The 62,182-nt window shown below is 42.4% G+C and overlaps 2 protein-coding genes across 2 annotated transcripts; one reads left to right on the forward strand and one right to left on the reverse strand.

Annotated features, from left to right (window-relative positions):
* The first annotated feature begins 6,272 nt into the window (after positions 1–6,272).
* On the forward strand, positions 6,273–45,840 carry LOC143733212 (actin-binding protein WASF3). Its single transcript, XM_077224827.1, has 9 exons — positions 6,273–6,499; positions 21,590–21,748; positions 23,146–23,280; positions 31,695–31,848; positions 34,364–34,481; positions 35,090–35,265; positions 38,658–38,912; positions 43,919–44,298; positions 44,655–45,840. The coding sequence occupies exons 2-9, from the start codon at positions 21,616–21,618 to the stop codon at positions 44,810–44,812; spliced, it is 1,509 nt and encodes a 502-aa protein (XP_077080942.1). The 5' UTR covers positions 6,273–6,499; positions 21,590–21,615; the 3' UTR covers positions 44,813–45,840.
* A 6,685-nt stretch (positions 45,841–52,525) lies between these two features.
* On the reverse strand, positions 52,526–58,097 carry gpr185a (G protein-coupled receptor 185 a). Its single transcript, XM_077224869.1, has 2 exons — positions 57,876–58,097; positions 52,526–57,063 (listed from the first exon to the last, which is right to left on the reverse strand). The coding sequence occupies exon 2, from the start codon at positions 57,044–57,046 to the stop codon at positions 56,060–56,062; it is 987 nt and encodes a 328-aa protein (XP_077080984.1). The 5' UTR covers positions 57,047–57,063; positions 57,876–58,097; the 3' UTR covers positions 52,526–56,059.
* Positions 58,098–62,182: the final 4,085 nt, after the last annotated feature.

Genomic DNA, 62,182 nt, shown 5'->3' on the forward strand with positions numbered 1-62,182 from the left:
GTAGAAAACTGAGGTTCGACCACGGGGTGAAGGTCTGACGACAGGTCGGAGTAACTGTTACTCGGAGGGTGCCGTGTTGCCATGCCCACCTCGGGACTCGGTCGCGAAGCCAAAGCTGAAGCGGTCTCATATGAAGCAATCCGAGCGGCGTTGCCGCGGCTGCAGAAGCCATATGCCCAGGAGCCTCTGAAAAAGTTTCAGTGGAACCGCACTCTTGCCCTCGAACTGTCTCAGGCAAGTCAGCAGTGACTGCGCACGCGCTAGCTCGTAAGCTGCGCGGACATGGCGACCGAGTCGATATCCATACCGAGAAAAGAGATCCCCTGCACAGGGCAAAGTTTGCTCTTCTCCCAGTTGACCCGAAGGCCCAGACGAGCTAGGTGCCGAAGCACTAGGTCCCTGTGTTCGCAACCTGAACTCGAGAGTGAGCTATGATCAGCCAGTCGTCGATATAACTCAGGATGCGAACCCCGTGTTCCCGAAGGGGAACAAGGGCAGCCTCGACGACCTTCGTGAAGATGCGAGGAGACAGGGCTAGCCCGAAAGGGAAAACCGCGTACTGGATGCCTGCCCCTGAAAGAAAACCGAAGGAATGGTCTGTGTCAAGGAGAATAGAGACATGAAGTAGGCGTCCTTCAGGTCGATCGCTGCAAACCGATCCTGGGCCGTATGCATTCGAAAACGCGTTTGAGCATCTTGAACGGCATCCTGTGAAGGGAGCGGTTCAGCACGCGCAAGTCCAGGATTGGCCGTAACCCACCGGTTTTATTGGGGACAATGAAGTAGGGGCTGAGAAGCCGGCTGGACCTCATCTCGGCTGGAGGGACAGTCTCGATTGCGCCCTTCGCCAGCAGGGTGGCAATCTCTGCTCTCCTGATGGGGGCATAGCCACCGACAAAAGTGGAGCGGACTCCCCAAGTGGGGAGGAGACCGTGCGAACTGAATCGCATAGCCGAGCCTGATGGTCCGCGCGACCCAGCGGGCCAGACGGGGAAGCTCTAACCAGGCTCCCAGGAACTGAACCAGCGGGATCATGCGACCACAGGCGTCCCCCCGGAGGGGCAGCGAAGCGGAGTAACTGGCCCAGACGTGGACGGCATAGCGGCCCGATGTGGGGGCACAGTTAGCAACCGCGCCCTGGCAGAGGGGCCAGGGGAGGACCAGGCTGGTCGTCCCGCGGGGGCCTGCTCTGCCAGGGGTCTGGCGACAGAGGGGGACAGGGGCGAAGCGGTCCGTGGACGGCACACCATGTCAACCACCTCTGGGACAGAGGGGGACGAGGAGAGCACGGCTTGTGGGCGGCGCTCTGTGACGTCCGAGAACTCTGTGCTCAGAGACGGGAGACTCAGCTCTTTGGAGAATAAGGATTCTTCCCCGGCCCTCCCCGGGGAAAGGAGTGGTCCTGCTACCAACTCCTGGAAAGAACTGAGTCCCATCTCTGAGGAGCCCAACTCAAGAGCGCCGCTTAACCCGGCGTGTAGCGGGGTGCGGGGCTGGAGAGGACTGTGGCGTCCGGGGGGGGCGCCCTCGGCAGTGGGGAGACCGAGGGATCTGAGCGGACGGGGGGGCCGTCGGGACAGAATCAACCTCAGTCTGCTCCATCGCCGAGGTGCCCGTCTCACGAGCGCCGCTTAACCCGGCGTGTAGCGGGGGGGCGGGGCTGGAGAGGGCTGTGGCGTCCGCCCGCGGCCCCCAGAGCCGGCCCGTGAACGGGCGGGGTGGGAGCCGCGGGAGGGCGCCTTCGGCGGTGGGCAGACGAGGGATCTGAGCGGACGGCGGGGCCGTCGGGACAGAATCAACCTCACTCTGCTCATGGGCGGCTGAGAGCTGTTGCTTTCGCAAGCCCTCAACCGCACCGCCGAAGAGGCCGACCTGGGATATGGGAATGTCGGACAGACGGGTCCGCGCGACATCCAGCACATCAGACAGGTTCAGCCACAGACTGGTGAGCATCACCTGACCCAGGGAGCGTACGGCCACTTTCGTCGCTCAGAGAGCAAGGTCAGTGGCGGCGCGCATCTCAGTGAAGAGCCCTGGGTCAGTCCCGCCCTCGTGCAGGTCCATGAGCATCTGGGTCAGGTGGACCAGCAGAATGACCATGGCATGCAGTGAGGCGGCTGCCAGTCCCGTGGCGCTATAGGATCTCGCCACAAGCGTAGACGAAAAACTACAGGCCACGGGCGGGTGCTTAGGATTGCGCCGAGAAGAAGCACTCTGAGGACACATAGCATCGCAACAGAGCGTTCAGCCGGGGGAACCCCAGTGTACCCAAGGGCAGCGGCCCCATCGAGGGGAGGAAAGGTGGATGAGATCAGCGAGCGGTCCTGAGAAGACAAGGGGGTCTTCTAGGACTTCGAGATCTCATCATGCACGTCCGGGAAGAGAGGTATTGGGGTTTGCCACGGACGAGGGTCGGCGGCCTTACCCAAAACCAATCGTCCCAGGAAAGCATGGCCGTCATCTCCGGATCAGACTCAGGCACAGCCGTATGCACACCGGAAGGTGGCAGCTGTGACGAGCCCTCACTTCCAGAAGACTCAAGCCCACCTAGTGATGCTGCAACAGACATGGCATCTTCCTCTGTAGCTTCAACTGAAACACGCGGGCCACCAGAGGGTAGACTCGCGGGAATCAGCAGTTCACTAGCGGGCACCGTCATTGAAGAGGGGGGCTGGGGTCACGGACACATAGTCGGCGCCTTGTTCCAGACCGTAACCCTCAGGTCACCCTGGCCACCCGCCGAAGATCGGGGGGTGGATGAGGGGACTCTCACTCTTGCGAGTTCACCGAGTCTCGACCTATTTATGACGCGATGATCACGTTCCCTTGCGAGAACATGAGTCACCCACGAGCGCTGTTCAAGCATGATCAAACACACTAGACAGCGCTCGTGCCCATCAGAGTCCGATACCAGTCCGCTGCAACCAGATATGCACGGGCGAGCCGTCTTTAAAAAGACGTGCCGCGTGCGAGCTCTTTTATGAGAGGAGAGAAAAAACTCCGCGATGTTGAAGCGCACAGGGAGACACACACACACTGGCAGATTACTGCACAGATCAGCAGGCACTGTGAGCTCGCTGCAGATCGCCGTCACACCAACACCGGAGAGAGAAGCTCGTCTCGTAGAGCGAAGTCAGAGATGACTGTGGAGTGAAGAAATGCTCTTGGCTCCGAAGCGAAAACATTTCTGCCTGTTGCCGGCGTCCTCCTTTTATACCCACGAGGTAAGGCGGAGATACGCTATGCAAATTCCGCAGACCCATGGCATTTCTTTGCCATTGGCTCGTTTTGTAATACTCGAAGTCGATAGGTGTTCTAAGCGAAACCCCCTTCGTCGTCATCCGACGTAACTCGGAGTGACAACGAAAGGGAAAGAGTGTTCCTTCTCAGCTAAATTTTATTTATTCTCGCCCAGGACAACTGGAAGCTGCTAGGGACTGGAAGATGCTGGCTGATCTTGATCAACGGCTTATTTTTCCTACTGTGACTTTTCCTACTTCATACTTCACTAAAAAAATTGCTAAACCTTGACAATTTATTTTTTTAAAACTAGTGATTTTAAAATGTTTAATATTCATTCAAAAGCTAAACGTGAAAAAATATTTTAGGAAATGGCTAATATTAGCCAATAAATCCTCAATAATCCTACTGGTTATAGTGGTAATTAATGCCTTTTTTATTTTTAAATCAAATTTTGGATTTCCCACATCTTGAAACATTAGGTTTTACAAATGGGGACAATTTCAGTAGGATGAGCAAATAATGTTTTGAAGAAAAGAAAAAACATTTGAGGCGCTGGAAAAATGTTGCGTGTGCATGTCCAGTTACAGACATTGTGTTCCATTAGCCATTATTGCAATCAATTAAACTGGTTTATTGGCAAGTAGGTAAGTGTGATAACTGCATTAAAATATAATTACAACATTAAAAGGTCAACCATTGATGGTTTTGTGTCGATGTACAGAATGACAGCTAACAGTTCTCCAGAAATGCCCAAGCTGGTTTATCGAAAACCAGGAAGTAACTGTTCATATGGTTTTGATTTCATGGTGACTTTAAAGTTTTAAACACTCTTTTCCAGTGTTTTCTTTCTCACACAACCTGTTTTACCTGCACTGGTATTCCTGTGGACTCTCTTTAACCAGCTGATGTCAAGCATGTTTGTGTCAGGCTTACGCTTCAGGAAAAGATGTTATAGTGGGAGAGCGCCACCAAGTGGTGATATTCATTTAATTTCTGAATTAATGGTTAATGGGTTACTAAAATTATGATGCTAAAAATAAAAAAATAAAGATTTTTTAATATTAAATTTCAAGTGACACCTTTTGACCAGTTGGCGTCTTGATTGAAGCTGTTTGTATTTTAAATAAATTATCTAAAGAAAGAATCTGAAATTAATGTAGCCTATTTGTGCTCATATTTCTAATTTTGTGGGTATTGTTAAAATGCAGTGGCGTGCACAGACCTCCTCAGGGGCAGGGGCGGAGGGGCGAAAAAGGGCACTAAATAAAAAAAATGATTACTTCTTGATTTTTTTTGTTTTTTATTCTTTCTTTCCTTGGCATTCTAAGAAAATATGTTGATACAATTATTAGAATACATAACACATCAAATGAAAATAGGGAAATTAGGATAATATTAAATATTATTTTACCAAACAAAACAGTGAGAATCAAGAAGGTAATTATGGAAAATTAATTTTTAGTTTTGTTGATGTTGTAAATGTAATGTATGTATTATATGTATGAAAGACCGTGTTAGCTATCATGAATCAGTAACAAATTACAATAATGTTTCATTAGTTAACATTAGCTAATGAAGTGCACTTCTACAGCATTTATTTATCTTAGTTAATTTCAGGATTTACTAAAACATTAAAATCAAAAGTTGTATTTGTTATCATTAGTTAATGCACTAACTGTGACATAACATGAATAAACAATTAACAGTTCTAGTATTAACTAAGATATAGCCTACAGTAACAAATGTGTTGCTCATGGTTAGTTCATGTTAGTTAGTTCATACATGAGTAGGCTAATGATGTAACATTTTTGTAAAGCTTTACTATGAAATCAAAGATATAAGTTCCTCACAATTTAGAGTTGGACATGGACTTAAGATTTCATTAAACTAACTGTTAGATGTATTTCCCCTTGCACTTTTATTCCTTGGATAAAAACGAATGACATTGTCACTCAGAATGCGTCTGAAATCGAGTTATACTTTTATTGTAGTTAAGAATAACTCGCATCCTGCAGCAACTTTTAGAGTAGCATGGTGATGGTAGGATAAATGTAATTTTCCGTATTAGCTTAAGCGTTACCTGCTGCTCGTTTGAAGAGACTCGCGCGAACTGCTGCGCATGCGTACCAGAACCGTTAAATGCGTATGAGGCGCTGCAAAGGAAACTCCGCCTACTTCTCCGGCAATTTTTTTTTAATATAATATTTGTTTGTATTATTATTGTTAGTGGCAAGGGTGTGTGTGTGTTTCATTTATTATAATATTTATAATAATTATTATTATTATTTACAAATATCAGAAAAGGGCACAATACATTTTGAGACAAAAGGGGGAGGGGCGTGAGCCCCCCCGGACCCCCCCCCCCCCCCCCCCCCGTGCACGCCACTGTTAAAATGTGTTGTAATTATTATTATTATAGTTTTAGTTCAGTAACCTAACCCTAACCAGAGGGGGAAATGAATGAAATAATAGGTTAAGTATAACAGCTGAGCTCACACTAGGAGACAGCTGACATTGATTAAAATTTTTATTTACATTTCAAATAAGTAGATGGGGAAAAACTCTCTCTCTCTCTCTCTCTCTCTCTCTCTCTCCCTCTCTCTCTCTCTTTATTAACATTCCTAGTTGTCTTGAAGTGTCAGGTTGTAATTTATTCAGGAAACATGGGTTGAAACCTATTCAATGCTACAATAGCTCTCAAAGTTTTTCCCACGGTGGCCACATGAGGATCCTCGCTGTCCCAAACAACACAAACAGTTAAAGAGGAAGACTTTGTTGAAGTGGAATAAGTGGCATAAAATAAAGAACAATTCCTAAACAATGAGTTAAATACTAGGATTAATTACGCTCATGTAATACTGCATTTGTATTCTTACACTTTCCTTTTCACCTGCATATTTTGCTCCATTACATGTCAGTTTCCCTTACACACACACACACACACACACACACACACACACACACACACACACACACACACACACTCACACAAACACGCGCACAGAGTGGTGGGCTGTGATCACACGTGCGCATGCGCAGTGGGCCCGCCTCTGCAGCGCAGAGCATCCAGCGACGCTTCCCAGGCAACGCGCGCGTGCATCTCCTCCGCGTCCGTCGCACAACACACAGCGTGATGATGATGATGATGATGATGATGATGATGATGATGATGATGCGCGTTAACGCCGTGTAACGCCGAACAGCTCATCGGAAACCACGACCGCGTAACAGAAGACCTTCCCAACTACAATTATTAGTAAGTAAATGCCAATTACGCGCAATTCAAGAGTATGTTTTCACATACTTGTGTCATAATGACTTGAAGGCAAGACTCGTAGATGTAAAGTTGCTTTAATATTGGCTTTAATATATGCTGACAGATCGAAAATAATGACGAATGCTGCCATTTCATTAATTTTCCCATATAAATTCACCTGTTATCGCATCACATGCCAGTACAGTGCTCTGGGGGGTGACGTCATGCGCGACACCGTGTTATGGATGAGGAGTGACGTCATGGTAATCAACAGCTGCGCTATTGAGAGTCAATAGATCATGGAATTCTAAACGTTGATATTCTCTCTGCTAAAATGAGGATTTAAAATAATAACAAATGACATGGAGCTTTGAAATAAATACAGCTCTGATTGTTTGATGAGAAATGCTTGAGTTCACGTTGTCTTCTTATTAATATCTTGAGCATATTTTAGACTTTGTTGAGTCACTGCTGAATCTCTAGAGGAGATTTTTGTCTTATTTCAAGATGAAAAAATACAAAATGAAAATCTTTGTGAAGCATGTCAGACTGATTATTAATGACTAATTTCTTGTTCGTTGAAACGTGGTCCAGTATCAAAAATAACTAAATCCTGCTTGATTGATTCACTCTTGTACTGATGAACTTTTGAGACATTAAGACGCTCAATAGTCAGTTTAAATAGCATTGTAAATAGCAAATAGTCTTAAAGACATTGGTGGAGTGCACAGAATCATGTATTGTCTCATTATAGCGTATCTCTGTAACTGTATTAACTGCTGTTTTCACAAATCTGCTAATTTTATTGATAAGCAAAGTTTTTTGCTTACAAGTAACGACTGGGATTTGGAAATGAGGTACTGTATAACGGGGTTTTATCGCCTAAATGGCATTTCCTTGTTTTTTAGAATATCCCTTTATCCCGAGCCTTAACCCTGGTGTCCTGTTCCCACAGATCTGAGATGGGAATGCTGGGTTTGATTACGTAAACGTGTCTTTCCACCAGTATAGTTGAGGCGTTGCCATGGTTTCCTCTCACCAGGACTATAGAGACAGGCTGAGTATTTACACGCAGGCGTGAGAGATTATTCAGATGCGCAGAGACATAACTTTGGGTTTTTTTAAGTCTCCAATAACAAATCCTGTTTTATTTCACATACTAGAAGGCAGATATACGTAATGCAACATTTTTTTTATAAATATTCTATATTCGTTTTTCAATTTGATTCTCACATTTCTTGATAGTTTTTTGTTTTTATTTAATTCTATATTCTGTTATGCATCTGTAATTCCTTAAATGTGACACTTTATATGAACCTCGAAACACGTACAAGATCATTTTCCTAATAGGTTTTTATGATGTGCTAATTAAAACCTCATTCTTGTAAATGGAAGAATAAATGACCTGTATGATCATGAATTTTGAGATGTAACTTGAAATCTGGGCTGCATCCAAAATCATATACAGGTGAAACTCGAAAAATTAGAATATCATGCAAAAGTTATCATTTTGATGATTAAGGCTTACAGCTTATGAAAACCCCAAATTCAAAATCTCAGAAAATTTGAATATTAAATGAAATCAATAAAAAAAAGGATTTTAAAAACAGAAATGTTGGCCCTCTGAAAAGTATAATCATGCATATGTATATAGTTATATATATTAAATATATTACTTTCACCTTTTAATTTGAATTACTAAAATACATGAACTGTTGCACGACATTCAGGTTTTTCGAGTTTCACCTGTATAGTATGTGTGTAACGGTACATGTTTTCGTCCCGAACCGTCACGTTCGGTTCATACAGTCAGACGACGAATACAGTCACAGGCGATACACACTTCAATCCAGAAGCGCGCGAGTGGTAATGCAACACTGTTTGCTAACCGCCACAACAGGAAAAAGAGCAGAAGAAGACGCTATCTACACATCAGCCTAAAATAAGAGTTCAGATGCACACAAGAGCTTGATAGTAGCCTATACGCTGAGTTTTAGTTCATGTTTGTGACGAGCTCAACAAACTTCACAGAAAGGAATCCTGTTTGTTTTCTTTATTTTACAAAAGCACAATGTTTGTATTTTTATTGTGAGTGTAAGAAATAAAAATAGACCCTTTACCACTTATCTGTATGACCATAAATGGTGGAGTATTTTAAGTTGTTTCTGCTGTTTTAATGGGGGGGGGGGGGGGGGGGGGCACCAGAGCTAGGCAGAAAACAGGAGTGCAAAAACTAATCTCTTCGGGGGTGAGAATTATTTGAAGTTACTTTAAAATCTCTTGACTTTTCATTACAGCACTGTGCGATGTTGTTGAGATCTCACCTGAAACTTGTGAGTTTTGTATCTGGATGATGCAAACACTTTTTATGACATAATTCTAGACTGAATATTGTTTGAATACCAATAGCACATTCTTCTTTGAGGATAGATATGTGTATCGTTGTAATTAGCTTCGTTGAATGAGATCACAGATCGAGGTTCCCCTTCAGGATGTTAATGTGCACATCTTGTTGGATGATTATCACAATTACAACAGCTGCAAAGAGGGTTCACAGCCTCAGGGAGCATTGTGGCCTATTTAAAAAATATATAATTTTTTTTCTTCTTTTTGGGGGGGGGGGGGGGGGGTGGCAAAACACTAGAAAGCTGAGCCTGAAAATAGAGTATGCGATTAGAGTAGCATTACAAAGAGATTGTCTCTGGCAAACAGACTAGCTCTAGTCCTCACTGAGCATGAGAGGGGCCTCGGTTGGTTGTCATGGAAATGGCCATAGGCTTCAAGGCAAACTGTTTCTGAGTGATCCCATAATAAAGTGGCTATATGAATTGCAAATGGGTTTTCATATAGAATTATATTATACACACATATGCATTTATATCTAAACATTTATTTTGATATTGGAAGTGTACTTTGCTACTTTTTGTAATCTATTTTTAATTTTAAACATTAATTAGACAATGTTTCAAATGTAAACTCCTGGTAAAAAGGGGCCAATCCATAAATGGCTAAACACTAAGCTTTTAATTGTCTTAACCACAAATTATTGGTCATGAAATTAGCAATATTTAAGCAAATGTCATTTTACTACATAAAAAGCCATTGCTGTCTCAGAAAACATCATAGACATAATTAAGTTTTTGGCAGATTTTGGGAAGTTGCATGGTGATTGCTGCTGTTATTATTGCTGCTGCTGCTGCTGCTGTTATTGCTGCTGCTGCTGCTGTTATTGCTGCTGCTGTTATTGCTGCTGCTGCTGCTGTTATTGCTGCTTCTGTTATTGCTGCTGCTGCTGCTGTTATTGCTGCTTCTGTTATTGCTGTTGTTATTATTGCTGCTGCTGCTGCTGCTGCTGTTATTGCTGCTGCTGTTGTTGCTGCTGCTGCTGTTATTGCTGCTGCTGTTATTGCTGCTGCTTCTGTTATTGCTGTTGTTATTATTGCTGCTGCTGTTATTGCTGCTGCTACTGCTGTTATTGCTGCTGCTGTTATTGCTGCTGCTGCTGCTGTTATTGCTGCTGCTGCTGCTGCTGTTATTGCTGCTGCTGTTATTGCTGCTGCTGCTGCTCTTATTGCTGCTGCTGCTGCTGTTATTGCTGTTGTTATTATTGCTGCTGCTGCTGTTTGTAATACAAGCCCTTGTCGTGTGGGTGTGAAGGAAGGAGACCGGGGTCAGCTGGCTGAGACTCGTGGGTATTTTATTAAATAACTTAAAGCTTTGGCGCCACATGCGCACGTCGAACATAAATCTTATTCACAGTTTCACAATACTCGTTCCAGTTTGTCACGGAGACCTCTTCCCACTTCCCACGAGTCCTCAGCCCTTCTCTCTCCACGATCGCTGGTTCCCGTCTGCTTTATACGGTCTCCCCACGCCAATTACTGCAACGAGACACAGGTGTCAGTCATTTTACACTTGACCTACTTACCGCCGCTCGTCTCTCCACTCTCTCTCTCGTCGCAGACCTCGCTGAACCACGCCTCCCCCGCCACATACCCCCACCGCCTGACTCAGGCCTGGGAGACATCCGGCCTGTAGCCCCCCCGCCATTCCTAGAGAGGAAGTCAGCCACAGCCACCTGCACCCCCGGCCTGTGGATCACCTTGAACTTAAAAGGCTGTAAAGCTAGATACCAACGGGTGATCCGCGCGTTGGTGTCCTTCATGCGGTGGAGCCACTGCAGGGGTGCGTGGTCCGAACAGAGGGTGAACTCCCGCCCCAGGAGGTAATAGCGAAGAGTGAGGACCGCCCATCTGATGGCCAAACACTCCTTCTCTATGGTGCTGTACTTAGTTTCTCTTTTTGAGAGCTTACGACTAATGTACAGCACCGGGCGGTCCTCCCCCTCCACCTCCTGGGACAGGACCGCGCCCAGCCCCCTGTCCGACGCGTCAGTCTGCAAAAGAAAAGGGAGAGAGAAATTAGGAGAGTGCAGGAGCGGACCGCCACACAGAGCAGCCTTAACTTGGGTAAAAGCCTGTTGGCACTGCTCCGTCCACTGGACCGTATCTGGTACCTCCTTTTTAGTGAGGTCAGTCAGCGGGCTGGTGAGTTCCGAATAGTCAGGAATAAACCTTCTGTAATATCCCGCCAGCCCCAGGAACTGCCTCACCTCCTTTTTGGACTTAGGTCTGGGACAGGTTGCAATTGCTGCTGTCTTGTCAATTTGGGGACGCACCTGCCCATGACCAAAGTGGAAGCCCAGATACCTTACCTCCACCCGCCCAACTGCACACTTCCTCGGGTTGGCCGTTAACCCCGCCCGTCTCAGCGCCCCAAGGACGGCCCTCAAATGCTCCACATGCCGCTGCCAGTCATTACTGTAGATGATGATATCATCCAAGTACGCAGCGGCATATGGAGCATGGGGTCGCAAAATTCTGTCCATGAGCCGCTGAAACGTGGCCGGGGCCCCGAACAACCCGAAAGGAAGCGTCACAAATTGGTGTAACCCGAACGGCGTGGTTAAGGCTGTTTTTTCTTTGGACATGGGAGACAAGGGGATCTGCCAATATCCTTTCGTTAAGTCCAGCGTCGAATAAAAACAACCGTGCCTAACCGATCAAGCAGCTCGTCAATCCGCGGCATTGGATAAGCGTCGAATTTCGACACAGCATTCACCCTGCGATAGTCCACACAAAACCGAACCGAGCCGTCCGTTTTAGGAACTAAAACTATAGGGCTTGCCCAGTCACTGTGGGACTCCTCAATTACTCCCATCTCCAGCATTGCCTCTAATTCCGTCTGAACCACTTTTTTTTTGTGTTCAGGCAATCTGTATGGCCGGCCGCGAACCACCACTCCCGGCTCTGTCTCAATATGGTGCTGGATCAGATTAGTACGACCAGGCAGGGGTGAAAACACATCTGCAAATTCTTTTTGTAACCTTGTGATGTCAGCGAGCTGCGAGGGCGAGAGGTGATCTCCCCCCGGGGCCAGGGCGAGAGTATTCCCTTTGATGATCGCTTCTGGCCCGAGATCCTCCTCTCCACTCACTGCCATCGCAAGCAACACTGACTCCTCCTCACTCCATTTTTTTAGGAGGTTGAGGTGGTAAATTTGCCGTGAATCACCCCTGTCTGTCCGTACAACCTCACAATTGAGATCCCCTATCCGCTGTGTGACCTCGAAGGGTCCTTGCCACTTCGCTAACAATTTAGAGCTGGAGGTTGGTAGTAAAATGAGCACTTTATCTCCCGGCGCGAACTCTCGAAGCTTAGTTCCCCTGTTATACAGCCGGCTTTGTCTGTCCTGAGCCTGAAGCAAATTCTCCATAGAGAACCGCCCCAGTGTATGGAGTTTTGCTCTCAGGTCCATGACATACTGAATTTCATTTTTGCTATCTGAGCGTCCGTCCTCCCAAGTTTCCTTTAGGACGTCTAACACCCCACGGGGCTGACGTCCAAAAGGAAAGCTCGAAGGGGGAAAACCCCGTGGAGGCTTGCGGGACCTCTCGCACGGCGAATAAGAGGGGTTCTAGCCACCTGTCCCTTTTTTTTCGCGTCTTCTTGTACGAATTTACGAATCATTGTTTTCAACGTGCAATTAAATCGTTCGACCAGTCCGTCCGTTTGTGGGTGATAGACACTGGTACGCACCGATTTAATGCCCAATAATTCATATAATTCGCTTAACGTGCGTGACATAAACGCGGTGCCTTGATCCGTGAGAATCTCTTTCGGGATTCCCACGCGGGAGATTAAACGAAACAGGGCGTCTGCCACACTCTTAGCTGATATAGTGCGCAGCGCCACTGCTTCGGGATATCGCGTTGCGTAGTCTACTATAACTAACGCAAAGCGATGTCCCCGTGCCGATCGTTCTAATGGCCCGATGAGGTCCATACCAATTCTCTCGAAGGGGACCTGCACTAGAGGTAGAGGGCGCAATGGCGCTTTTGGGGCGGCCGGTGGATTTACCAACTGACATTCCCGACACGACGCACACCACCTGCGCACGTTCTCGTGAATGCCCGGCCAGAAGAATCGGGTCATTAAACGATTTAATGTCACTGTCATCCCTAGATGCCCCGCCATCGGATTACAATGTGCCGTCTGGAAAAGCATTTCCCGACGGCCCCGTGGTACTAACAATTGGGTTATATCTTCTTTTGTCTGAGTGTCTTGGGTCACCCGATACAACCTGTCTTTAATAACGGCAAAATAAGGATATGAGAGCGCGCGGTCAGGTTGGAGGATCTGCCCATCGATGGAACGGACCTGTTCAAACGCATGTTTGAGCGTCTCATCTTGGGACTGTTCCAGGGGAAAGTCATCGCGACTGGAGAGGTTTAACCTCGCCAAGCCGCTCGGCTCCTCTGAAACAGTTCCGCTGGGTCCAGGAACAGCCTCTCCAACCTGAGCGCTCGCCCCCCTTCCCCGCCTTTTTTTTTTCCCAGAGGCACCCGTTGTTACACATCCCAACAATTGTTTAAAAGCTGGCCAATTTGTTCCCAAAATTAACGGATGCCGGAGGTGCGGGCTAACTGCGACCTCCACACAATGATTTTGTCCCCTGAATTTAATAGTGATGGTTTTTAAGGGGTACTCCACTATATCCCCGTGCACACACCTCACCTTAACCATGCGGCCCGTATCCAATGCCCCGGACTGTATCAGGCTTTGATGGATGGAGGTCTGGTTACAACCTGAATCCACCAAGGCCTGATAGGTACCCCCCTTAATACTCACAGGTATCTGGTATAACCCGGCTTGATCGGGGGCGGCCTGCGGAACGTCCGGGATCCGGACCAGTGTCCCAACCTCCATGACCGGGCAGCGGTCCACGAAATGGCCCGGATCCCCGCAACGCCAACAGGCCGGCCCAGGCTTCCCCGCCGCTCTAGTGGCAGGCAGCGGGTCAAGGAATTGGCTAGGGGAGAGCGCAGGAACCGCGTCGAGCCCTTCAGGGTGCCCCGGCCCCCCTCCCCTGACGGATCCTCGCGACCCGGCTGGGCCCTCGGCTCCACCCTTCCAGCGGGGAGGTTCCCTCGGAGGTCCATTGGAGCGGGTCCTGGGGAAAGGAACTGGTTTAGGGGAATGGAGAGAGAGAGAGACAGGGGGAGAGAGAGAGACAGATGGCAGGGGTTCGCCGACCCCGGAGCACGCCGCCAGTTGATCCTCCGCCAGTTGGATGGCCAGATCCAGCGACGCCGGCCGGTGGCACTGGACCCACTGGGCAGTCCTCTTCGGCAACCTGGAGACGAACTGTTCCAGCACCACCTGGTCGATGATGGCCTCGGCGTCGCTTCCTCCGGCCAACAGCCATTTGCGGCACGAGTCCCGGAGCTGCTGCGCCAAGACAAAGGGTCGGCCTGCTTCCGCCAGTTCCAGCGAACGGAAGCGTTGACGATGTTGCTCAGGGTTGAGGCCGACTCTTTGGAGAATGGCTCGTTTCAAGTCGGGGTATACCAGGAGGTTCTGGACGGGCAGTTGTTGAGCAGCCTTCTGGGCTTCCAGAATGAGCCGAACCGGCCAGCTGGTTGCTGGCCACTCACATGCCTCGGCCGTTTTCTCAAACAAGTCCAAGAAGGCCTCGGGATCGTCGGAGGTTCCCATCTTCGTCAGAGACATGTGAGCGGCTGGGTTGGGGCTGGGGAAAGCCCGCTCCGTCCGAACCTCCCGGTCCAGCAAGCTCCGGAACAGCTCGCGGTCCGCCTGCTGGGCTTGCATCAGGGCTTGGAACCGACCTTCCTGATCCGCCCGCAAGTCCAGCAGGGCTTGGTGGTTCTCTTGATGCAGTCCCGCGAGCGATGTAATGATGTCCGCAAACGGCGTCCCCGATGTTGCTGACGGAGTTTGCATCTTGGCGGCGGCGTTCTCCTTCCTTCCCGGGTTTCGGCACCAGTGTAATACAAGCCCTTGTCGTGTGGGTGTGAAGGAAGGAGACCGGGGTCAGCTGGCTGAGACTCGTGGGTATTTTATTAAATAACTTAAAGCTTTGGCGCCACATGCGCACGTCCAACATAAATCTTATTCACAGTTTCACAATACTCGTTCCAGTTTGTCACGGAGACCTCTTCCCACTTCCCACGAGTCCTCAGCCCTTCTCTCTCCACGATCGCTGGTTCCCGTCTGCTTTATACGGTCTCCCCACGCCAATTACTGCAACGAGACACAGGTGTCAGTCATTTTACACTTGACCTACTTACCGCCGCTCGTCTCTCCACTCTCTCTCTCGTCGCAGACCTCGCTGAACCACCTCTCCCCCGCCACACTGTTATTGCTGCTGCTGCTGCTGTTATTGCTACTGCTGCTGTTATTGCTGCTGCTGCCGCTGTTATTGCTGCTGCTGCTGTTATTGCTGCTGCTGCTGTTATTGCTGATGCTGCTGTTATTGCTGATGCTGCTGCTGTTATTGCTGCTGATGCTGCTGCTGCTGCTGTTATTGCTGCTGCTGTTATTGCTGCTGCTGTTATTGCTGCTGTTGTTGCTGCTGCTGCTGTTATTGCTGCTGCTGCTGCTGTTATTGCTGCTGATGTTATTGCTGCTACTGCTTGCTGCTGTTATTGCTGCTGCTGTTATTGCTGCTGCTGTTATTGCTGCTGCTGTTATTGCTGCTGCTGTTATTGCTGCTGCTGTTATTGCTGCTGTTGTTGCTGCTGCTGCTGTTATTGCTGCTGCTGCTGTTATTGCTGCTGATGTTATTGCTGCTACTGTTGCTGCTGTTATTGCTGCTGCTGCTGTCGTTATTATTGCTGCTGCTGCTGTTATTGCTGCTGCTATTGTTGCTGCCGATGTTGCTGCTGTTGCAATTATTGCTGCTTCTGTTATTGCTGCTGCTGCTGTTGTTATTATTGCTGCTGTTATTGCTGCTGCTATTGTTGCTGCTGATGTTTGCTGCTGCTGCTGTTGCTGCTGTTATTTCTGCTGCTGCTGTTGTTGTTGTTGTTGTTGCTGCTGCTGCTTCTGTTATTGCTGCTGCTGTTATTGCTGCAACTGCTACTGCAAATGCTGACCAGTATTTTAAGGTTAAGCAGCAAGCTCATTGGCTATTGATAGAGCAGGAACCAATCAGCTGTGCCTTTTTTATTTAATTATGTGATTGCAAGCAGGTTGAGTTAAGAACCTATCAGCCTGCGCCATCTAGAGTTTCATGACAGAACTTTGTAACTCTACCACAGTAAAGAATGAAGGAAGAGTTGTCGTTGTGTAGGGAGACTTCTTAGCTGCTGGTACTGGTGAGCTTCTTCACTGTGAAAAGTAATTTAATCCTCTGGTGAAAGGGGGAATATGGCTTGGTTCCAAATGAAGAGTTGTTATCGAAAGAGGAATGATCAGATGTTATTTTTCAACTAGACAATGTTCCTGCACACACTGTAAAAACAACCAAGGAGTGGCTTGAAAAAAAGTCCATCTGGCTCATGTTTTGGCCTGGAGGTCAGAGTCCAGATTTGAACACTATAGTGAATATTTGGTCTCACATTAAACTCAAATGAACTGGGAGACATGTTTCAACTACTTATGATCTGTTTGAAGCTATTAACATTGAGTGGAACAAAACTAAACACCTGTCTGCAAGTTGAGTCAGGCTATTCCGTGCTAAGTTACTTTATCTACAGTATTTGTGCAATTCTTGCTAATTTCCAGACCACTGATTTGTGATTAAAATTATTAAGCCCATTAAAAGGCCACTAAATATTTTGGCTTGGCCCATTTTTTTTTCTTTGCCTAGGAGTGTATTTTGACCATAGATTTTGACAAAAAAAAATTCTTGAATTTGGCTGTTTGAGAAATATTTTCCTTTTAAATATCAGCCGAATGTGAAAATGCCTTTTGCTCGGCCGATCATGTGCTTGAGCACAGTAGTGCATCAAGTGTCTTTCTGAAAGACTACATAACAGGATCTGATTCACAAAATGGATTTTCAAATGCAAAGATAAGGTACAGTCTTTAAAACCTTTCTCTGCAGCTACAAAATATGTGAAACACTGAATCCATGTAGCAACAGTAGGCATTAACGGGCTTCATTCAAAACACTGGCTTTTGAGACATTGATTAGGACATGTTGGTAATCAGTTATATAATGGCTACTAATACTCAGTGCTTTAGATTACCTACGTACATATGATCTCTCAACGGGCGTGGAGTGCCTTTACAGAGATCGACTTTTCTGTCATTAATTGTGTGCATCCATGTCAACACAATAAGATAAATGTTTTTATTTCTTCCCCACATAGAATTGGCTCTATTAAGCATTATTCTACAAAAGCCCTACTATAGCACACTTATGCTTGTTAATTATCTGTAACGTTTCACACGCCTACATTAAGTTGATTTATAAATGGGACTTATCTGCCTGTGTACATGCCAGTTATTGGTTCAGTAAATGTCACTTTTTGATGATATGCCAGTCTGTAATCCACAACCCACTTACCGTCTGTTTGTTTGTTTGCATCAAGTCAGACAATATCTTGTGATTCTTATTGGCTCGATAATTAATGCAGTGTTGTTTTTCTATTTATTTGTACAGTCATGCCGTTTTTAATCTTTTTATTGTTGTGTATTCTTTCAATGCCAATTCAAATTTACATTTTTGAGATTTTTGTTTGCCAATACTCACCTATAGTGCAAGTTGTCTCTCCATTTACAATTAATACGCTAAACATATTTTGGAAAATTAATAATTAATCATGGCAAAATTAGCTGGCTGAATTTATTTATTGGCTGTAAATATTGGCAGAAAATGTTCATGAATTAGCCTTATAAAATATGGTAAACATATAAATATATATACTGTATATCAAACTATATCAGTATACTACTTTAAAGCACAACAAAAGATAAGTAAAACATAATTATTTAAAATGTAATTTAAAGTAAAAATTTTATTTGACATTATTACAAAGTGCACTTTTAAAAAAGTGTCATGAAAGTGTTGTCTTTAAGGACACTTATGTGGCCTTTGATTTTGTTAATATTATTTGCAGGTACGTTTTTTAAATATGCTTTTTAAGATTTGAAGTACACTACAAGTGCACATTCAATACAATTAAGGTTTTCTTTTACACAAGTGACACCATAAACAATTATTTTTGTTTGATGGCAACTCAGTCTGTGACAATCAAAAACACTCAAAAACATTTAGAAAAACGTTTTACGTTTAAATGCAAGATGTAATCAATCAGGGGGAAATGGAATCTGTGGGAAGAAAACTAGGCAATAAAAAACAATCTATATTAATACTGTAAGGGTGTTTGTTTAGTTTCACTGTTTTAGTTTGGTTTTCCCAGTTCTCATTCAGTATTTGTTGTCATGGTTACTGATTGCTTTGTGCACCTGTTTCTTGTTTAGTTCGTTTTCTCCTGTGTATTAAGGGTGCGTTTACACGACACGTTGATAACACTGAAAACAGAAATGTTTTTCCTTTGTGTTTTTCGCTTACAGACGACAACATTGTCAAAACAATTCCCGTTTACACAGATGCACGAAAACAACTATAAATCCTGTATTATTTATGCCAGGCCAGTAGTTGGCAATGTCACTTTGTAAAGAAACACTACGCATTAGGGCTCCACAATATATTGAAATTATCAAAATATCGCAAATGAATATATCGCGATATGCATATCGCAACAGCTTGCAATATTACTGGGGTCATGAACAAAAGACAAAGAGAAAATCACTCACTGCTCTTGGCTGAATAACTATTGTAGCTTTAATAAGAATCAGTATATATTTCATTAATACAGTGAAAACTAAGCAGTGCTTTATTTTTACATTTGATTGTTCAGTTTCTTTTGTTAAATAAACCTAGTGTAGGATAACCTGAACCCCTAAACCTCGAGGTTTACACTGATGTTAAAAAAACACTTCTTATGCTACAGTAAAACACTGATTTTCACTTTCAGAAGTTGTTGGGATGTTTTCTTGTCACAAAAAGAATCTGAAACATGTGTGTAGGATATATTTTAAAGATAATTTAAGTTTATTTTACACACTTTAAGCATTATAGTATCGCATTATTTAATGAGTTATCGCATATCGCACTTTTCTTCAATATCGTGCAGCCCTACTACGCATGTATACACTGAACATGTAATACGCATGCATATGACGTCACCGTTTTCACAAATTCGCTTTTTTAGTAGTTTACACAGAGATGATAACGGTATCGTTTTCAAATACATCGGCAATCTTTGATTGCTACTTTGAAAGCATCTTGAGTAAAACAGCCCAATATTTAACAAAGCACATACAAAAGACCAGAACCGGAAGAGATGATAACCATAACCTGCTGGTACTGGTACTTACTCCCACGTTGATCTCCTTCATTGATCCTCTTTGTCTCCCTCCTACATTGTTCTATTGTGTGTCCTGTAAAGAAACAAGTTACGTCCTCAGCATTTCATCATTGTCCTGTGAGTAAATTTTAACAATTGAAGGATATTGTATAATGTGAGACTGGATGTTGTACTGTTTGTATATAATTCAGGACATGTTCTCTCAGGATGACTGTTGACCAACTGATCCAGTTATACTCAGCACTGGGTTGGTGTGTGTGAAGGGGAGCATCATTTATACCGTCAGTAAGGTTGATTCAGCAGTTTAAAGGGTTATTCACCACTGTCGAAATGGGCTTTGAATTAAGCTTGGCTAGTGTAGAAAGGCTAAAACATTTTTTAAATCAGTGCTGCCTGGCTAGAGAAAACAGAGGGAAACGGCTGTTGTCTTCCCTTTTGCCAAATAGGTAGGAAAACTTCAACACCCATAATGCACTGGGCTTGTGCTGTCCAAGGCCACGCCCACCAGTCTGTTATTGATACGCTTTTAAGAGTCAAATACCACCTTGCTTTGGTAGGAAATACTTCTTAGCAAACTTTTAGTCATAATGGTGTCGATTTGTATTGTCTGAGTAGACATTTAGCGGGAGTGAGTTACTTTCGGTTTCCAGTGTCGTTTCGAGAGTCGTAAATATGGAGAGAATGCTGCGACGGACAATCTGAATGCGAACCTATTCATGAATTACGATTTCTGTGTGAAAACATTCGTACATAGATGTTACATGAAAATATGCATGTATTGGCGGTTAGTGAATGAGACCCAGTGTTATGTGTGTTCCCACGACTGATATATTTAATATTTAATCCGACACTGACTTTTAGTTAGAATATTTTGATTTGACTAATGTGTAGTCTGAAAGAACTCATTATGGAGAAAAAATATAGTGATCAATTGTTTATTTAAGTCCTCCTGTGGTGAAATTCTAGTTTTTAATGTTGTTTTTATGTCTCTGTGGTGTTTTAATATGCTTTAACACAAACCATGTGTAAGTTCATAAGTCGACAGCATTGCTGAGTATTTTCTCCTTAAAACTGCAGTGAAACAAAGACAGTCTCAAAAACACGGTTTGAAATCGCTGGTGTTTCTGACGTCACAAACTACCTTGTAACCAGAGCTGGACAAAGTACACAACTTCCTTACTTGAGTGAAAGTACAGATACTACCGGTCAAATATTACTCCGTTACAAGTAAAAGTTGTAAAGACCAATTTTTACTTAAGTAAAAGTACAGAAGTACTCGTTTTTAAAAGTACTCAAGTATCAAAAGTAAACAGTAAATGTCAATGCATTGTTTTATTTTTATTGCATTGTTGTATGTAATTCTTACAGTATCGTATGCCTCTGAATCTATGCCTGCCAAGTGCCTACCCTCATATCAATTTCACATTATTTCTAGAACACAGTTCCAGTAGTGGGATTGAATGTGAGATTGGATAAGTGGACTCAATAACGTCCACAATGGTTTCGGACACACAAATGGCTGTTCCCTCAAATAATGCCCTATTTAAAGTTTTGGTTTTTAGTAAGAATATTTTAGCCTTACTGTTATCTATGAGCTAATGTGCTCCAAAACAATGACAACATTTGCATTTAGAAGACCAAAGCCAACGTTGAAAATGAAAATCAGGTTGATGTCAGAACCCAACGTCATATTGACGTTAATCTCCAACGTTGTATTGTGGTTGATAATGAAAATCGGGTTGACGTCAGAAACCAACATCAGTCGGGTTCTTGCGTCAAATCGACTTTCATTTCCGACCAAAATGCAACCAAAATCATCCCCCGACTGATGTTAATACTTTCTACGCAAGGACCTTGACAGAAATGTAGTGGAGTAAAAAGTACGATATTTGTCTTTCAAATGTAGTGAAGTTGAAGTAAAAAGTTTCCAGAAAAAATAAGTAAAGTACAAATTATCAAAAAGTGTACTTAAGTACAGTACTCAAGTAAATGTACTTTGTTACTGTCCACCTCTGCTTGTAACCAATCAGATTAACGTTTGATCGTCAACGAGTGGATCTCTGAGCTGAGTGAGTGGAGGCGGGGCTCATTTGCATATTCATAGAACCACGAATACTAAATGAGGCAAGGGTGTCGAGTTACATTCAAGCTATTTTAAGGCATGAAGAAATGTTTCTCAAGGAAAAAACTTTTAAATATGTAATTTTGGTGAGAAGGATGCGTGATCAACTACAGGGTGACTTTACTTACTTTGTATTAGGATTGGAGGTGAAAGTCTAAACATTATCTAGAGTTAGCTGTATCACATTAGCTCATGTTGTATAAAATGCTCTTCTGTGTCCTCACAGGTCAGTGTTTGTAGTTGAGGACAGCCATGCCTCTTGTAAAGAGGACGATCGAGCCCAAGCACCTGTGTCGGGGAGCGCTGCCTGACGGGGTGACCAATGAGCTGGAGTGCGTCACAAACAGCACACTGGCGGCCATTATCAAACAGCTGGGAGGACTCAGTACGTTTTCTCACTTCAACTGTTGACCCACACTCATTTTATCCCTTCAATTATCAAATCCTAAAGGTCTGTGATTTAATTCAATAAATATGCACTGGTAAGAGCTGCACGACGTGAGAAACGTATTATCCGCTGGTGTTTTCAGTGTCTCAGAGCTGCTCAATTCAAAGTTAATGCTGTTCTACACAAACTTCATGTGATTCTCAATCTGAGTCGTTTTAATGTATATTTGTGAATGCAAAATGCTTCATATACTTGTAATGAGAATCTCTCCCTGTGGTTTTCTATCAAAATAGAAATTTCATTGTTCAACATTTGAAATATTAGTATTGTAATTTTACTGTTATGATGTATAAAGTGGGCAAAAGTGATTTCCGGAGGGGATTTGTTTTTAATGACCTTACAAAATATGAGGTAATTTTTTTTTAAATATTTTAAATATGAAGAACAAAACACTAAACTTGGTTAAGGTATTTATCTGACAAAATTATTTGGTAAATAAAAAGGGCAAACTACAGCTACAGGTTTTATTTTACTATGCAAAAAAAATGCAGTTATTAATATTTCATATGTTTCTCTCTTGTTTTTGCATGTTCTTTCTTTTGTATGGCAGCCTGGCCAAAATTACATCCGCACAATTTGGCATGTTTTATTGCGTTTTTATCACAAATAAAACAATTAACTCCAAACACAACTATATAATATGACTACAAAATCTGTAATCTTTAATAATTTTTAATAATATTGGAATAAAAAGTAAAGATGTCGATTTTACTAGGCCGGACATCACTTTTGACCACTACTGTATATATTATATACTTTGAAATAAATGCTCAATATTTATTTTTTATTTTATTTTAAGGTCAAATGTTAAAATAGTTTTACAAATATTATAATCTTATTTTGTTTTATAGTTTTATTGAATAATAATAGTAATAATAATACAGTTTTATTAATAATAATTATAATAATGCATTATTATAATATATTATTATTATTATGATATAGCCATATTGATGTATAATCACAACATTACAGCTAAATAGTGCAGTCCTACATGCAAACACAGAAAACACTGTGTTTGCATGTAGGAAAATCACATTTTAAATTGCAATCATTATAAGAAAAATTACAATTCGATTTTCTCCCTAAATCATGCAGCCCTATTTTTTATGCTTGTTCTTATTTATTTATTCATTTTCAATTTCCCATTCCATCATATTAAAACGTTTTATAGTCACATTCAAGTCTTTTTAAAAGAAACGACTTTAAAACAAGAAATAAAAAATGCAATTATCAGTCGATTTCTCTGCATTGGGTCTCTTATTACGTAATAAATGATGTTGTACATAAATTCCTATGTGGAAGATGATAACAGTATGTGTTTATCGATTCAGGTCGACATGCAGAGGACATCTTCGGCGAGCTGTTTAATGAGGCCAACAGCTTCTACGTGCGCATGAACGGCTTACAGGAGCGTGTAGACCTGCTGGCAGTGAAGGTCACGCAACTGGACTCCACGGTGGAGGAGGGTGTGTACGAGTGAATGTGCATGAGCAGAAACTGACCCACTGCTGACCTGATCTGGTGTGACACAGCCTGGAAGAACAGCACAATGCAAACACAGGGCTGTTGTCAGGCTGTATGTGGGCGCAGGTACTCAGTATAATAGAGAAGTCTGTAACTGTGCAGATGAGGCACACATAAGAGCGTAGTCCTGCATGTTAGCGTAGTAGTTGTCTATTCATGAACTAATGCATTTTGTCAGAATGAATGCATTTATTCATAGATGCCACCTACTCTACGTCACTAGAAATAGAACGCCGCCATATTGACGACCGATCTCGCCCGGTATGGCCGCCCAAACTGCCCATTTGAATGAGAGAGAAAGACAGAGATACATGGATAACATTTTAATTTTAGGCTCCGATCCTTATTTGCTACTCCCAGCTTTCTTTTGTCCTTTATTATCTGCCCCAGACTTGCCCCAATCTGCCTTCCATGATATATATATATATATGTATCTTGTGCATAACCCCTCCCCATACAATGGGGATCGCTTGAAGGCTTTCAAGAGTACCGATGCGTATCAATATGCTGTTGCTGGATGGGTAAAAGACGTAAAAGTGCGGCACCTGGCCACCAAGGATTTATATTTAATCATGGGAAATGTAGGTATTATACAAAAAAAATTAAAATGTATGATTTTGGTGGTAGTTTGCTCTGACTAGGTAGCGAGTTGTTAGCCACGGCTCACGGCTAGCTGTAATTAATCTGGATTAGGCCTGTCGCGAATGTCAATAAATCAATTAATCGCACAATGAAAAAAATTAGCTCGATCATTTTTCTGGCCGCGATAATTTCCATTTGCATGCTTGTTTGTTTACCTCTTCTCTCTCTCTCTCTACCAAAGAGACTGGATGTGTGACAACTCTGTTTAAGACATAACCGACATTTGTGAATCCTCTCCAAAACGGACATTTAAACATAATGTTGTGTGTATTTGTCCATTCAGACACGAAACAGAGCTCAATTCATTACTCGCGCTGTATAGGGCTCTATGGCTGCACGCTTCGGGTCGGGTGTGTGCGCACAGAAAGATGAGACATGATACAATATTAGACATTCATACAATACGAGACATTTCTTCTATCCTTTTCTTTTGGTATAGAATAAAATACCAGTTCGGGGTTCCTCTTTCAGCTGTTGTTGCAGCTCCAGCACAACATATTGCAGGCATTACTGAGACCGTCGGTCGTAAAGATGGCGGTGCAAAGCTACAGTGACGTCATGTGAACCGAACGAATAACTTAAACACACATGAACGTTGATTATACACTGTAAAAAGCGACAAAACTGTATAATTTATTCAAAGTGCATTTTTACATTGCTCCAGCTGAAAATCATGGATTCCGGTTTAAACCTTCAGAACAGAATAATGAAAAGAAAAAATGTAGTTTGAATAGACATGTAAAAAAAGTCTTTATTTACAGTAAGTAAACTAAATTGAACATTGACTAACAGAATTGTTTTAGTTTTTCCTTAAAGGTACACTGTAACTCAAAATTAACATGCTTTTGTTTAAAATGAGCACACAGTCCTTCATGTTCCACTGATGTCGAGACACTAGCACAGTGAAATAGTCGAGTTGAATAAGAGGCAGTTGATAAGGAAACATAATTAATAGAGTGGTAAAGTAATGCTGCCTTAAAAGCTTAAAGACTGTATGATGTAATGTGCTTCATTGTCTAATATGTAACGTGTGATCGTCAACGAGTGGATCTCTGAGCTGTGTGAGTGAGTGGAGGCGGGGCTCATTTGCATATTCATAGGACCGCAAATACTAAATGAGGCAAGGGTGTCTAGTTACATTCAAGCTATTTTAAGGCATGAAGAAATTTTTTGAAGATACCAAAAATGTTGGTGATCAAAGATGAGTTTTTAAAGACCCTGTAAAGTCAAAATTAAGTATGTGTTCTGAGTTTATTTATCACAGAAAAATGTGTTATTAGACACCCAGCCAAATTTGAATGATAAAAAAGCCTGCAAGTACAATAAGCTATCAATAAATGCAATAAGCTATCAAAATCTTGAAAAAATGAACGGTAGTCTCTGCTCTCAAACGCTGGGGGCGTGTCCGCTGGCTGCGCTGGAACCACGCCCACTCGTGGTAAAGCTGCCGTCGCCACAATCAACTGTCACCCGCTACAGCCGGAATGGATGCTCCTAGCAGCTTATTAGGTTAATTATAACATAAGCGCACAAGGTAACTTACACTCATTGGTGGGCACGCACTGCCGATGATGTCACCAGTTGTCGGCGCGACGGGAGGATGAAGGCCGAGGCGGGAGATAGTCGTTCGGCCCCATTCACCAGTAACACAACAGCGGATTATCAGTGAATCCCAGTTGTCTCCGATGAAAGTTTATAAAACTATCCCGTGTAAAATGATCACTACAGAGGCGGGTTTTGGTGGTGATCCTCAGCTCTCCATCAAGGTGGCTCTTCACAAAATTAATCCACCTCTTCTTGATGTGATCGTATTTAGGAAATTTAAATAAGGACACCGATCTGTTTTGGACGTGATCGCATCCAGGTAGTACGCATTTCCGTGACGAAGACATAGCTAACTAGCAAACTGTAAGCTGTAGTAACTAATAATACTGACAGTAACTCGCGATTGAGCGGCAAACTGATGCGAATGTGCTTTATTTATATTGTTAGGGGAGCGGCCAGCCTCAGGGGCTCCAGTGCGTCATCAAGTAGGGGCGTGTCCAGGAGCTCAGGGGCTCCAGTGCGTCATCAAGTAGGGGCGTGTCCAGGAGCTCAGGGGTTCCAGTACGTCATCAAGTAGGGGCGTGTCCAGGAGCTCAGGGTCTCCAGTGCGTCATCAAGTAGGGGCGTGTCCAGGAGCTCAGGGGCTCCAGTGCATCATCAAGTAGGGGCGTGTCCAGGAGCTCAGGGGTTCCAGTGCGTCATCAAGTAGGGGCGTGTCCAGAAGCTCAGGGGTTCCAGTGCGTCATCAAGTAGGGGCGTGTCCAGGAGCTCAGGGGTTCCAGTGCGTCATCAAGTAGGGGCGTGTCCAGGAGCTCAGGGGCTCCAGTGCGTCATCAAGTAGGGGCGTGTCCAGGAGCTCAGGGGCTCCAGTGCGTCATCAAGTAGGGGCGTGTCCAGGAGCTCAGGGGCTCCAGTGCTTCATCAAGTAGGGGCGTGTCCAGGAGCTCAGGGGCTCCAGTGCGTCATCAAGTAGGGGCGTGTCCAGGAGCTCAGGGGCTCCAGTGCGTCATCAAGTAGGGGCGTGTCCAGGAGCTCAGGGGCTCCAGTGCGTCATCAAGTAGGGGCGTGTCCAGGAGCTCAGGGGCTCCAGTGCGTCATCAAGTAGGGGCGTGTCCAGGAGCTCAGGGGTTCCAGTGTGTCATCAAGTAGGGGCGTGTCCATGAGCTCAGGGGCTCCAGTGCATCATCAAGTAGGGGCGTGTCCAGGAGCTCAGTGGCTCCAGTGCATCATCAAGTAGGGGCGTGTCCAGGAGCTCAGGGACTCCAGTGCGTCATCAAGTAGGGGCGTGTCCAGGAGCTCATGGGTTCCAGTACGTCATCAAGTATGGGCGTGTCCAGGAGCTCAGGGGCTCCAGTGCGTCATCAGGTAGGGGCGGTAGCCCCGCCCAAAAAGTCCGTAAAATATCAATGGTGAAAAACTGTTTAACGGTCTGACTCCACAATTCAGTACTTCACAGTTCACAGTCTTTGTAATGTGTTTTAGCAATACATTTCTAACATTTATAATGTGTTTAGAATTTTTTTTTTTTAATTGCCTTTACAGGGACTTTAAGTGATAAAATGATTGACTACAGGGGGACTTTAAGAGATATAACAGAGAATGTCTAATAAGGGGAGAACTTCCACTCTCAGTAAACTTCCGGCTTCTGAACTGGTTGCAGTTCCACTCTGGCTCCATATGAGGGCGCTCACAGGACGAGTGCAGAATGAATGGAGGTCTATGGAGATATACCCCTAAAAATCCACTTTTCTCAGGATATACTTTTGTCTAGTAATTTGAATGTTGTATTCGAAAGGAGATGCAAAGAAATTACCCATTGCTGGGTGTTAGATTTTTTAGAGTCACTTATTTGCTTTACAAAAGTCTTTTAAAATGTCAATAATGTCATACACATTGTACGGCCAGAGACACTGCTTTACGGCAATCCTTCAGTTACTTTGGTGCTTTCGCGCTCTGCACTTTCTTTTCTCTCGAGGCATCGACAACACCACTGACACAGGTTAATACACATGCTAGAAGAGTTTTTGTTTTGTTGTTTTAAAAGACCGCGCCGAAAATACACACATTCTGGTCCTGCTTCGGATGCCACGATGCCATCAAGCGGTATCTCTGGACGTAATCAGTCCTTCACTGACCAATCAGCGTTCATTAGCAGAATGCTAGCGTGTAATGGACAACAACAACTCAACCTGTAAGAAATCGAAAGGACATAAGTACTCGTTCATTCAACGTTCGACCTATAACCCATGTTGAACTTGCAAAACCTACAGTCAAATCTGAGATTTCTCAACGGCAATCGGGTGAAAGAGACAAATTTAGCCGTCTAGCTCCATAGACTCCCATTCATTTTGCACTCATGGGCGATCGCCCCCAGTGGAACTCCGGTGGAACTACAACCAAAATTCGGTACAATAGGATTTAATAGGGAGTGAACAGTCTCTCCGTAGACGGGCTCTGGATATAATCAGATTAGATGAAAAGGATCTCAAGCTGACCAGCTGACGACATTACTGTAGATTTAACCATTAATAGACACGGTACTTCCTTAAAAAAAAAACTCCAGCACAGCGTTACAACAACCATAATTAAATGATCTTCACAATCGAATCGATAATGCTTTACATGAAGATCGGTTAGAGAGATACATATGACAGTTCATGTGTTCAATAAAACTCCTTACTCTCCTGTTATAAAGTAATAAAACACCATCATCTCCGCGTCACTTTACAACATTTCAAATCCCTCAGTTCTTCATATCCTGAAGCCAAGCTGATGTTGATTCTTGTTTTATTACGAGCTCTGTCTCTCTTTCCTCCAGCAGACTCTCCTTTGTTCGTTTAAAATGGGTGATTTCCTGAAGGTTGATAGATTTAGCGGCTCAATGTCAATCCCACACCAGACACACACACACACTAGGCATGCGGCAAAGCAGCCAGCAAAACTTTACTCTATTCATGAATATGACGAGACACACGGGCGAGTGACGTATACGCAATTTCCCGGGAACGCCATCCTGACAGGTTTCATTGATAAACACTTATAATAGGCTAACAGTGTTTTATCTACAGTGTACCTTTAAAATAAAACTAAAAACATTGTGTTAGTCAATGTTCAATTTAGTTTACTTGCTATAAATAAAAACAGGAATATTCTCTTTGAATGTTTTTTTACGTCTATTCTATTTTTGTGTCTATTCAAACGAAATTGTTTCTTTAAAAAAAAAATTTAAATGGGGATTTCTGTTCTGAAGGTTTAAACCGGAATCCATGATTTACAGCTAGACCAATATAAAAATGCACTTTAAATACATGACATGGTTTTGTCACTTTTTACAGTGTATAATGAACGTTCATGTGTGTTTAACTTACAAATGCATGAATTCCAACAAAAGGCATTAGTTCATGAATAGACAACTACTGGATAAAAAACTGATCATAAACTGCCCACTTAAACAGGAAAACACCATCAAGTCAAGTCAAGTCATCCTCATTTATATAGCGCTTTTAACAATGTAGATTGTTTCAAAGCAGCTTTACAGAGATAAAGATATAATTTAAGGTAACAGAGATTGGTTTGGTTTTATAGTGGCTCTTGAAAAAAGTTTTTTCCAGCTAAAGTTAGTTTTGATTGATTCACTTCCGTCTAAATGATCATTGGTTATTAAATTAGGGGCCGCTAAGACGACACCGTTCTCTCTAAACAGACTTTAAACGTGAACCTGTGATAGACGCTGATGGCGTTCACATGCGCATTAAGAATTCATTCTATAGTTATGTGCGTTTGAATATATGTGCGCAGGTTTGTAATTCCTTACAAACCATGCCTAAACAAACTACTTGTCTATAAATTTTGATGCAGAATTTTATTTTATCTTATCACTTTGGGTAGGTACGCGAACCGAAAAATTCCACAACGCTTTATCTGTAGAGTGGTATAGGGATCCTCCATAGGGAGAGGCTAGTTGGCACTTCAGCACTGCATTGTCATCGGGTCCAGTCGAAAGTCCTTCGTCAGATCTGGAAACGGCCTGGATCCGGCAGGCAGCGGGAAAACCTCGGGATAAACAAAGACACTAAAATTAGCGTAGATGCCATTCTTCTTATGATGTAACGAGTACATCAGGATTTGAGGGAAGTGTTCCCAGTTCTGGCTGACCTAATCTAAGCAGCCTAATATTGAATTATAGAAGTCTATAGAGTGTTATGTGAATGCTAGGTCAAAGAGATGTGTTTTCAGTCTAGCTTTGAACTGACAGACTGTGTCTGCTTCCCGGACAATGTTAGGAAGATTGTTCCAAAGTTTTGGTGCTAAATAGGAAAAGGATCTACCGCCAGCAGTCGATTTATATATTCTAGGTATTATCAACTGGCCGGAGTTTTGAGATCGCAATAGACGTGAAGGACTATAATGCGTTAAGAGCTCGCTCAAGTACTGGGGAGCTAAACCATTTAGTGCCTTGTAAGTAATCAGCAATATTTTAAAATTTATACGATGTTTAATAGGGAGCCAATGCAGTGTTGACATAACCGGGCTAATATGGTCGTACTTCCTGGTCCTGGTAAGAACTCTAGCGGCTGCGTTTTGAACTAGCTGTAGTTTGTTTATTAAGCGTGCAGGGCAACCACCCAGTAGAGCATTACAATAATCTAGCCTTGATGTCATGAACGCATGAACTAGTTGTTCCGCATTTGTCAATGAGAGCATATGACGTAATTTAGATATATTTTTAAGATGGAAAAATGTCATCAACGGATTCATTTAGTTTTTATGTGTCTTATATCCCAGTAATAGATGAGTGCTGGCAGTGGTGTAGTGCCGGGTATACGCAGGTATACGGTGTATACCCACTTCTTTTTCAGTCGGCATTGCGTATATCCACTTCTAAATCCCCGTCCGATGTGCATCATTTAGTAGGCTAGCTTATCCAATCTCATGTGAAAAATAAAACAGTCAGGGCCGTACCCAGCATTGAGGTCCCCGAGGTCCGGACCTCAGTCATTTTTTGAGTGTATAAAATAAAAGTTGTGAAATAATTGCCTAATATTAACTCTAATTTGGTGCTGCAATGATTCGCCCACCGCAACGATAACTGACCTTCTCATCTGAGTTGCTTCAGCACTCACACACCCGCTCGTCAATGTCAAAATGTTTGAGACCAAACAAAGCAAGCGGGATTTATGTTCACAGAAGCGCAAGCCGAGCGCGAATCCCAACGCGACTCTTCACGCTTCAGTTATAGTAAGTTATATAATATATATAAGTTTTAAATGACCGACAGACAGTGGCGGCTCCAGACATTTTCTGTTGCAGGTGCTATGAGGATGCTTAACATCTAATAGACGGTGCTCTAATATTTCCCGAGTATCAGCACTGGGACTTTTCTCTGTTTGTATCACTCCGCTTGTCTGTGTTTGCGCAACTTGCATCATTAAGCCAGAAGGTGGCAACAAGGGACTGTCTTTATGAGAGAGATAATTGAACCATTTATTAAATGAACAGATTAGTCCAAAAACATTGATTAATTTAGGACAGAAAAAGTAGCTGAGACTGATCTTTGATGCTCATACTAATTGCTCATATGCCTCTAGACACAGAAGGATTGCATTGGCGTTTGTTTGAAATTTAACATCTATGGCCATTCTCGTTTCAAATAGCCTATGTGATTGTGTATTGTCAACAATAAGCATTAAGCATAAACATTCTGCATTTCCATTTTGTGGATCGTTCATTTACTGACATTTAAACATTTAACATTTAAACATTTAATACGGCATACGGCCGTTTAAACATTTAATACTGCATACGGCCCTAAGGAATAGTCACTCAAAATGCATAATTATTTAGTAATAATAAATAATTAAAAGCCAGTATTAATTGCAAAAACTGCACCTCTTCTGTGGCTAATATTAATTTCATAAAGATCCTTTCTCCGTGAAGTCAAGTAGCAAAAGTTTAGTGACAATGTGCAATACCGGCCCATTTTGGGGTGAACTAATATGCAATACTAGTCTTACATGTCACTGTTGATAACACAGAGCATTCATCCTTTGCTGGGACGCTAAAATATTGGGGGCATAAATTAAGAGTATACCCACTTCTCCAGTCACCACTACATCACTGAGTGCTGGTGTTTGATGGTGTTTGATGGGTCTGTCTGCTTGCTCTTCAGTGTCCTTACAGGACATCAACATGCGAAAAGCATTCAAGAGTTCCACTATCCAGGACCAGCAGGTGGTGTCCCGAAACTCCATCCCGAACCCTGTGATGGAGGTGTACCAGCGCTCCGACAAACCCCCCCCCCTCAACATCCTCACCCCATACCGGTCAGTGTACGCTTCAGCGAGGACATGCACAAAAACTGCACATTTGGATGAAAAACAAGTCATTTTCAGATCATATTCACCTCAAAGTCAAACTTTATATATGTATATATATTTCTGTATATATTTGTAGGACTATTAGCATTTTTAATATATATATATATATATATATATATATATATATATATATATATATATATATATATATATACAGGTCCTTCTCAAAAAATTAGCATATTGTGATAAAATTCATTATTTTCCATAATGTAATGATAAAAATTAAACTTTCATATATTTTAGATTCATTGCACACCAACTGAAATATTTCAGGTCTTTTATTGTTTTAATACTGATGATTTTGGCATACAGCTCCTAAAAACCCAAAATTCCTATCTCAAAAAATTAGCATATTTCATCCGACCAATAAAAGAAGTGTTTTTAATACAAAAAAAGTCAACCTTCAAATAATTATGTTCAGTTATGCACTCAATGCTTGGTTGGGAATCCTTTTGCAGAAATGACTGCTTCAATGCGGCGTGGCATGGAGGCGATCAGCCTGTGGCACTGCTGAGGTGTTATGGAGGCCCAGGATGCTTCGATAGCGGCCTTAAGCTCATCCAGAGTGTTGGGTCTTGCGTCTCTCAACTTTCTCTTCACAATATCCCACAGATTCTCTATGGGGTTCAGGTCAGGAGAGTTGGCAGGCCAATTGAGCACAGTAATACCATGGTCAGTAAACCATTTACCAGTGGTTTTGGCACTGTGAGCAGGTGCCAGGTCGTGCTGAAAAATGAAATCTTCATCTCCATAAAGCTTTTCAACAGATGAAGCATGAAGTGCTCCAAAATCTCCTGATAGCTAGCTGCATTGACCCTGCCCTTGATAAAACACAGTGGACCAACACCAGCAGCTGACATGGCACCCCAGACCATCACTGACTGTGGGTACTTGACACTGGACTTCAGGCATTTCCTTCTCCCCAGTCTTCCTCCAGACTCTGGCACCTTGATTTCCAAATGACATGCAAAATTTGCTTTCATCCGAAAAAAGTTATTTGGACCACTGAGCAACAGTCCAGTGCTGCTTCTCTGTAGCCCAGGTCAGGCGCTTCTGCCACTGTTTCTGGTTCAAAAGTGGCTTGACCTGGGGAATGCGGCACCTGTAGCCCATTTCCTGCACACGCCTGTGCACGGTGGCTCTGGATGTTTCTACTCCACACTCAGTCCACTGCTTCCGCAGGTCCCCCAAGGTCTGGAATCGGTCCTTCTCCACAATCTTCCTCAGGGTCCGGTCACCTCTTCTCGTTGTGCAGCGTTTTTTGCCACACTTTTTCCTTCCCACAGACTTCCCACTGAGGTGCCTTGATACAGCACTCTGGGAACAGCCTATTTGTTCAGAAATGTCTTTCTGTGTCTTACCCTCTTGCTTGAGGGTGTCAATGATGGCCTTCTGGACAGCAGTCAGGTCGGCAGTCTTACCCATGATTGCGGTTTTGAGTTTTTAAAAGCCTCAGGAATCTTTTGCAGGTGTTTAGAGTTAATTAGTTGGTTCAGATGATTAGGTTAATAGCTCGTTTAGAGACCCTTTTCATGATATGCTAATTTTTTGAGATAGGAATTTTGGGGTTTCATAAGCTGTATCCCAAAATCATCAGTATTAAAACAATAAAAGACCTGAAATATTTCAGTTGGTGTGCAATGAATCTAAAATATATGAAAGTTTAATTTTTATCATTGCATTATGGAAAATAATGAACTTTATCACAATATGCTAATTTTTTGAGAAGGACCTGTATACATATATATATATATATATATATATATATATATATATATATATACACACTGCCGTTCAAAAGTTTGGGGTCGGTAAGATTTTTAATGATTTTAAAACAATTCTCTTCTGTTCACCAAGGCTGCATTTATTTGATTAAAAATACAAAAAAACCCAGTAATATTGTGAAATATTTTTACAATTTAAAATAACAGTTTTCTATGTGAATATATAGTAAAGTGTAATTTATTCCTGTGATCAAAGCTGAATTTTCAGCATCATTACTCCAGTCTTCAGTGTCAAATGATCCTTCAGAAATCAGTATAATATGATGATTTGATGCTCAAGAAAATTTATGATTATTATCAATGTTGGAAACAGTTGTGTATCATTTGTTTTAGGATTCTTTAATAACCAGAGAGTTAAAAACAACAGCATTTATCTGAAATAGAATCTTTTGTAACATTATAAATGTCTTTACTGTCACTTTTGATCAATTTAATTCCTCCTTGATGAATAAAAGTATTGATTTATTTTATTTATTTCCCCCCCCCCAAAAAAAAAAATTCTTACTGAGCCCAAAGTATTGAACGGTAGTGTTTAATGTTACAAAAGATTCTATTTCAGATAAATGCTGTTCTTTTGAACTTTCTATTCATCAAAGAATCCTGAAATAAAAATGTAAATAACTGTTTTCAACATTGATAATAATCACTTCTAAGCGTTGTGTTGTGTTGTCTTACAGGGATGACAAAAAAGACGGGCTCAAATTCTATACAGATCCATCCTACTTTTTTATTCTTTGGAAGGAAAAGATGCTGCAAGCTACAGAAAACAAGAGGAAGGAGAAACGCCGGCAGAAGGTGTGTGTGTGTGTGTGTGTGTGTGTGTGTGTGTGTCTGTGTGTGTGTGTGTGTGTGTGTGTGTGTGTGTGTGTGTGTGTGTGTGTGTGTGTGTGTGTGTGTGTGTGTGTGTGTGTTGTGTGTGTCTGTATGTGTGTGTGTGTGTGTGTGTGTGTGTGTGTGTGTGTGTGTGTGTGTGTGTGTGTGTGTGTGTGTGTGTGTGTGTGTGTGTGTGTGTGTGTGTGTAGCCAGAAACATACTTTATGTACTGTAAGTACACTAACACAGTCTTAAATCCTCACCCAACACATAACTAAACTAAAAGTCCAAACAACAAACAACAGAAGTCATTCTTCATACAGTTCCAGAGTCACAGCTGTTATTACATACAGTCGTCAAACCCGAACACCGACTGAGGGAACTTTACTGCTCAAAGAGCCCACAATTCTACCAAGCGGGCGTTCTGGAAACCTGTTTGAAAACAGCTATTATTTCGCTATTCTGTTTGATAACACTAGAGGCGTAGAAATGACACACTCCGCTGGTTTCTTTTACAGACCTACCTGTTCCTTCTGCACAGTTAAATATTACTCAGACTTAAAGAAACATTTCCTTTTTTTCTGCCTTAGCAAGAGCAAAAACACTCGGAGGATCCCTCTCGCGAGGTAAAGAAAGTTCGTAAAGCTCGTAACCGGCGTCAGGAGTGGAATATGATGGCGTACGATAAGGAGTTTCGTCCGGACACTCGTCTAACACCGTCTCCTTACCATGGCATGTCCTCTGAGGGATCTCTGTCTCCAGATAGGTGGGTATTATGGTCTGTTCTCTATGTTCGAGCCACTTTAGTGTTTTGAAGAATGCAACGTATTTAGGGTTAGTTCAACCAAAAATGAAAATTCTGTCATTAATTACTCACCCTCGCGTCGTTCCAAACCCGTAAGACTTTCGTTCATGTTCTGAACACAAATGAAGATCTTTTTTGAAGAAATCTGAGAGATTTCGGTCCCTCCATTGACAGGCTACGCAACTACCACTTTGGCGATTTAAAACGTTTTTTAAGAGATCGTAAAACTAATCCATATGAATTGAGCGGTTTAGTCCAAATTTTCTGAAGAGACTCGATTGCTTTATATGATGAACAGATTTAATTTAGTCTTTTATTCATATAAACAATCACGTTTGAACTTTTGAAAGAGGTTTGTTCTCGCACGTCAAGCAGCTTCTGTTTATGTTCACTGATCAATGTTTGTGTCACGGTGTTGGTTTGTGTTCCTGGGTTTTCACTAGAGGTTTCTTCCCCTGATCGTCACCTCCCCAGATGAACTGCATTTCCCATAACCCTTTGCCTGGACTCGTCACTGATCATTGCAAACAGCTGTTCCCACTCACATTGTTTGCACCTGTCTATTTATACCCTGTCTGTTTCTGTGTTAGTTGTGGAGTCCTTAACTATGTCGCTGGCACTTTGTCGGTTCGTTACTCTTGTTTGTTCTCTCACCTAGTTCCTGTTCGGAGTCTCCTTGCGGAGGCTATGCTGTCTTCTCGTCTTGCTTCCTGGCATTTTGGATTTCAGGTCGCCCGCCTTCAAACTGTGGCGTTTTGAGTGTTGTTCCCCGATTGTCTAATAAACTGCAATTTTATCTAATAAAATAAACTTTTACTTGCACTTGGATCTTGGGACTCGTCATTGTGACAGTTTGTATGTGAATAAAAGCCTAAATTCAGTCTGTTCATAATTTAACGCGATCGAGTCTCTTCAGAAAACCTGGACTAAACCGATCAATTCGAATGGATTAGTTTTACGATCTCTTTATGAACTTTTTGAAGTGGTAGTTGCATAGCCTGTCAATGGAGGGACAGAAATCTCTCAGATTTCATCAAAAAGATCTTCATTTGTGTTCCGAAGATGAACGAAAGTCTTATGGGTTTGGAACGATATAAAGGAAAGCAATCAATGACAGAATTTTCATTTTTGGGTCAACTATCACTTTAAATTAATAGTTCACCAAAAAAAAATGAATTGTTCATCGGCAGCTCTCAATAACTGATGGTTCTCTATTGTGTCTTACTCTGATCTGAAGCTGAATATAGGTATTCATTTGCCCATTACTTATTCCTCTTGACTTTGCGTCAGTTGATTAGACACTTCAATACACCAAATGGGGGCCGTCAACTGTATTTCCATTGTACGTTTTAATCTATATCAAATGCAGTTAGTTCTTAAGTTCATTAAAACATAAGATGGCAGTTTAACTGTAAAGTACATTTAATAAGTGTGTTACGAAAGTTCCTACTCTCTTTAAGTACACTTAAGTGGCCTTTTAATTCATTACTAATATATGTTTTGCAAGGACTGTTTTATAAAAATATACTTTTAAGGTTTGATAAGTGCACATTCAATACAATTAAGTGCCCTTCTTTTTCACAAGGATAATTAAAATGCCATCTGTTTGTCTATAGGTGAACTAGCAAACTGAAGTATAAACGGCTGAGAATGGTGTGTGTTGTGTTCATGACGGCACCAAGAAAAAAAGCTTTACCGCCTTCATAGTTGGAGTGTGAGCCGCACACTCGACGTTTGAGCCGTGAGTGTGGGACTAGAAGGTTTTGATTACTTGATCTTAAGCTCCTGGAAGTGGTATAGGAATGCAGCAATTCTGATAAGTAGAAACACTTTTAAGTAGATAAATTCACTTTTAAATGGTGTTTGCATAAAAATGTGTTTTTGCATTGTGTGGACAAAACCACCATACAATGAGAAAAAACATTCACTCCTTTTTTTTTAATCCTCAAATAGCCTAAACACTCAAATAATCAAACCGTTTGGATTTTCTGAGCAATATGATGTCATATTGCTCATGCTCCGCCCACGACCACTGACGGACTGTCCCGTATTAGCATATTTCCCGTATTAGTATTATTTCTGCCCTCAGTCATTTGTATACTGTCCACCAAGGCATCACTTTACGTGTCTTGTGTGACACGCGTAATGCTGTAGCTCATTATCATTTAAAGAGACATGCACCGAAACGGGTCGCTGTGAGCAGAGCTGTTTTTGAGGTGGTAAAAAGAGTGTTGTTTTACACAACCATTGAAGGAATTTTAACCAAAGTATGTTACAAACTTTACATGAAGACCCTAAAGACTTGTGGAAAATGGGCATCTGATGACCCCTTTAAAGTCAATTCTATACTGAATAGGCAGCCATAATAATGCCTGCATACTGTGTGTCTATACAGGTGCTGGTCATATAATTAGAATATCATAAAAAGTTGATTCATTTCAAGAATTCAACTTAACAGGTGAAACTAATATATTATATAGACTCATTACATGCAGAGATATTTCAAGACTTTATTTGTTATAATTTTGATGATTATGGCTTACAGCTTATGAAACCCACAAAATCCCAGAAAATTAGAATATTACATGAAATCACACAGTAATTACACAGGAATACCATGGTCATTCAACCAGGTTTTGGTTCTTTTGGCAGTGTGGGCAGGTGCAAATCCTGCTGGAAAATGAAGGAAGCATGAAGTGCTCTGAAAATGTCCTGGTAGACGGCTGCGTTGACTCTGGATTTAATAAAGCACAGTGGACCAAAGTCCTCTTTTCTGATGAGAGCAAATTTTGCATCTCATTTGGAAACCAAGGTCCCAGAGTCTGGATGAAGAACAGAGAGGCACACAATCCAAGATGCTTGAAGTCCACTGTGAAGTTTCCACAGTCTGCGTTGGTTTGGGGAGCCATGTCATCGGCTGGAGTTGGTCCACTTTGGTGTTCACTCAACACAGCCGTCTACGTGGACATTTTCAGAGAACTTCCTGCTTCCTTCAGCAGACAAGCTTTATGGAGATGCTTCCTTCATTTTCCAGCAGGATTTGCACCTGCCCACACTGCCAAAATAACCGAAACCTGGTTCAATGACCATGGTATTCCTGTGTAATTACTGTGTGATTTAATGTAATATTCTATATTTCTGGGATTTTGATTTTGTGGGTTTCATAAGCTGTAAGCCATAATCATCAAAATTATAACAAATAAAGTCTTGAAATATCTCACTTTGCATGAAATGAGTCTATATAATATATTAGTTTCACCTGTTAAGTTGAATTCTTGAAATAAATCAACTTTTTGATGATATTCTAATTATATCACCAGCACCTGTATATTGTGTTGTTTGATTTAACGCAGATCTGGTATGTCAGACGAGCACTCGTATCCAGCGAGTCCGAACCACCCACCGGAGGCTGGCGGAGCAGGGGCTGATGGGAAAGACGCCGGCCCCACGCAGACTCAGTCCCTGGACCGAGCGCACCGCCCCCCGGGCTCCTCCGGTTCTGCTGGGGCCCGACAGCACTCTCTGGGACGCCTCCAGGTCCACCATGGGCCACCAGTGCCAGAATCAGCTCTCAACGGGCCAAGGCCAACAGCTGCTAAAGAATACAGGCATGTCAATTCTCTCTCAGAAGTTACAGACTATAATTAACTGTATTAGGTTTTAATAACTGTAAGTAACTTTGCAACTACATGGGGTGGCAGTGGCGCAGTGGATAAGACACATGCCTTTGGTGTGAGAGACCCGGGTTCGAATCCACTGTGAGACACCAATGTGTCCCTGAGCAAGACACTTAACCCCTAGTTGCTCCAGAGGTGTGCGACCTCTGACATATATAGCAATTGTAAGTCGCTTTGGATAAAAGCGTCAGATAAATGTAAATGTAAATGTACATGTCAACTTATTCTAACCCTACTAATACTCTACTAATACTCTAATGCGAGTTAGCAGACATGTAGGTGCAACGTTACAGTCAACAGAATGTGTTAAAGGGACCATCAAAATAAAGTGAAACCGTTTTTTGTAGTGTTTCATCTCTATGCAGAGAAAGGAATAGTTCACCCAAAAAGGAAAGTTGTCAACATTTACTCATTTACATCATGAGGTGGATTTCAATACGTTCCTTCAGGTTTACTTATGATGTTAAAGAATTCTGCACAAAACAAAATTGATTATTTTCAACCCTCATTCTTAGCCTTTGTTTTAAAGAATGATCATTATAATCTGAACACACATCTGTATACTGTATCAGTGTAGACAGCGTCAGTCATTATAATCTGAACACACATCTGTATACTGTATCAGTGTATCAGCATCAGTCATTATAATCTGAGCACACATCTGTATACTGTATCAGTGTAGACAGTCAGTCATTATAATCTGAACACACATCTGTATACTGTATCAGTGTAGACAGCGTCAGTCATTATAATCTGAACACACATCTGTATACTGTGTCAGTGTATCAGCATCAGTCATTATAATCTGAGCACACATCTGTATACTGTATCAGTGTAGACAGCATCAGTCATTATAATCTGAACACACATCTGTATAATGTATCAGTGTATCAGCATCAGTCATTATAATCTGAGCACACATCTGTATACTGTATCAGTGTAGACAGTCAGTCATTATAATCTGAACACACATCTGTATACTGTATCAGTGTAGACAGCATCAGTCATTATAATCTGAACACACATCTGTATACTGTATCAGTGTAGACAGCATCAGTCATTATAATCTGAACACACATCTGTATAATGTATCAGTGTAGACAGCATCAGTCATTATAATCTGAACACACATCTGTATACTGTATCAGTGTAGACAGCATCAGTCATTATAATCTGAACACACATCTGTATACTGTATCAGTGTATCAACATCAGTCATTATAATCTGAGCACACATCTGTATACTGTATCAGTGTATCAGCGTCAGTCATTATAATCTGAGCACACATCTGTATACTGTATCAGTGTAGACAGTCAGTCATTATAATCTGAACACACATCTGTATACTGTATCAGTGTATCAACATCAGTCATTATAATCTGAGCACACATCTGTATACTGTATCAGTGTAGACAGTCAGTCATTATAATCTAAACACACATCTGTATAATGTATCAGTGTAGACAGCATCAGTCATTATAATCTGAACACACATCTGTATACTGTGTCAGTGTAGACAGCATCAGTCATTATAATCTGAGCACACATCTGTATACTGTATCAGTGTAGACAGCATCAGTCATTATAATCTGAACACACATCTGTATACTGTATCAGTGTAGACAGTCAGTCATTATAATCTGAACACACATCTGTATAATGTATCAGTGTAGACAGCTTCAGTCATTATAATCTGAACACACATCTGTATACTGTATCAGTGTAGACAGCATCAGTCATTATAATCTGAACACACATCTGTATACTGTATCAGTGTAGACAGTCAGTCATTATAATCTGAACACACATCTGTATAATGTATCAGTGTAGACAGTCAGTCATTATAATCTGAACACACATCTGTATACTGTATCAGTGTAGACAGTCAGTCATTATAATCTGAACGCACATCTGTATACTGTATCAGTGTAGACAGCATCAGTCATTATAATCTGAACACACATCTGTATACTGTATCAGTGTAGACAGTCAGTCATTATAATCTGAACACACATCTGTATACTGTATCAGTGTATCAGTCAGTCATTATAATCTGAACACACATCTGTATACTGTATCAGTGTAGACAGCATCAGTCATTATAATCTGAACACACATCTGTATACTGTATCAGTGTAGACAGCATCAGTCATTATAATCTTAACACACATCTGTATACTATATCAGTGTATCAGTCAGTCATTATAATCTGAACACACATCTGTATACTGTATCAGTGTAGACAGCGTCAGTCATTATAATCTGAACACACATCTGTATACTGTATCAGTGTAGACAGCGTCAGTCATTATAATCTGAACACACATCTGTATACTGTATCAGTGTAGACAGCGTCAATCATTATAATCTGAACACACATCTGTATACTGTATCAGTGTATCAGTCAGTCATTATAATCTGAACACACATCTGTATACTGTATCAGTGTAGACAGCGTCAGTCATTATAATCTGAACACACATCTGTATACTGTATCAGTGTAGACAGCGTCAGTCATTATAATCTGAACACACATCTGTATACTGTATCAGTGTAGACAGTCAGTCATTATAATCTGAACACACATCTGTATACTGTATCAGTGTAGACAGCGTCAGTCATTATAATCTGAACACACATCTGTATACTGTATCAGTGTAGACAGCGTCAATCATTATAATCTGAACACACATCTGTATGCTATATCAGTGTATCAGTCAGTCATTATAATCTGAACACACATCTGTATACTGTATCAGTGTAGACAGCATCAGTCATTATAATCTTAACACACATCTGTATACTATATCAGTGTATCAGTCAGTCATTATAATCTGAACACACATCTGTATACTGTATCAGTGTAGACAGCGTCAGTCATTATAATCTGAACACACATCTGTATACTGTATCAGTGTAGACAGCGTCAGTCATTATAATCTGAACACACATCTGTATACTGTATCAGTGTAGACAGCGTCAGTCATTATAATCTGAACACACATCTGTATACTGTATCAGTGTAGACAGAGTCAGTCATTATAATCTGAACACACATCTGTATACTGTATCAGTGTATCAGTCAGTCATTATAATCTGAACACACATCTGTATACTGTATCAGTGTAGACAGCGTCAGTCATTATAATCTGAACACACATCTGTATACTGTATCAGTGTAGACAGTCAGTCATTATAATCTGAACACACATCTGTATACTGTATCAGTGTAGACAGCGTCAATCATTATAATCTGAACACACATCTGTATACTGTATCAGTGTAGACAGTCAGTCACTCTCCAAAACGGACATTTATACATAATGCTGTGTATTTGTCCATTCAGACGCGAAAGAGAGCTCAATTCAGTCCTCGCGCGCTGTATAGCTGTCTATCATTTGTCATATAGTAATAACACCTTGTTTTATTTTATTTTTTATAAGTTATGAGCTATAAATAATTAAAGTGTGATATTTAAACACACATCTGTATACTGTATCAGTGTAGACAGCGTCAATCATTATAATCTGAACACACATCCGTATACTGTATCAGTGTAGACAGCATCAGTCATTATAATCTGAACACACATCTGTATACTGTGTCAGTGTAGACAGCGTCAATCATTATAATCTGAACACACATATGTATACTGTATCAGTGTAGACAGCGTCAATCATTATAATCTGAACACACATCCGTATACTGTATCAGTGTAGACAGCATCAGTCATTATAATCTGAACACACATCTGTATACTGTATCAGTGTAGACAGCGTCAATCATTATAATCTGAACACACATCTGTATACTGTATCAGTGTAGACAGTCAGTCATTATAATCTGAACACACATCTGTATACTGTATCAGTGTAGACAGCGTCAGTCATTATAATCTGAACACACATCTGTATACTGTATCAGTGTAGACAGCGTCAATCATTATAATCTGAACACATCTGTATACTGTATCAGTGTAGACAGTCAGTCATTATAATCTGAACACACATCTGTATACTGTATCAGTGTAGACAGCATCAATCATTATAATCTGAACACACATCTGTATACTGTATCAGTGTAGACAGTGTCAGTCATTATAATCTGAACACACATCTGTATACTGTATCAGTGTAGACAGTGTCAGTCATTATAATCTGAACACACATCTGTATACTGTATCAGTGTAGACAGCATCAGTCATTATAATCTGAACACACATCTGTATACTGTATCAGTGTAGACAGCATCAGTCATTATAATCTGAACACACATCTGTATACTGTATCAGTGTAGACAGCATCAGTCATTATAATCTGAACACACATCTGTATACTGTATCAGTGTAGACAGCATCAGTCATTATAATCTAAACACACATCTGTATACTGTATCAGTGTAGACAGCTTCAGTCATTATAATGGCTTCTATTTGCTTTTGACGCGACACTCACATCCAGTGTAGGCAAATGTCAGCCATTAAGCGACTGAACGATAGTGGGCGAAGCCTATTATGAGATGATGTACAACTATTGGTCGATGTCTTGCTCTAAATTTAATATAGGAAATAATAGGAAGTGATAAATATTTTTCAATGCAAACTACAGTAGTCAACATTTGAAGTGGATCAAAAGTTTTATCAAAGTTATACATGCATTTTGAACAATACCCGTTCTCGTCTTAGGACAACTTTGATGAACTTTTTTTGATCCATTTCAAATGTGGACTACAGTAAGTCCTTGAACAACTTTCCCTTGTAATGACTTGTTTTAAGATGCGTAAACATTTCAATAATTATTTAGGTTTAAGTAAACTACTAATCTTTATTTTTGGGTGAACCGTTCTTTTGAGGCAATAGTGGCAATAGTAGGAAATGACAAAAAAATTCAATGCAAAATAGTTCCTTAAACAACTTTTCCCTTGTAATCCCTTGACAGCGGCCATCAAATCCTCGAGCACATCATCCCACCCGCCCCCCCTCCCCCTCCTCCCCTCATCCCTTCATCTCAGACTGCGTTTGACAGCACATCTGGCCCTCCATCACTGGCTCCGGGCACAGTGATCTCCCTCTCACGGCCCTACAGCCCCTCTCCTCCACCGGCTCCTGCCTTGGCCTACAGCGGTTCCCCTTCGCATGCTGTGATGGGCGGCCCACCGATGGCCCCGCCTCCCCCCCCACCGGGACCCCCCACCCACGCCCCGTCCCCGTCCCGAGGAACACACACACCTGGAGAGTCTACTCTTCCCAGAAAGGGCCAGGTGCCCCTCGTCCCCATCAGTGATGCCCGGAGCGACCTGCTGGCCGCCATCCGCAGAGGTCAGTACGCAAAGCAAAGGATTTTGAGTTCAGGATACCCAGCAAGCAATTTTGCGTTTAAAAGACGTCTAATAGCTGTCCAAACACAGCCTAGACGTCTAAAACAAGGCAAAATTAATAGACGTCTAAACCATATAGCCTAAAGAATAGGCTAGTTGTTTTATTTTATTTCTTTGTTATCTAATTGATAACTAGTCTATTCTTGGGCTATTGTTTAGACGTCTATTACATTTTCACTGATAGCCCAAATTTTGCCTTGTTTGAGATGTCTGGGCTGCGTTTCGACGGCTATTAGACTTCTTTTAAACGCAAAATTGCTTTTCCAATCTTTTATTAACTGTTGACTTGTCCTCTAGGTATCCAGCTTCGTAAGGTGCAAGAGCAGAGAGAGCAGGAGGCCAAGAAAGAGCCGGTGGGGAACGACGTGGCCACCATTCTGTCCCGACGCATCGCAGTGGAGTACAGCGAATCAGACGAGGACTCGGAGCCAGAGGAGAACGAGTGGTCCGACTGAGCCCGGCTGCAGAGAACTGCGAACACCAGCAGAATGCTGCTATTATCCATTCCTGCACACACACACTCCTCCTCAAACGCTCAGATGGTCCTTGGATGAGGCTACTGAGGAGATCAGAAACTGAATTTGTGCAATGCAAAGTGGAAGGACACGGTGCAAGTGCAGAAATAGAGAGATGACAATGACAAAAGAGACAGTTCTGGCACTTTCAGAAAAGAGTGGGTTTCATAATTACAATGTAAATTCAACATGCTAGCTTTTGCAAGAGTTGCCAAGAAAATACTTATTGAGAAAAAATATTCGTTCAGTGATTTTTGATTATCTTTTGTTAGCCATCCGGACAATATAGTGAAATATCTATCCATATCTTGTGATACACAAAAACGATGGTCAACAGTGGTATTAGCACTTGTATTCATTTTATGTTCAAATTATGTTCAAACACATTTGTTGTGATATCTCAGGCTTGCTTCACGCAAGATGCCCTGAATACAGTATATGGACAATCAAATCATCGCGATAGTAGATATTTAAAGTTGCTCTAATCAAAATAGGTTTCTCCTTCAATATCACAACTTTCCATTATCCAACATTTGTCTCTTTGTTTAATTGTGGACAGTGTTGTGATAATTATTTATGCCCTAGTTTAGCAGTGAGTGAATTTCTTTGATGCTTTCATTATTTGCTTTTTTTTATTTTTTTAAGGCAGCGATGTGGCCAATAATTTTTTACTGCTCGCCGTTTACTAATAGTGTGTGTTTGTGTGTTGTGTGTGTCCTTAAACGTGTCAGACAAGGTGATGGAGTACGAGACTGTGACATCCGCTATCATTTGTAACAATACTCTGTACTGTATCATTAATGTGTTTTACAATTTATTGTTGTATAGATCTTTGTAACACTGCTCAAAAGATGGAAATGGCATCTTATGTTTAAATTATCATGTTGTAGAAGTAGAGTCTAAAATGCATGTATGAATAATAAATGAAATAAACAACAGAATCTAATAAAATTTAGCTTTTACTGAAATTGAAATTTCCATCTTAGTGCACAACTCTAGAACCACAAGGGCCAAAACATTTTTTTTCCTCTGAATCCTTGAGTCAGTCCCTAAAATAAATCATATCCAAGATTTTATTGCACCTTGGAAAAATGTTCAACCATTTAGAATTTTCTGAAAAACCTGTTGTTTTTTTTCAAACTCCCCCTATGCTGTTGGTTCAATTCAACTCAACTCAAAAAACCCTATTGTCTGACATCATGACAAATAGTTATCAAAATAATTTCGATACATCAATACTAGGGTTGCAAAGGGGTGGAAAATTTCTGGAAATGTTCCAGAAGTTTTCCATGGGAAGTTAAGATGGGGAAGTTTAGAAATATTCCAAGTAGGAAATTTAACGGGAATTAAATGTAATTATTTGGAAATTTTGGATAATTTATGCAAACTGTATCATATACAAACATAAATATTATCATTTTGCTTGGTCTAAAGCATAAGGTTAACCTACAGTTTTGCAAATTTCCTGTTTAGTCCCATTAATTCCTGTTAATTCCCATATATTCCTGTTAATTCCCATACAAAGTTTCCAACTTTGAAAATTCCTGGAATTTTTCAACCCCAGGAAACACCCATTTTAACGAATTTACTAAAGTATATCTAGCAATGACAATGTTCAGATTTAACAAAAATTGATACACAGATGACACACACCAAGTTGTGTCAAATTCCAGACATAGGGGGCACTAGAACTGAATAATAGAGTTCAAATTTAATTTTGTAATTTTTGGGTCAAATGCTTACAGTACATTTTCTTGAAATTCAGTTCAACAAACATGGCTTCTAGCAGCTAATAATGTAAAATCAGAATGACTGACCCATGTCAGCACTAAACCATGCTGGCCAAAAGTTATCAAAGGAACTTTGATGCATTGGATCGCAGATACAATCAAATATAATTTTGTTTGATATTCCTCATCATCATTAATATGCCTATATCTTGTGTACACAAGTCCAAACTTCTCAAAACGTTTCTATGTATGGAGAACAGGTAATTCTGAGAAAGCATGCTTAGTTTCATAAATTTATGATGCTTGGGAGACCAGTAGCAAATTCTAAACTATCAGCCATTTAAACTGGTAGATAAAGGCCATAAAACACAGGATAAGAGCCCTTTCCATTATTTTGAATGACAAATAAATAAATAAGACCAGTTCATTTATAAAACTGACAATATAGTTCCCTTTCAGTCAGTCACGTTCTACGTTACGTCAGAACGTCTGACGAATGGGGTCTCGCCCGAGAGCCCAATCACCTTCAAGTTGTAAAAAACGAGCCAATGGTACGCAGAGCAGCCAATGGAATTTGCATCGCGAGCTCCACCCCGCTGTGTGGGTATAAGGAGCAGTGCGTGCATCCTCGCATTCATGCTTTATCTTCAGAGCTGATTGTTTGTGCTCACGATCACTTTCAGTTTAAAATCTACGAGTCAAGTCTCGCGCGGGTGTTGGTGTGACGGCGTGTTCAGCGGAGATCGTTAAGAGCTTCCTGCTGTGTCTCTTCTCTCCCCTGTGCGCTTCAGCACTGCTGAAAGAGTATTTTTATAAAAGAGCTGCACGGGTGTGTATTTTTAAAGATGTCACTTAGCCAGTGTGTTTCTGGGTGCGGTCGGTTTCTCGCGTGTCTGGGTTATCAGCACGCTGAGGCCGCGTTTGAGTCATGTACGCATTGCGGGAGAATGACCATCGCGACCCTGCGATCATGACTCAATGACTACTTCTGCTGATGGCCAGGGTGATCTGAGGGTGACTGTGTGGGCTTCCCCGACGAATCAACCTCCGCGGGCCACACCCTCTCTCTGGCGTCGCAAACTGCGGTGCTTCCCAGTGAGATTGCTGGTTCCTCTCACAGTTTCATTCGGGGCACCGGTGGACGATCAGATGTCGATCGCCGCATCACAAAGCGGGCTTGAGTCCTCTGGAGATGAGGATTCGGCTGAGTTGCCTCCCTCTGGGACGACAGCTTTGCCCGAGTCTAATCCAGAGCTGATGGCCATGCTTACCCAGGCTGCTGAGAGCATCGGGCTCGAGTGCAACCCTCCACCATGCCCAGAGCGCTCAAGGCAGGATGATTGGTTCTTGGGGGTGGCACACGCTGATCGTCAGCGCCCGCCTCCAGATCCATTCTTCCTGAAAGTGCATGAGGAAGTCACCAGTTCATGGAGGGCACCTCTGACTGCCCGTAACCTTTCTAGGGCTACCTCCGCCTTCAGTGGCCTCGACGGCGGGGCGGACAGGACCCCAACTTCAGTGGCATGTCAATTGCCTCGAGTTGTCGAACAGTACATCTGGCTCTGTACCGCTTCAGGGCCCTGCTCAAGGGAAGGCACGTACTGGTCCGGACGGACAACACTTCCGTCCATAGGACAGAAGCGTACATAGCGTAACTATAGCGTACATCGACCGTCAAGGTGGTCTGAGCTCCGGTCGCATGTGGCAACTCGCCCGCCATCTCAAGTTATGGAGTCAGAAGCATCTGAGGTCGCTTTGTGCCATTCATATCCCGGGTGAGCTAAATCGTGCAGCCGACGAGTTAGCCCGGCCGGACCTGGTTTCCTGGACTTGTACTCCTCGCGATGGCCCCTCCCTGGCCAACTCCTCTAAGGAAGGACCTCCTTTCTCAGTGATGGGGCACCCTCTGGCACCCGCACCCCGATCTCTGAAAACTACACGTGTGGGTCCTCGACGGGACTGGGAAGGTTTAAGTACTTTGCCACCTCAGGTGGTAACTACTATCACTCACTTCCACCCGACACGCTTACGCCTTGAAGTGGAACCTCTTCGTCACCTGGTGCTCTTCTCGCTGAGAAGACCCATGGAAATTTTCATTCGGGTTAGCGCTCTCCTTCCTTCAAGAAGGGTTGAAATGAAGGCTGTCTCTTTCCACCCTCAAGGTCTATGTGACTGCCATTTCAGCTCATCATGATTTGCTTGACTCATTTTGAGACGAACAAAACCACACTATACGCAACGACAACAGACAACAGAACCAAACGGGTTATGGATATTGTAGAGTTAGGTGGTTCTAACTTAAAGGTGGGGTGTGTGATTTGGAAAACGACCGGCAGATTTTGAAAATACACAATTCAAATGGTCCTACCTTCTTTCCTCCAACGCTGGCTCTGACTCCCCCCATTCGAAGAACATGGACGCACAATCATGCACGAGCGAAAACTCAGATACGCAAGAGATTGTAATGACGATTTACTACTAATCATAGAACCGGCTTTACTGACGAGATGCGCATGCGTCACGAGTATTGAGTATGCGCACGAAGGGGGTCACGCGCGCTGGGGGGAGGGGGGCGTGATCCGACCGTTTGATTGACAAATTTACATTCCAATGATTCTAGGTGGTCTTGGAAATGATTGGCTGGATTTTTTCGGGTCCTGCCCGTTCCACAGATGATTAAATTGCTTAATTTTCATTTCAGTGCTTCTAACTTAGTGGCTGTAAGTGCGTTAGGAATAGGATTTCAAGTTATTTTGAAAAAAATGACAAAAAAGAGAATCACATACCCCACCTTTAACTAAAAAACCCGGAAAGAGATTTCCAACAGGTGCTCTCAAAGTATGACTTTATTAGAGTGCCTTTTTTACATCCCCCTCCAGCGTCATATCATGCCCTATCAAACCCCTTAACACTACAGATATATAAACACAGAACGAATGAGGGAGAAAACAAGGAACAGGTGGGACTAATCAATTAACAAATGATTAGCAACTAATGAAATGGGGAGTAATGGGCTAAAAAAACATGTAAAGAAACTAAACTCAAATAAACCAAACACAGATGATCCACGAAAGCAAAACTTTAAGAATGTAAGTAATCATACAGACAGTCAGTCCCTTCTCTTATGACCTTATAACTTGGCCGCAGTTTCAGTAGCACAAGACATTACATATTACAGTTTAAACAACAGTTGACAAAGTTTTAAAAGGTTAGAAGGCCATACATTTTAAAGAAATAAATAATAAAAAAGGTAAATATTTCTGGACTTACAAGCTGCAAATGAAAAATTCACACTCATTTGACATTGACCTTTAAATGTTTCAACATGAGTCAACACACCCCACATATATTATGATCACATCCAGTACCTTAAGACAGTTAAAGTCTTGGACTTCTCTTCTTCTAACAGTAAGAGCAAATGATTTCATTTGATAGCCCCTCTTGATACAAGTGTGTATTGCAGTGACCTGTTTCATCAAACCCTAACTATCAGTGAAGATTCAAGATGGACTTTACTGTAAAAACCACATCATATTTGAAAAGATACTATTTCAACTGGATCTCCAGTTCCATCACCTAATGGTGATCCGACCCTGAAGATTGCCACTTGTGGCTTTATTTCAACCTTGTCCCACATCCCAGCGAGCGATCTTGGCCCGAATGTGGCCTCAAGCTGGCACTACTGGCCTCCTCTCAGCCAGAGCTGGACCACGTGTGGCAATGATGGCATAGCAAGTTTTCCTCGTCTCTCTCTCTTTCTCTCTCTACCAAAGAGACTGGATGTATGACAACTCTGTTTAAGACATAACCGACATATGTGAATACTCTCCAAAACGGACATTTAAACATAATGTTGTGTGTATTTGTCCATTCAGACACGAAACAGAGCTCAATTCATTACTCGCAGGCTGTATAGGGCTCTATGCTGCACGCTTCGGGCTGGGTGTGTGCGCACAGAAAGATGAGACATGATACAATATGAGACATTCATACAATATGAGACATTTCTTCTATCCTTTTCTTTTGGTATAGAATAAAATACCAGTTCGGGGTTCTCTTTCTTTCGGCTGTTGTTGGAGCTCCAGCACAACATATTGCAGGCATTACTGAGACCGTCGGTCGTCAAGATGGCGGTGCAAAGCTACAGTGACGTCATGTGAACCGAAAAAATAGAGAGCATCAGCTTTCGCCAAATGCTGTGTGTTAGAAATCAGGAATGGTGAGAAATCAGCCCAGATACAGCCCACATCTGGTACACATGGACTCCACACGTACCAGATGTGGGCCGAATCTGAGCCGACACTATGTTGCTGTCCGGGATGTTTCAGTGATGTATGTTTGAATGGGAAAACTTAAATTCTGCTCTTTACCTCACACAATACTAATACATATACGAACAGAGAGGACTGCGACGGTACTGCTTTTTGACATTTCTGCAATAAATAAATGATATTGATTACACTTGAATGTCTATCTGTTATGTTTCATTAATAGTTTTTGTACCAGTAAATGTCCCGGACAAATATATGAGATTTGGCTGATTTATTCAACTACAACACTAAAATCTATTTAGGCCCAATGCAGGGCCATTTATGAGTCATTAATTGGTTCAGGCTCGGGCCAGTTATGGCACATGTGTGTCCCTCGTCTTTAACCCAGGACTGGGTCACTCCAGGGCCATTATTCTTTGCAGCATGTGGGCCGAGGGAAAGGGTTGTGTGGGCTAGGCCAGAACAAAAATTGCTATGTGAGGTTATGCTGTAACATTTCTCTATTTAAAGCATGCTAAATAGATGAGAGAGAGCGAGAAGGGTTTTGTTTATATATCTCCAGCTTCCCTCCGAGTCTCTGACGTCACTGTCCTCCTCCATCAGCGAGCCTCCATCTGTCCCTTACATCTCCGCCAGCTCTCCAGTGGCTCATTGTGGAGAAGAGTGGATGCTGAGGAGACCATGACAAACAAAGGATGCACGCTAGGTTTGTGTACCTCTAACGCTTACTGTTAACCCTGAGACACGGCGGCCATTCACTCGCCAGTGCATTTATATATGCTTATTTAAGAGCACTTGTTTTCTTCAGCACTGTGTGCGTGTGTACGTGTGCGTGTGTACGTGTGCGTGTGTACGTGTGCGTGTGTGTGTTGTGTGTGTGTGTTTGATACAGGATTAAGCAGTTTTGTTGAAGCTCTAAAAATAACTTCCTCAAAAATGTTCAGTGTGACTAAAGAACTCGAAGTAATATCTGATTTTTAGCATCTCATTCTTGACTCATTATTTGATTGGACAAACATGCAATTTAATAAGGTAGCATATAAGTGTCTGAAACATTTTTCCGGTGTGCTGTTTTACATACTTTCACCAAAAAAGACGGTATACAGTGGTTCTCAACCAGGGGGTCTCAGCAAACTTCCAGGGGTCCCAATAATGATTTAAATTTAGTTATATTAAAGGGTTAGTTCACCCAAAAATGAAAACTCTGTCATTATTTACTCACCCTTGCATCGTTCCAAACCTGTAAGACTTTCGTACATCTTCAGAACACAAATGAAGATCTTTTTGATTTAATCTGAAAGCTTTGACAGGCTACGCAACTACCACTTTCAAGCCCCAGAAAGGTAGTAAAGACATTTTTAAAGTAATCCATGCGACTCCAGCCACTTTGTTTGGGAATAAAAAAAAAAATTTATTTAAAAAATATTAATCTCAAACACTCCAATGAATGTCAATGGAGGGACAGAAATCTCTCAGATTTCATCAAAACAAATCTTCATTTGTGTTACGAAGATGAACAAAAGTCTTACGGTTTGAAACAAAGTGAGGGTGAGTAATTAATGACAGAATTTAAATTTTTGGGCTAATTAACCCTTTAACAATCTTAATTAAAATGCTTAAAAAATAAATAAGTGTACAACATTACACCGAGATCATGTTTTTAAATGTCTGAATTTTTATTACAGCTGAAGTATCAGAGGTACATATCAGGCCTACGGTATTTTCCTGGACAAAGGGAGGTAAAAAAGGTTGAGAACCAGTACCTCTATATTTATCTGCAGTCGGACAGTCTCACACTGCAATCATAGGAAGACAGCCATGTTTCTGGGGTGAATGTTACACACGCTATTTATAGATTCAATCTGTGATCTCTCAACACACAAGGAGGGAAACTTTCTAAGGAAATACAAAAATATACGTCTATATAAATGTTACACTGAAAAAAAATGTAATGTGACATTGCTGTGAATGAAAACCAACGTTTATGTTAGACTGGGTGATTGTAATACAAAGTTGGAAGTCTGAGACAATCACAGCACTCTTGGCAACAGACGGTACATTCAGAAATGTAGACATCTTATATATTATTTAGAATAACACAGTAGTTTCATTCAAGTTCAGTAAATCCAACATGACAAATCTGGTTCTTTGGCTGCGTTCACCAGAAATGAATTGCAGATTTAGTCTCTGATGACATTGCACAGACATCCCATCAAACACACTATGATACCCTTTTAGCAGATGATCCCGAGATGTTTTCACACACAAAAGTAGTCTAGTGGGCTCCTACGTACTGTTCTGTATCACTGTTGCATTGAATGATTGGAAAACAACTTCAAGCTTGAAATACATCAAAGCGAGTGCAAATAAGGCATAATACACCACACATTCACACAACATTCAATTGATAGCAGCGTCAAATAAAAAAATGAAAGCAATCAATAGCGTACAACAGAAAACGATTATCTCTATGTGTTATTGTACAGTACATGACTAGTGTCGATACACCTGGAAGATCAGCGTCAATATATATCAGTATATTAGAAATAATGTGCACAACATCAACTGAAACATGATGTATTCAATAACTGTGTAGTTTAAGTTGTCAGAGACACATGTTCTTGTATCTGAATGAGTCACTGGAGGATGAGAATAGCACAATATTCACTTCAGTGCGCCATTGGAATAAATGTACAGGGTTTAGTTTGATGGCAAAAAAATAGCATTAACAAGAAATATAAAGAATTCAGGCATAGCACAGTGCTTACAGGCAACAATGCAAAGTGTGTGCTACATTTGGATAATTATATACCTTTTGATGATGATGATATGAATTCATATTTGGACACCACATTACTATTTGATTATCTGTGTAAATACATAAAGAACATCCACTTATATCACTACAGAAATTGCAGGTCAATCTTTACATTACAGCGTTCATGTTACTGTGTGTTCACATTCTGATTATAATGGACCACATGTATTTAATGTGTAATTATTTGGTGGTTCTGCTGAGTTTGAGTTTGATTGACAGGCGAGCGATCTAACCAATTATTACGCTGAATCCGCTATTCAGCCATTGCCCGACAAACAAACCAAACAGGAGAGTTAGTAGATTAACGTTGATGGATTTAAAATATTGTGTGTATTATTTTTTATGTCTTTCCATGGTTGAAACAACATGCCTTCTGATGTTTATTTGGTGCTATAACTAATAGTAAAGAGGAAGAGATAATCGTTTTACCTACTGTTTGAACTGAGGCAACACGTGAAAAACGGTAGTTATCGTATCAATTACTGTCCTGAAGTGCAATGGTGTTTTTCTGTGGAAAATGGTTTACAGTATTTTGTTGTCAATTTGTGTTGTGGACTGATTTGCACTCAGACTTTTCTGTGAATCAACTTGTGATGAAAATGTGTGTTCTTCATACGGCGTTTTTGTAGTTTTACTGGATATCACTGATTTTGAAATCACTGCATATTATTATTTTGCTATAACTATTGTATTGTTTGCCTCAGTATTTCAGAATTATTAGGATTTTTTATATGTGTTATCAGATTTTATGAATTATCAGAGATTGTAGTTTTACTGTGACTACACTATTACTGTGGTTAGTTTTACAATACTGTAGGAATCCTGCATATATGGCATTCAAACAACAGCTATAGTTGTACACCCATCCTTCCATCTTCTATTCCTGCTTTATGTAGGACCACAAAGAGCGATGGCAGGGAAACACCAGCTATAATTCACTACAGTACCGTATGTTTTAAACCACTATAGTTAGTTTTACAGTACAGTTGTATTCTGATATAAAGCAGCTTGTATCGAGCCCCAGAAGGTGATGGAAAAAAATATGAGATGGGAAGTAAAATTAATATTTGTGCTCTCTTGCAAAACATTTGGGTTCTCTCTTGCAAAACTATTGCATTCCCCTGAGAAACTTTGTGTTCACAACTTTGTGCACTGAAATATATCATACCTAAATCGGGTGCACTATTGATTAGTGATGCTCTCATAAAGCGGCCTCTCAAACATCTTGCGAGAACCAAATTGACTTCTTTTTCGTGGGTTATTGCGCTTAAATGGGCAAATACATACAACATTATGTCCAAATGCCTGTCTTGCTGAGTATTCAAGTAAATACATTCAGTTTTGGAACTTAATAGTTGAGAAAGATGCATGTTGTGTATCAGTATATTGGATTTGTGCATTCGCTCTTAAAGTGACAGTAGCCTAATAAACCTGATGCCGTCTGTGTCATTAATGCTAATCAATGGACAAAAGACAAAGAGAAAATCACTCACTGCTCTTGACCGAGTAACTTTTGTAGCTTTATTTGTAAGCTGTATCTGTATTTAATATTTACAATGAAAACTATCCAGTGTTATTTTACATTTGATTACTTTAATTAAGTTTGAAAAACTTAAAGCCGTGTTTATTTCATTTGTCTCTTTGTTCTATTGTATTTATGTCTGTATTCATTTGCAATTTGCTAATTTGGTCTTATTTTATTACTGGCTGTTTACTTGTCTTATTTTGTAAATGTAGTTCAACGATTCATATAAACGACTCCTTGTGCTGTGTGTAAGTTGTTACAACTGATACAATTATCTGTATGGCGGTATATATGCCAGTTATCCCAGTGGTATTAAAAATCTATATTTTTCATGGTATCGTATCGAAGCTCGAAATTCCCCAGACACCAACATAGAGTCGGCCCAGATCCAGCCCACATCTGGTAAACGTTGAATCCACATGTATCAGATGTGGGCCGGATCTGGGCCGACACTATGTTGGTGTCTGGGTGGGTCTAGTATCGTGACAACACTAATTTCTACAACTAAAGTTTTTCTAGCGAAAGCTAATTTTCTCTGGGAACACAACATTTTTTGCAAGCGAACTTTCTTGTAGGAATGAAAAAGCATTGAAATAAAATTTTCCTCCCATCTCATTTTGTTTTTACCGTCATCATGTGACTTCATGGGCTCCATAAGTAAGCTATAAAATTATTCTATTTACTGATTAATCAAAGTAACATGTCATTACCATACGTGTACCATGGACACTGACATGAGGTGCTACTAAATTTCCCAAATAATAAAAAATTTCCTCACTGGATTACAAAATCTGGATTCATGTGCTTTAAAGATGTGCCATTACCGCGACTGTGCTGAAGACGCTACACATCGCTGGGTGTCCGTGGGCGCATGGTGAATCTGTAAGGCATGCATCCACAACAAGCAATCCTCAAAGACCTGAGTATTTCAGGGTTCCTGAAGGCATATATCATGGGGTTGATGATGGAGTGGCAGATTGCTGGAAGAGCCGTGGCGTAAGTGTAGATCACAGGGGATCGAGTGTCCGCCACCAGCGAGTACATGGCAAGAGGGATCCAACAGAAAGCAAAGGTTCCCAATATGGTGGTCAAGGTTGAGACGCCTTTCGTGGTTGAGGACGAGTGTGACGCAGTCATGAATTGACGCTGTACTGCGATTTGCTGAGCGTGCCGGAACGCGATCTTGCAGATCTGAAGGTACAACTGCAGAATCAGAGCGAATATCAGGAGGAAGGACACGGCGAGTGCCGCGGCGTTGCTTTTGTTAACCGGTCGACCGATGCTACACGTGCTTTCGTCTTCCAAACAGTTCCAGCCCAGGACCGGGAGCGATCCCAGCAAAGTGCTGACGACCCACAACAGGACAAGCGTGACGTAGGTGAACGTCACCGTGCTCTCGGTGTGGTACGACAGCGCGTTATACAGCGACAGGTAACGATCCACGGTGATCGCAAGGATGTTGAGCACTGAGGCCGAGAAGGCTGTGATGAGGAGCCCGGCTGATAGTAGCATAACGAATCCTGAATCAATGATGTAAGTTACGATGAAATTGAGGATTAGGCTCAGGCCGGCCAGGAGGTCTGCAAACGCCAGACTCCCGATGAGGATGAACATGGGAGCTCTTAAAGTCGGCGTGTAGGAGATCAGAGCGATCACAACCGCGTTCTCGCACGACATGAGCGTTCCCGTCACGCACAGAAGAACATCCCAAGGGTTGAGGATCACGGGAACCGGAACCGGCTCCAGATCCCAGGATGGGACAGGCGACGTGTTTCTTCCCTCCAGTACATCCCAGTTGAACAGAGAAGCGTTCAGGAGCAGGTTACTCATTGCTACAGCAGGAATCACTGAAAATTAGACAAGACACACATATGAAAATGAGACTAGCGGTAGAGTTTTTTTAAATTTTATTTATCCTTAATTTAACCAGGGGAATCACATTGAGATATGCTATATGTTTTTCCAGAGAGACCTGGTTGAGACGGCAGCACATAATGTTTCACACAAAATAATCACACAAAAAAATCACAATTTACACATTCAAAAATTAAATAAATAATAGCAAATCAAGAAAACCAATTGCAAGTGTCAGATTAGATAAGATCAGACCTCAAATCTCCGGGAAACACTTGGCAAAACTGTTACCGAAACCATTAGGTGATGGTTTTAATGGTTATTGCTTGATGGTTTGTAATGGTGTTTTTAATGAAACCATTAGAAATTCTGTGTTTTTTTCAGTAGGGGGCATTGACCTGATTTGAGATGCATAATGGCATCATCGTCTTCTGTAGAAATGCTTTATAGCTGAAATTAAATTTGATTCATAATTGATCAATGTAACTGTTATTTATCTGTTTATTAATGTGAAACTGCTTTAAAGCAATCTGTATCGTAAGAAGCGCTACAGCAATGAATGTGACTTGATTTACCTTGACTACATTTTTTTTTTTTAAATCACCAAAAATATACCGACTATTCAAAAGAGGCAGAGAATAAGCTATTTTTAGCCCTCTGCATGTCAAATAAGAGGCTATACTTAACTGAGACATTTCTACCACTTCTGAGGTTATAATCAAGCTGAAGTGAAAATATCATGCACACGCTGTTGTAAAACACAGACTCATTGTGAAATATGTCACAAACAAAGACTGGTACCGACCACTGAACGCGCGCGTGTCTCCATCCCTCTTCCATCCAGTGAAGATGAAGAATAGATGAGGCTCAGGAAAGCTTCCCGTGCCAAGCGCATTTTTTTGGGGGGGGGATTAAGAGAGAATCCGTCGGCTTGCTTCTGTTGTCGTTGTAGTTGTTGTCATTTATTTATCGTTTATCCTCGGGTTGTTACCTGGGCAGCGCTCAGCCTTGGCTTGTCATTCTGATCAGAAGCGTTGGCAGTTCACAGACAAGCGCCTGCATGTTCGCTTCTGATTGGTCGCTGAGATGACTCGCGCTGCTGACGTCAATGGCTTGTGGTACAGAAACACAGCAAAACATACCTTTCTTTCTCATTCACAACACACACCTACACTGCGAACGCGACGCGACGCGGATAGGATCCTGACGCGACGCGATTAAACGCGCGCATTCATCGAGTAGGTAGAGTAGATAACTCATTTTGAATTCCAGTCCAAAACTTCAGTGTAAGAAAGTAAAATTGAAGTGGAATCAAATTGAACTGTTGTGGGTTTAAATCGTCTAAAATTCATTTTTCATTATGAATTATCCAGAAACATTCACAAGAAACATCAGATGAAGAGTTTGTATATAATTTTGAATATTACTTTTTCATCATTACTCCAGTCTTCAGTGTCACGGTAGATGTATTCGCTGGTTCCTTCTAGTCTTGTGTTTATGTTGTTGTATGAGTGCACGTGTGCAAGGGGCGTGTCTGTATGTCATTACCTGATCCACTCCAGCTGTTCATCATTACAATCACCAGCTGCAGTTCATCTCACCACGCTTCTTAAACTCACCGCTGTTCTCTCACCTTTGTCAGATCGTTGTTTGATGTTCCCCTGTCTTCTGGTTCGTGTTCCTGCCTGGTGTTTCCTGTTCGTCGTCTTCCGTGTGGATTTGGATCGTCTCACCGTTTGTCTGCACGTCACCGGTATTGACCATCGAAGTCCCTGCGTCACCTATCTCCACCTGGCTCACTGCACCCTGGACTTGTGTGTTTTGTGCTAAATAAATATTGTATTATACTCGCGATTGCTTCCTGTGTTTCTGCCTAACATGACAGAACGATCTGACCATGGTATGGAAGCAGCGAGCGCCTCGTCATCCTCACTCGAAGAGTTCATCCATCACAGCATCCGTAGAATGGACTCGCAAGAGAAGGAGATTGGAGATACGGGCCGTGCAGTTCAAGCCCTGGTGACGCAGGTGTCCGAGCTCACCCAGCAGATCCAGCGCCTACGACCTCCCACTGCGCCACCCACACCGGCCGTTCCTCCCGCATCATCAGGAAGCCCCTCCCAGTCAGAACCCCGGCTACCCACCCCAGAGGCATACTCAGGTGAACCGTCATTTTGTAGAGCCTTTTTGACTCGATGTTCTATGCACTTTGCCCTGCAACCTCATACTTTTCAGACCGAGCAAGCCAAAGTGGCGTTTGTGCTCACGCTATTGACTGGGAGAGCGGCACTCTGGGGAACGGCGGTGTGGGAAAACCAAAATCCATGCTGTGCCTCGTTCCAGACCCTCGCCGCCGAGATGAGACTGGTTTTTGACCGTGCGGTCACTGGAAGAGAGGCGGCCAGAACATTGGTCGAGCTACGGCAGGGAAGAAGATCAGTGTCCGAGTTTTCCATCGAGTTCCGGACCTTGGCGGCAGAGTGTGGATGGAACGAGGAGGCGCAGTGGGACATGTTCCTGCATGGGCTGGCTGACCACGTCCAGAAGGAGATCTACGCCCTGGATCTTCCCACTACCCTCAACGGACTCATTGATCTGGCCCTGCGGGTGGACGCTCGGCTGTCCAGAGTCGAGCGTCGAGCCACGCCCACCCGCACACTTGAGGCAGCCAACGGGCTACGATCCAGCGGCAGGGACGTGGTCAGCCCCGTCTACGATCACGAGCCCATGCAGGTGGGTCGAGCTCGGCTTTCCCGGGAGGAGAGGGAGAGGCGGAGGTCCCAGGGCCTTTGCCTGTACTGCGGAGGAGCCGGACACTACGCCTACAACTGTCCGGTAAAAGGCCCAGCCCGATAGTAAACATGAGGCTACTATCGGGTGGGATCTCCGCCAGGAAGACCTCATCCACGACAAGATCTACCTCCACCCTCCTCTCGGTAAGACTAAGATGGTCAGTCCACCAGCACGATTGTCAAGCACTGTTGGATTCGGGGGCCGAAGGTAATTTCATGGACCATAATTTTGCACGCAGATTTCAGATTCCCATCAAACCCCTCCCACAGCAGATTGCAGTTCATGCACTCAACGGACAAGAACTTCCCACCATCTCATTATCCACTGAAGAAATCACTCTCATCACCTCTGGCAATCACTCGGAAACTATTTCATTTTTTATTCTGGATTCACCCCTGGCACCCGTTGTTCTAGGACACCCATGGCTCATTCAACACAACCCCCGAGTGGACTGGATACATAGATCTGTGCTGGAGTGGAGTCAGGAATGTCATAGGTCTTGTCTCGTCTCTGCTTGTTCGTCTGTACCTGTTTCTGTGTTTCAGGAGGAAGCAGGGGATTTGTCTAACGTGCCCGCGGAGTATCTGGACCTGAAGGAAGTGTTCAGTAAGTCTCGTGCTGCTTCTCTCCCTCCGCATCGTCCCTACGACTGTGCAATAGATTTACTCCCAGGTAAGTCTCCGCCTAAGGGCAAGTTATATTCGCTTTCGATTCCTGAAAGAGAGGCTATGGAGAAATATATTTCTGATTCTCTAGCAACCAAGTTCATTCGCCCTTCCTCTTCTCCAGCGGGGGCGGGGTTTTTTTTTTGTGGGGAAAAAGGATGGTTCTCTGCGACCTTGCATTGATTACCGAGGGCTGAATAACATCACGGTAAAGAATACTTATCCTTTGCCGTTGATGTCTTCAGCCTTCGAGAGGTTGCAGGGAGCATCCATCTTCACCAAATTGGACTTACGTAACGCTTATCATTTGGTCCGCATCAGGGAGGGTGATGAGTGGAAGACTGCGTTTAACACCCCTAGGGGGCACTTTGAATATTTGGTCATGCCGTTTGGGCTGTCCAACTCCCCAGCAGTTTTCCAGGCACTGGTCAATGACGTGTTGCGAGATATGATCGATCAATTCATATATGTCTACCTGGATGACATATTGATTTTTTCTGCATCTCTCCAGGAGCATGTGCAGCACGTCCGACGAGTGCTTCAGAGGTTGCTAGAGAATGGGCTTTTTGTCAAGGCGGAGAAATGCGATTTTCATGCACAGTCTGTTCCTTTTTTAGGATACATCGTGTCGTCTGAGGGGATGCGGATGGACCCTGAGAAGATTAAGGCTGTGGTGGATTGGCCAAGTCCAGATTCCCGCAAGGCCCTGCAGAGGTTTCTGGGGTTCGCCAATTTCTACCGGCGATTCATTCGCAACTTCAGCCAGCTGGTCGCGCCTCTGACTGCCTTGACCTCCCCCAGAACTGCGTTCAGGTGGTCCGACACAGCCGAGACTGTGTTCAAGAAACTCAAAGGCCGCTTTGTTTCAGCCCCCATTCTAATTACCCCTGATTCATCACGTCAGTTCGTGGTGGAGGTCGACGCATCAGAGGTGGGAGTAGGGGCGGTGTTATCTCAGCGTTCACCTGTAGACGACAAGATGCATCCTTGCGCGTTTTTGTCCCATCGTTTATCTCCAGCCGAACGTAATTACGACATTGGTAATAGAGAGTTGTTGGCAGTCAAGTTGGCGTTGGAGGAGTGGCGACACTGGTTAGAAGGGTCGGGGGTACCTTTTATCGTCTGGACTGATCATAAGAACCTCGAATATATCAGAACTGCTAAAAGATTGAACTCCAGGCAGGCTCGGTGGGCACTTTTTTTCGGTCGTTTTGATTTTTCTCTCCAATATCGTCCGGGTTCTAAGAACATCAAACCCGACTCACTTTCTCGTATATTTGATTTTTCCGGTCGCCCGTCCACTCCCGAGTGTATTTTACCCGAAACCGTATTTGTTTCAACACTCACATGGGAGGTCGAAGCGAAGGTCAAAGAGGCCTTGGAAGGGGTAACGCCTCCGCCCGGGTGTCCACCGAACCGATTATTTGTGCCGGAGGGCTTACGGTCTGACGTTATCCAGTGGGGTCACAGCTCCAACGTAGCTTGTCATCCAGGAATTAATCGCACTGGATTTCTAGTCAAGCAACAATTCTGGTGGCCACTTATGGCTCGTGACATTCGCGATTTTGTTTTGGCTTGCTCTGTTTGTGCCACGGGTAAGTCTTCCAATCGACCTCCAGATGGGCTACTTCAACCGCTGCCGGTGCCTTCGAGA

This window comes from Siphateles boraxobius, unplaced genomic scaffold (genome assembly GCF_051911475.1).
Source record: "Siphateles boraxobius isolate OS27281-9 unplaced genomic scaffold, OSU_SipBor_1 92, whole genome shotgun sequence".
NCBI classification, from domain to species: domain Eukaryota; kingdom Metazoa; phylum Chordata; class Actinopteri; order Cypriniformes; family Leuciscidae; genus Siphateles; species Siphateles boraxobius.

Bases quoted from the DNA above. Each gene is read 5' to 3' on its own strand.
- LOC143733212 (XM_077224827.1), top strand. From the start codon at position 21,616: ATGCCTCTTGTAAAGAGGACGATCGAGCCCAAGCACCTGTGTCGGGGA. The intron at 23,281-31,694 runs GTGTGTACGAGT...CTTGCTCTTCAG, and splicing joins GGACTCCACGGTGGAGGAGG to TGTCCTTACAGGACATCAAC. The intron at 44,299-44,654 runs GTCAGTACGCAA...CTTGTCCTCTAG, and splicing joins GCTGGCCGCCATCCGCAGAG to GTATCCAGCTTCGTAAGGTG.
- gpr185a (XM_077224869.1), bottom strand. From the start codon at position 57,046: ATGAGTAACCTGCTCCTGAACGCTTCTCTGTTCAACTGGGATGTACTG.